This window comes from Dipteris shenzhenensis, chromosome 14, assembly GCF_047967505.1.
Source record: "Dipteris shenzhenensis isolate YYH24624 ecotype China chromosome 14, Dip_SZ_1.0, whole genome shotgun sequence".
Taxonomy (NCBI): domain Eukaryota; kingdom Viridiplantae; phylum Streptophyta; class Polypodiopsida; order Gleicheniales; family Dipteridaceae; genus Dipteris; species Dipteris shenzhenensis.
In genome coordinates this window covers 14,391,472-14,463,560 of record NC_141609.1, presented here as the reverse complement: position 1 = coordinate 14,463,560, position 72,089 = coordinate 14,391,472, and the positions used below count along the sequence as shown (strand labels likewise).

Sequence of the window (72,089 nt, the reverse complement as noted above, 5' to 3'; positions counted from 1 at the left end):
TTGTTGAACCCACATGCTATGCTTACATATTTTTGAGTGACCCCCCTTAGCAAAAATCCAAAGATCAAAAATGAACCTTCAAAGTGGTGAACTCTGTGACGAAAGTCATACAGTATTGGCCACTACTTTGCTAATACCATTAAAGGTGAGGTTTATGGAAATTTTTCCTGCCACCTCTATGAGACGAGTCACTGTATCGGTTGGCAAGCTCCATGCACCAACTCATGGATTAGTAAAAAATGTTGCAAGTCTCCTAAGGTTTGTATGATGGATTAGCAAGACCAAATTTCATTACATGGCTTGCAAAGGGTATTATAAAATACATCAAGAAAGAAGCAAGAGAGGATAACATGGACATGGGATAGGGAATGAGCTTTGTGATGGAAAGAAAAGTCTAAGACAAAGCTAGAATCACAAAATAGAAATTTACAATGCAAAGGATGCGAGGAAAGCACATCTTAAATGTACATGATAAATAGCATGCGTAGCAGTAAAAAGCAACAAGGTGATGGTGCACAACGTAGAGATAGATAGAGGAAGAGAGGAGAAAAGGGATACAGTTGCAACCATAGATCTCCTCTATAGCCTATGGTAGTAACCTTACATCGGTATCTATGTTTCCTCTCTGTAATCCATAGAGGTCAACAAGATCCACTCTCTTTCAGATACACAACCCACGATAGCTTGATAAAACCCATGCATAAAGTTTGATCTTAACTGTGTGCACCCGGAAATGTTCAACTCCCGTAGCTTTTTGAGCTGCCCGAAGGAAGAAGGCAGCTTGGTGATTTTGGCTCCCTTGGAAGTTTGGAATCGTTGAGCGCAAATGGATTGGAGCGCATCACCAAGCTGCCTTCTTCCTTCCGGCAGCTCAAAAAGCTACGGGAGTTGAACATTGACTGGTGCATGCAGTTAATGGAGCTGCCTGAAGATTTTGGCTCCCTTGGAGGTTTGGAATCGTTGAGCGCAAATGGATTAACTCCATCATGTATCTCATAACACCTCCATCCAAATCGGCTCACATTGAGGCTCTCAAGATTTGTGCATGGATATCCGCGAGGTAAACATAACAAAGCTTTAAACCTAGGAGAAATCTTGTAAACAAAGAGAGAAGAGGGAGAGAAAGTAAAGCTATTCAAGCTGATGGAGGAAATCTCAAGAATGTTTCAGAGATAGGCTAGGAGATGAATTGATTTATAGACTACAACCTCTCCCTCCAAAAACTATACGGCGGTCTAGAGCCCTTGGATCCTAGGAAATCCAAGGGTTCCAACATGCACACATCGTTCAAGGAGAGTCTAGCATTCCCTTTGATGGACTAGGCTAGTCATGTAAAGATACATGAAGAGGCCAAAATAGAAAGATCAAATGCGAGGAGGAGATTTATAGCCTTGCATAGGCCAATGCAACCATATCCATAAGACCTTAATCTTGGCTACAACAAGCTCTTCGTCAAGTTGCAAATGATGGTGAGCATGTAGCCGAGTGAGAGCAGGAGTTTACATGAGAATGTGTTCTACAATGTACATGTGAATTTCCTATTTTTTGATTTACTTAATTTAATCATGGTCTCAATCGCTATAAAATAATGCATCATCATTGTCTTAACAATTTTCCTTTGTAGTTCAAAAGTATAGTGCATTATGGTCATATGGACAACATTTTTAGGTGGAACATATTGATTCCAAGAGAGCCCTAGTTGATTGAGTCATGGCTAACTTCACACAAGCTATCCAAACGTCCACAACAGTCCCAATGCTACAATCAAGAAAGACATTAGGGAAATTTGGAGCTCATTTTGGGGCCCTCTAAGGACTTCCCTTGAGAATATTCTCTCAAAAAAGGGAGGCATGGATAATTTTTTGCAAATTAGCTCAAAACTTATCGGACTTGGCATTTCTAGAACCTACTCTTTGAGGGATATATACCATGATGGGGTTTGGACATGGGAATGGAAATTTATAGGGAAGATTCCTTTCTTCTAGGAATCTTCCTATGTTACGTGAATATTCTCCTATAAGAAAGAAATCTTCGATGTATCTTTCCATTCCCATGTCCAAACCCCATCATGGTATATATCATTGGAAAGCCCTCAAAGAGTAGGTTCTAGAAATGCCAAGTCCGATAAGTTTTGAGCTAATCTGCAAAATATTATCCGTGCCCCCCTTTTTTTAGAGAATATTCTAAGAGAAGTCCTTAGAGGGCCCCAAAATGAGCTCCAAATTTCCCCAATGTGGTAGTGGTTTATTTACCATAGACTCCACCAAACTCTAGACCAATGAAGTGATACTTTTGTTATTCCCAAGCAATGTGAACAAGTATGTACTAATGAATTAAGCTAATGCCTTGTTTTAAACAACTGTAACATGTTCATACTTAAGCGTAAATTAATATTTTCATCTTTAACACAAGTGGTCTTTCATCCAAATCATTCTGATCCAAGATGGTGGTATGTGGTCAAAGTTGCTCCTCAAAGTAAACCAACTTTCAAAGATAGGGATATGGATACAAAGATGCCAATGGATTTAGAAAAGAAGATAGAGGATTGTGACATGGAAGAAGAAGTTAGAGGTAACAATACTGCAAGAGAGGAATGTGGATATCACAACATAAGGGATGAAGATAGGAATCATGGATTACCTAATATTATAAAAGTGGGTGAATTAAAGAATCAAGTCTTAGGTAGTATAGACCCTAACGATATAGGTGAGATGGGCATGGAACTAGAGATGCCTTTAATATAAATGCAAGTAATTCGTTCTTTAGCCATTGAGAGGGCTTCTTATCCTTGGCCCTTTCACCTTTATACCTGCATTATGTCAGTTTGTATGTTAAGTGCATCATGAATATATGAGTATTTTCATCCTAAACTTGTTGTACATGTTCTTGTTTTTTTTTTTTTTAAATGACCAAACTTGCAGGTCAAAATGATTTTGGGTCATATTGCAAACTACTTTCTATAATTTTGTTAGTGAATGCCAACATTGATATAGGTGTCGGTAATCAGTTGGTATCTGGAACTCCACCATTGATATGGATGTCAGTATGATGCACATATCAATGCTTATATCGATGCCCATACCAACATCTATCATGGCCTATTTTGCATCCACAAATCCTGCTAATAATTGCTAGTTGAGATGCATAAAATATTCCAAAGCCCATAAAATATTGGGAGATAGGCATTGGAAATGTACGGGCGTATACTAGTGAATTAATTTTAGAAGGAGGAGACACTTTTAATAGGGAGGGGGTGTGGTGGAGCATCTTCTCATACATTTAAGATATAACCCATGTGATACATTTAATAAACACTACCAAATCTTTAAAAATGCTAAATCTAATGTAATCACGTAACTAAATCGACTTAACGTACACTAAGAACATACTAACAGGACACCAACCCAAGCTAGTGCCTCTACTATTTGCAATTGGAATGTACTTGCTTTTATGTTTTCCAAATATATGATAACCTATAATGTCCCCAAACTCTCCATTACATAAAGCATCCATTACTTAGCAAAATAAAAGACAAGAAGGGTGAAAAGAGAACCAATGAGCTAAAGGAGGAGAGCCTTCTAACAAGGAGGGGATAAGGTGGAGCATCTTCTCATTTATTTAATATATACCCCATGTGATTACACTACCAAATTTTTAAAAACACTAAATCTAATGTAATCACTTAAGTTAAGTAAATCAAATCAAAGTACACTAAGAAGACACTATTAGGATAGCAACCTAAGTTAGTACCTCTAATTCACATTTTTTGTAGCTTTAAGATACTTAATCACCAAAAAAACAAGGTGTTGGAGCTACCAAAGCCCTAATTTGCATAAGGAGTTATGAATATGCATAGAGCTAAGGAAAGAGGATGACCAAGTTCTACGCATCAAATCATTACTTTACGCAACAAAACAAGTGTTGAATTTAATAAGGGTCTGATGTGAAGTCACTCTTGAATTTAGTGCAAGTGTTAATAGGTGTGACTTCAGCTGGAGCAAGGGAAGCCTTAACTTAATCCAACATGTCATGGTCCCTTAAGAGGACCAAAATGGTCTTTGTTGAAGGATTAGGGAAAGGGGGGAGGACACCTATCCCATTCATGAAACGGTGAAGAGGATTTGATGAGTGGAAGCCATTTTTTGGGGGGGAGAGGTGGAGGGCTTCCCTTTCCCTTTCGTCAAACTCCACTGGGGGGTGGTTGCCATCTTACTTTCTTGCCTATGATGGTGACAATGCTTAAATTTGTTGCAAAGATTGGGCTTCATTAGCATTTTAAGCGTCATATGACTCCCAATTATTTTGAGAAAGCTTCAACATTAAGCCTAAGGACTTAGAATATTTGAACTCTAGAGATTTTGTAAAGCTCAAGATTGCAGAATAAATCTTAGAACATTCGAGGCCTTAAGGGATTTTGTGAAGCTTAAGACTGCGTAGCAAAGTTAAGGACAGTGTATAGGATTCCCTCCTTGATGTTGAGAGTCAAGAATTGCCGAGTTGCCGTTCCGATTTCTTGGAAGAGAGCGATGTTTGAGTTTGGTTTTGCAAACATTTTAATCCTATAGCCAACATTGTGTTTAAGCTGTGGTAATGGTGAAAGTGGACTTTGACTAGTTTGAAAGTGAATGTTCCTTTTGTGAACATTGGAATAAGGTAGCTAGAGTGTGGTAATGGTGAAAGTGGACTTTGGCTAGTCTGACAGTGAATGTTCTTCCTGAAGTTTGGAATAAATTATGCTCTCCGAGCTACCCTTCAAGCGAGACGAATACCACATGACAAAAGACAAATACCATAGATAACATCGACGGCCTTATGAGAATGGGAAAAAACTGTTATAATGTATGAAGATATAAATTAGGGTGTGAAACCTACGACTTCAAAACCGAGCTCCTGTCCATTCGGAATCTGAATGGGTGGCATGCCATTGCACGAAATTTATGCCTTGGTGCACATGTACCGTGCACACCGACACGGATTCTGTTCGATTGAGTCATCCATGCCAGGCGTTGCCAGCTGCCGACTCAATCGAAGGAACTTCTGAGGACAGAGTTCCAACTTCCAGCCCCAAGGAGTTGCTGGCGCTGCCTCGAATAGAGAGAGTTTGCGATTTACAAATTGGATAGGAGGCGCCGGTGTAACTAAATATCCGGGAGATGAGATGGTTCGATGGCACATTGCAACCGAAAGAACGCGTGGAAATCGTGATCGCTGTGGATCTGTGATGGGGAGTGGGAAGTTGGAACCGAAATTTGAAGGTGAGACAACGGATGGGAGAGCGATTAGGAAACGATATGAATGTATCATATTAGTTCTTCTGAACGGAATCGTAGGTTGGTTAATAACAACTATTTGTAATGTGGTGATCGCCGGCCCTAATTTTGCATTCCTTAATTTTGCATTCCTAACTTGTAGAACTTACAAGATCCTTGCTGTAGAAACGTTTTCTGAAGGTGGTGATCGCCGGCCAATTTTGCAGTAGAGTTCAGTGATACTTATAACATCTTTGCTATAACATTTTCTGAAAGGTCGTGATCGCTGGCCATAGCTATGGCACACTCAATTTTTTATAGCACCACTGCCAACGCGTTACAATCCGGGAAGTCAGCACTGCCTCACGTAACTACCCACCCTCCTCACTAGCTGCGCGTTCACTCGGCTCCCTGCCATGCATCAGCTCATCGCCATTGATTCCACGCGCTTTGGGTGCAGTTGCGAGCCCCGATTGCTTTGCTCACTGTGGCTATCAATTACTACCAATTCCATCCACAACATAGCCAGCTTTCTGTCAATTGCTAGCTCGTCGATTACCTCCCTCATCAGCTCCATCATCAGCTTCTTGTAGCTGCTAGCACCCACTCGACTCCACCCATTTCAGCTTCACCAAGTTCCAACGTCCCTTGTTGGCAAAAAGTTTTTCCTCTCGAGCTTGTTGTCAAGTCCGTGGGTAAAGCTCTATATCATTCGCAGGTCCACTTCCATGAGCTAATGCCCTACAGCAACTTCTCCCATCCCCCACCATGCACTCTTTAATCTTCTCTGCTTTGCAACTTCTCCTCTTCCTCACCTTGCCTTACACCCTTGCTAATTTCATCTACACTACTACTCTCAATTCCACCTGCTACAACTCCGCCCAGCTCCCCAACGCTACCATCTCCGACTACAATCTCACTGGTACAGCTCGTTTCGTTGTCTTCGACAACCGCTCGCTCGATTACCAGGCGCAGGATTACTATCTAGCTTTCGTGTCTCTCACGCCCGGCTCCTTCCTTCTCGCCATAGTTATCAGTGGGGGATCCTCTGCAGCTAGCGGGCTGCTGGATGGATCAGCTTTGAAAGTGGTTTGGATTGCAAACCGCGATCAGCCTGTGGATGATCAAGCCTCGCTGCAGCTAGCGCCGGACGGAAACCTCCTCCTATGGAATGCAGATGGCAGCGTCACCTGGTCGACTCGCACCTCAAACTTAGGGGTTTCTTCTTTGCAGCTTAACTCGGGAATCTTACAATTAGTTGACAGCAGCAACGCCCCCGTCTGGCAGAGCTTCGACTCTCCCTCTGATTCTCTCATTTTGCGTCAGACGCTTCAATATCAACAGAAACTTCGTAGTGTGGACCTTGAGCAACCGGTACCGCAGAAATCATACAGTGTGCTGATGGATGCCAGCGGCCTAGCACTCTATGCGGAGTTGCCCGATCGCCAAGCATACTGGATGTGGGGTTACTTTGGAAACAACACATTTTCAATTTCACACACCTGCGATCGCGTCTTCACCGCTAAGTTCGACGGCAACAGCTCCTATTTGAAGCTCTTACTGTACCAAGCCGATACATCTGCCCCAGCCACTGCAGCTACCAACTATACATCATTTTGCGGTCTGCTCAAGGCTTCGAATAATCAAACTTACGAGTATGTGCACGACCGTCAAAATTCGGCTCATGTCTTTCTTAGGATAGAAAACGATGGAAACCTGAGAGGCTATACATATGCTAACTCCACGGGATGGCTCATTGCTTGGGAGCTGTTTAACAGCTCTATTGATGGCTGCCTTCTTCCCGCTCGTTGTGGAGCGTATGGAGTCTGTGTTGACCCGGGTGTCTGTACTGGATGTCCGACTGGTGATAACGGATTGGCTGTAAAGTCGAGCAACTCTGTGTGCCTAGCAACTTACACCGCCGCTTGCAGCAGCAACAGCACGGGCACTACTAGCTCGTGGGAGATGATTACCACATCTGGTCTGGACTATTTTGCCACCAAGTATTCGGCCTCCGTTGGAAAAGTATTGTCTGACGATGCCTGTGCGGAACTCTGTATACAGAATTGCTCTTGCGCAGCAGCTTTTTACCACCGGAACACCTCGTCCTGCTTCTTAACCGGTCAGGTGGAAGGAAGCTTACACAAAGTATCGGACCCCAGCAAGGTTGCCTTCCTCAAGTTCGACTCCAGAGATCTACTTTCAGGTTCAACTTCAAGCTCACATGGCAGGTCACTGATTATAGGACTTGTCACGGGTATCAGTGGCACGGTGGTGATCTTTATCGGCTTGATGGTATGGCTGAGGACTCGAGCGAGAGCTTCCAAGTTAGGACTTGAGCAAAAGGACAGACTGGATGATCAACAGATTTTTCAATTCGAAGGTATCACACCTAAGAGGTTCTCTTTCAAGGACCTCGAGCAGGCGACGCATGGATTCACACAGAAGGTTGGTCATGGTGGCTTCGGAGTGGTTTACAAGGGAGTGTTACCAGACGGGCGAGCTGTTGCCGTGAAGAAACTGGAAGGTGCAACGCAAGGCCATAAGGAATTCTACGCTGAGGTTGCTGCACTGGGCAGCATACATCACTGGCACCTTGTCCAGCTCTATGGTTTTTGTGCGGAAGGCTCTCACAGGCTCTTGGTTTACGAATACATGGCCAACGGTTCTTTGGAACGGTGGCTGTTCTCCCAGGACAGCAGATTTCCGATCTTAACTTGGGAGCAGAGGCGCAACATAGCTTTAGGTGTGGCCAAAGGTCTTTCTTATCTACATGCGGAGTGCAAGGAGACGATCCTTCATCTGGACATCAAGCCGCAAAACGTGCTGCTGGATGGAAGCTTCGTGCCAAAAGTGGCAGATTTCGGGTTGTCAAGGTTCATGAGTAGAAATGAAAGGTTCGTGGTGACGACAATGAGGGGGACGCCGGGGTATGTTGCCCCGGAGTGGTTACTGGATTCAGCCATCACAGAGAAGAGCGATGTGTACAGCTTTGGGATGGTACTGCTCGAGCTAGTGAGTGGGAGAAAGAATTACTGTGCGAGGAAGCGATTAGTTGACTCAGAAGACGACAGCTATTTCCCGGCGAGAGCTCTGAGGATGCTACAAGAGAAGAGGGAGCCAGAGCTAGTGGATGAAAGGTTGGGGGAAGCTTTTGAAGAGGAAGAGGTGAGAAGGATGGTGAGGATTGCGTTGCTGTGTGTTCAGGAAGATTCAACCAAGAGGCCAAGCATGAGCAGGGTGGTGCATATGCTGGAAGGGGATCAAGGAGAGCTGCCTGTGCCTCCTCTGGTTCAGAATTTGCATGTGTTCTTGGAAGCCCATTTCAGATTAATGGGATCATCGACTCAAACGGTACCCAAGTTTGCATTTCCTGAGAGTGAAGATGACGAAGGCGATGCGTTACTCAATGGAGGAGCTAGTGGTCGTAATCAGGTGAGCTACATTTCAGATTACTCACAGTTGTCTGGGCGATAATGGTGAGGAAACGATTAGAGGCTCGCATCTCTTAAACTCCAGGCTATGATGATGATAATACGACTAGAAGCTCCCATTTGGGCTGTTTTGTACAAAACATCTCAACTAGAAGCTCCCATTTGGGCTGTTTTATATATCTCACTCAGTTCTAGGGCTCACTCACTTGAGTTGGTTGCCCGCATTCGATTGCGCAATGCGTTCACATGATTGCCCGCATTCGATTGCGCAATGCGTTCACGTGATTGCCTGCATTCGATTGCGTGGGGAAGACCCCTCAACATAGGCCATGGGCACTTGTGCCCCTCATAGATGGTCGTGTGTGTGTGTGTGGGGGAAAGACTCCAAGAAACACTCCATGCTATTTGGAATGGATGAATATGCAAGCACCAATCAAGTACCTCAAGGCTCAAATAGATCATATAAATCAAGGACTCATTTGTCTCTCAATATGGTTAATTTTCATGTCCTCTTCTTACTGGGAACGGCCTCCCTACCATTCTTTTTTAAGACGTAAATGTTGATCCAACTTAATGTTAAGCCATAATATGGTTGATTATTCAACATAGTCTATGCCACCATGTTGGCCATTGAGGATATCTTGCAACATGCTTCAACTAATGCATTGATTATAATTTTTTCCTTCCTCCATGTGTAGAAACTGTTTCATTGAGAAGGCTTCTCCCTCTGCTTTAGCTCTAAACATCTTTGCAACATATATTGAATGCTAACCTACAAAAATCCAATAGTCATAATCCCATAACTTATCCTTTTGTATCTCTTCCTTGTGCATGGGAGTATTTATGCCTTTGTGATATGGCATAAGGTAGGCACATGATGTTGCTAGAGGTTATGACCCCATTTGGATATGCAAGTCCAAAGATATGGGGTACTAATTTTAGGGCCTGAATGCTTGAAATAGGTAGCGCGTTAATGCACTGCCTATTTCATGCATTTAGGCCTCAAAAGTAGGACCCCATTGTGTTGCCAATGGGGTCCTACTTTTGAGGCCTAAATGCATGAAATAGGCAGCGTGTCAACACGTTGTCTATTTCAAGCATTCAGGCCCTAAAAGTAGGACCCCATATCTCTGGACTTACAAATCCAAATGGGATCATGTCATATATCAAATCGAATAGCGAGAGCCAATTTAGATGGTTTCCATGTCCATTTTCTCCATATATCAAAATTGTATGCATCAATATATACATATATGCATCAACATATACATATACACACACACACACACACACACATACATATATATATATGTATGTACATACATATATACATACATACATACAAACATCAAACATAAGACCCCATTGGTTGCCTATGTAATGCATTTTGTTGTCTCATGAGCATAAGAACAAGAACTTGTGTTCCTTACCTTTCTTTGTAATGGGGGTCTTGATTTTGGTGGGGTATGCCAACAATAGATCAACAACATTATTTGATGCATATAGTTTTAGTAGTTTTAGTACACATACATACATATATATGTGTGTGTGTGTGTGTGTGTGTGTGTGTGTGTGTGTGTGTGTTTGTGTGTGTGTGTGTACATACATACATGCATGCATGCATACATACATACATACATACATATATACATACATAAATATTTGATGCATACAGTTTTACTAGATGAGGAAAATAGGCCCCACTCCGATTTTTGTGGAGAGACCCAACTAGACAAATAGAGCAAGTCCAAGGGGTCACTAGGGACACCTCCCGGCAAATGGAGATGCCCAGTCTACAATTTTTGCATGAATTTTGTGATGTAAACTGCATTGTTAGGTCCAAAAAAAGTTGTGTCAATTCTTGCATTAAATGTAGGGTGGTAAATACATCCTATCCCATCATGGGGCCTAGAGAAGACGGAGGCAAAAAATTGAACCTCCAAAAAGACTTCTTTTACTAGTCTATGGGGACCGACTCTTATCAGCATTGAGAGTGGACAAGATAGCTACCGCTAGTGTGTGATATGGGAATCTCCCAATCTGTAATTTTAACACCAATTTCGGGATGTAAACTTCATAGCCAGGTCCAAAAAAAGTTGTGTCAATTCTTGCATTAAATGTAGGGTGGTGAATATATCCTATTCCATCATGGGGCCTGCAGAAGACAAAGGGAACATATTGAACCTCCAAGAAGACTTCTTTTACCGATCTATGGGGACCGGCTCTTACTAGCATTGAGAGTGGACAAGAGAGCTACCACTGTTGTGATATGGGAATCTCCAAGTCTCAAGTTTTGGGGTCCATGAAATTAGATCATGCTGACGGTAACTCTAAGAGGGTGCAAAGGCAGGCAACATTCTTCATCATAGCTAACTCAAATGCAAGGCAGTGAAAATGCCAGGAGAGTTGCCATGTAGCAATGATTTTGGGAAGGGATATGATGATACTTTGTTGTGTTATGTAGGATATTAATTTCCATTAAATGTGGGACATGTTAGATATAACTTCATAAAATCCTAAGTCATGAACTTAATACATTAAATATTCAAGCATAAATAATAGTCGTGAAGTTAATACATTAAATATTCAAGCCTAAAGAAGCATTAATCAAGACCTAATGCACCGTACCAGACTTTGGCCTTACCCTTGTTCGATAGACTTGCCAACGTATGGCCAAAATTTTCATTCTCAAGAATATATGGAAAGACCTTATGTTTGGCCCACTTATGGCGAAAATTTTTCATTCTAAAGAATAAGTGGAGTGAAATTGTGTTTGAGAAATACAAATCAATGCTCAAGTTTGGACATAAATAAAGGTATCCTTTTGAAGATATTGGAACACATGAGAGAAATAATATTTAAGATACATGAATTTTTAGACATACTATTAAAGACAAATGAACATATAATGGATGAAATCCTATTGATGATACATGATTAAAAAGATTTGATGGATTACATGTAGCTTTAATACATTATCCCTTTTACAAGGGTGTTTGAGTTTGAGGCTTGAAACATAAGAATGAATCTGTGTTGAAGCCTAGTGGTTTGTTAAGGATATGTGAAACTTATAGTACTTACAATGGAAGGGATTATAGCAAAGGCTGACACAAGGCTCAAAATTACACTGGTGCCACTAAGCTTAATAGTAATGGGCTAGTAGTAGTACTAGTGTATTTACTAAGTAGTGTGCGTGCCTCTCCTCATTAAAATTCATAGTCTTAAAATATATATAATACATAAGTCAAAATATTCTAATGAGTTTTATCATCCTAATGTTGAAACTGACTTAAATTCATAGTCTTCAAAAAGGTATAATATATAAGTCAAAATATTCCAATTAGTTTTATTGTCCTCATGTTGAAACTGACTTTCTCTTCCTTTGTCTCCTATGAGCCTCAAACCTTCAATCCATTAATCTCTCAAATAGTAAGAATGTTCTTGTATTAGGAGGTGATGATATCTAAAGTGATCTACAAATACTAAGAATGGTCTTGTATTAATAGGTAATGATATCTCAAGTGTTCTACAAATCGTAAGAATGGTTTTGTATTAAGAGGTGATGATATCTCAAGTGTTCTACAAATAGTAAGAATGGTTCAAGTGTTACAAAATTTGCTACTTTGAGCAGCGTGTTGAAGGCTTCATCAAGAAGGTCGACCGGAGTGTTGGGGGAGATGGATTAAGAGAGTCCGTGCTATGTGGTGGTGGTGTTAGAGGCATTAGACAAGTACTCGAGCAGTGTTGTCTAAGGGAGGGGAGGTTGGGTAGCTTGTGGGGTGGGTTGGGCAGGATCTAGGGGAGGCGATAATGGAATATGTGCAGGGGGCGGTGATATTAAAAAGAGGGTGACTACATTTTTTCCCTCTCCCTCGGTTACTTCCTCTGGGTAGGCTACGTGAATTGTTTCAAAATTGCTCACCAAGGACACAAGTGAGTCTTGGAGAGCCTGTAGCACCCTATTAAAGAGGATTATTATTCCGAGGGGTTAGTAGGTTGTGGACTGGTAGGCCGCAAGGTGTCCTTGAGATTGGACTACTGAGGCTCAGCAGTAGGTTTGCATCCAATTTATGTCTACATGCAAACTTTCGGGAGTGTAGACCCATGGCGTGAGCTCCTCAGGCTTTGTGAGTTGCATCACTTCATCGTCCGCATGATAATTAAGGGACTCAGTGAGATGACGCAGCACCAATCTTGAAAATTAAGAAGAATGGGATGGGCGGATAGGGTTTGGAGATCGGAGTGGCAGAGAAGAGATAGAGAAGTGGGTTGAAGGTCAAGAGAGAAATATGACTAAGATGGGGCGACAGGGGTCAGGATTACGGCAGAGAATAATCTGGAGGGCGTTAGGAGGAAGTGGAGTAGTGAGGTCTAGGTGGAAGATAAGATTTTGTGCACGGAGTGCATCAAAGTGCATTTCAAAAGGGTTTGGGCGATGGTGCGTGGTGCAAGTGTGTATGTGGCTAAATGTGCAGACACCTCCCTGTACATCCGGAACTCTTGTTGCTCACAACGGTCTTCCAACCCTGACTCCTCAAATTGGCCGGTGGCACACTAGCTTTCAATTTCTTCTTGGAGGGAGACCATTAGGTTCCTCTCTTGTGCCAGGAGATCCTATAAGGAGCAGATCTATTGGTTGTCTGACTCCTATGAGCGAGCATACTGCTGCTCTGCATGTGCCTGCTGCTCTAGTGTTGTGCGTAGGGTTGACTCTACCTTATCCACCTGGTCCATGAGCGTCTGGACTAGGGATTCAATGATGGCGAGGTCATCCTTGACCTTCGTAAGAGCGAGCTCGAGCTCTTCCACCTTGGCCCAGTATTCTTCGGTTTGATGTAGTGTGGCATGGCCTATTTCCTAAGCTGCGACCATTGTCGATCGGCTTTCATGCATAGAGAGCTGGGCTTGGATGAGACTGGAGGACAGTTGTGAGGCTTGCTCCTGCATCCTCTGTAAGATTGTATGGGCGACCTGGGGCAGTTGTGCCATGGCTTCAAAGAGGTTGAGCTCTATCACATCCGCGCGTGACAACTGCTCTACCGTCATGTGGCTATAGCCACCCGTTGCCCTATACTGGGGCATGCTGCAAAATTGTATGGCCTCCGCTAGGCCTGCCCATGGAGTGGAAGAGGTGCCAGTGGCTAAGGATGTTGTCTCCTGAGGGGTGGTGGAGACTGAGACGAAGGGCACAACAGGGGTGGTCAGCGTGATTTCAACTCCTATATGGAGACGATTTCGATTGTGTCATCGCCTTGGAGGTCTTCAATCAGAATAGGCCCTCCTTGAACCTGTTTGCCCTTATCTTCGGGACCTACCTGCTGGAGGCATAGTTGTTGTTGCATAAATTCGTGCAACTAGCGGTCCTCATATTGGTCGAATGGCTGACTTATTTTCGGTTGCACATGAGTTACCGAAGTGACACTTGGCATTGTCCTCGCTCTCTTAGGCCTTATCTCTATGTCTTCTTGCTCGATCTATATGGGACCGGTGGCAGATTTCTCGGCAAGGCCAAAGCCGACTGGCAGATGCTAACTTCTCAAGTAATAAAGGACCGACATGTACAACATGGGATTGTAGATGATGTCCCCATGGGTGTCGAGATCATCTCGCATCTAGTAGTAGAAGTAGTCAGCCCAGTTCGTCTCTTGGAAGTTCACCATTCTCAACAAGATATTGGGCATAATGGACTCATGATGGTCCGTGTGCTTAACTTGAGTGAGCCATTGCAAGGCTCTTGCTGGTCACTCTACTTCGGGCTTGTGGATGGCAGTGAACTAGATGCGGCCCTTGCACTTGTGGCGATCGTAGTGACAGATCGTCTTGATGGTGTCGAGCTTCTTCTTCTGCTTGGAATATTTCTCCCCAACCATTGGCAAGTTGAACACTGCCTACACCGTGTCCTGATTGATCTGGTGGTGGTAGGGATTGCTTGTTGCATCACGCAAGACACCAATGTTGGTGTTGTTGTCGTACACCTTGAGGAATTCCGCCTGCAAAGTTGAGCTCCTCCACGACTATCAAGTCATGGAGAGCGGCACAAGCTGCTACTGTGTGGTAGTGGAGGGTGTAGTCGTGGCCCTTGTAGGCAAAGTGTGAGCGTATCATGCAAGCGTTTAGCTCTTGGAGCCACACTTCTCCAAGTGGCGAGTGTGCATGTGAACACAATCTTGTACTCGCCTGTGGTTGGCACTGGGGTGCGCTTTTGCATCCTTGTGGGAGACGTGCCTGCTATAGCTGGCTCTTCTTGAGTGGCATGCCTGGTGGAAGTTTCTTTGTCCTATGAGTCTTCCACGGGTATCTCGGTCGGCATGCGAATTGTGGCAGAAGGGGTGCTTTGGGAATTCGATGGGCCAGTGGCCTCTGGGTTAGGGCGAGGGTGGAGCCCTAGGTCAGCTTCGAACTCGAAGAAGTTGTGTTTGGAATCCATCACAAATAGGAGTGGAAGTTGAGTGACAAGGGAATCAATGGATGAGGAAGGGCGGAGGACATAAACTTGCTGTTTGGAATGTAGTGGAAGGGGGCAGGAAACTGTTAGATTTATGGGTAAATTTGGACAGAGTTCTGGGGAAATAGCTATGGCGATGACCCAGCAAGGTAGGCCTGCTTTTATAGATTTCCTATCCCCTGACCGGTGGGATACTGGTATGGCGACGGTCGGTGCTGAAACTTCAATGGCAACGGTCGGCACTGAACTTGAATGGTGATGGCCAGTGAGATGTGGCCAAGGCCACAACTGGCGTGGTACTTAAATGATGATGGGGTGGTGTGATTTGGGATGGCGACGAGCAGCGGTGTTTGTCTTTGGCACCGATCGGTGAGATATCTAGATCGCGACGGTCGGCTTTGTACTTGGTCGGTGTGGCAAATTGTTTTGGTGATAATCGGCGCTATACTAAGTTGACGGCGTACTGGTTTGGCAACGGCCGACAGGTAGTGACTGTGTAAAAGAGAGAAAAAGAAGAAAAGAGTGGGGTGTGGGGGTGGGGGAAAAAGGGTAACTAAGCGGGGTGTACTTGTGTGGTGCAAACATGATAGTGAGGTCAGCGTGCAAGAGCATGAACACTTGAAAAAATGCAAGAATGAACCCTAATCATTTGGTACTGGCCATGTGTGCACATGCGGTGTGTTTGGCAAGGACTAGTGGGTTGCAGGTGCATCGGGTGAGATGCCTACCATATTGACTCACCTAGACCTGGACACAATGATTATGATGAATGCGGTGGAGGCGGACGCCGTATTGCATCATAGCAAGTAAGGAGCCATGTAGAGTATGTGAAGATAGTGGGAGAGAAGGAAGGAGTCTCACTTGCGGCTTTCACATATACAGAATGGGGGAATACACACAAAGGTGGAGGCTGAAAACAGTTTTCCTCTTCTTAGTTGTGAAAGCCAAAAGAACTCTAGTACAAAGAAATAGAAGAACCCTATATGTGGGTCTCAAACCAAACTCAGCTAACTAAGGTGGCATACTAACTGAGCCACGAACTAGAGTACATAAGGATAGCTGTCATCCCGCTATTATTCATGGGCGGTGTACCAACCGCATCTGCAGCTAACAAGTCGGTGACATAAATGCACAACGGTCACCCTGGCATATCATGAGTGGAGCTTGATATCTCAACAGTACTCCTCAAGCTCAATCCCAATTCCTGCACACCAAGAAGGAATTCTCTTTTTGATGTGTGTCACCTGATTCTAGTCCTCCATAGGGTGTGTCATTCTCTATAATTTCACCTTCTATTTGGGTTTGTGAGCTTGGAGCTGTGAGTGACTATGAATCAAAAGCTCGAGGTGTGGGCTATGAAGGAGCATGGTGCTGAAGATGTAATAGGAAAATAGGCCCAGGAGATGCATTCTACCTACAACTTAGAAGAAGCACAATGAAAGGCTGATGCACCTGATGTGAAGATAGAGATCGTTATCTTCATCCCTGATTACAACAGTTAGATGTGAAGCACTTGAAGGAGGTTGCGACACTAATTTTCCAAGCAACGACTTTGCTAGCATCATTCCTTGTGGTATCTGATTTGGGCATGCGAAATACTTCAGACTTCCATGGGATCTTGTTGAGGCTCTCTCCCTCCACAAACCTTCACAAAGAAGTCGTTGCAACAGACAAAGAAACTGCCATGTCATACAAAGGTTTTTTTACCTTTGAAGAAAGCCACATCATTTTTCTAAAGGTCCCCCTTTTTCCAAGGTCCTAAGATCATTTTTTACCCCTCTAAGAATCTATATCTCCAAAATCCCAAGGGTCCTCTAAAGCCTTTGCTTCTTTTTTAAAGTCCTAAGGCATATCATCCTCTCTTTCTCAAAATCTCATCAAATTCAAAGAAGAAGATCAAAGCGAGGAGTTCGAGATAGAAGAAAGCAAAAAGAGCAGAATCAAAAGAGCAGTTCATGAAACAAAGAAAGCATGCCAACCTCAAAGATGAATTAAAGCCCATTGAACAAATATCAGGGAAGTGGGCATCATATTTTTCTCTTTGACATAAAGCGCTTTGCTTTATAATTTCTAGAAAATACACATCTTTAAAATGACAACTCCAAAAAGGGACGATATGGTTAGACAAGCCGAAGAAAAGGCTAGGAAAGGAAAAGCTCTAGCTAGAGAGGAAATACATGAGGAGGTACAAAATTAAACTCAAGAGGATAACGTGGAAATGGAGGACATAGATTGTGGTGATATGGAATTCCGTATACGGAATTCACTAAACTTGAAACTCAAACACAAAATATAGAAACATAGCTTGGAACTATCAGTGATACATTGAAAACCCTAGCTAAAGCAATAACCAAGTTAGCTAATTCTCAATTGGTAGCTACTACAAAAAAATCACTGACTCCTCCTAATCAAGTTGAGAGGTCCACCTCTCGACTTAGAGAAACCTCTAACATCCTTAAGGACTTGAAACTGCCAATTTTCAATGGGGAAGAAAAGGAGCGCAATAAAGATGCAATTAATACGTTCTTGAAAAAGTGGCAAGACTTCCATCAACTCAGGAATAACCCTCCTGAAAATCACGTCATGGAAGCAAGTCTTTCCCTTGGAAATAAAGCCTATAAATGGTGGATGAGCCTCAAAGAAAATGATAGAATTCCTAAGTATTGGGCTGAGTTTGAACAAGCCTTCTTAAAAGAGTTTTTACCTAAAAATGAATTAGAAAGAGCATGGGAGGCTTGGGACAGTTGCACAATAGGTAAAAAAAACCTAATCCAGTACATAGTGAACTATAGGGAGGCAGTTCTTAAGCTGAAGGGAATTGATGAATTCCAAAAGATAAGGGGTTTCGTGAGAGGTCTCAAAGACACTTATAAGGTTGAGGGGAAAAGAAATTCTCTTAAAACCTTTGAGGAAGCAATTAAGTATGCCCAAATATACGACGATACGACAGGGAAATCCAAAGTTGGAACTTCAAAACAAATAGGTTTTGTTCTAAGTTCAACAAATTTTCCAATTTAAAAAGGAAGGGGCACTTTAAGAAGGAGGTTCCTCATGCACCATCTAAGAAACCTCAAACACAAAATTATCCTCTCTTAAAGAAAGAAGATTATGAAAGCACCAAGCATGAAAATCTTTGCTTCAAATGTTTGGGCAAAGACCATGCTGCTTGGAACTGCCCTAAAAATAAACAAGCGGGAGCTTAAGCCCCAAATAGACCTCCACAAAAACAAGTACATGCGGTGCAAGTGTTGTCGCTTAATGGTACTAAAAAGTACACTGAGGTAGAGTTCTATCATGAGAATAGCACCTACATGTGTTGTCTATTATCAACAATGTGGCAGCCCACCTTTGGTCCTCATGATTTAATGAGGATGCATGGAAAAATTAAGGGGTAAAGAGTAAGATTGATGGTCAATGATAGTGCAACACATAATTTCTTAAACTACTCATTAGTTAAGAAATTAAAATTGCCTGAGACTCCAAGTGCCCATAAATATGTGGTCTCTTTGGCAAAGGGCAATGATAAAAAAGTTTGGGACACCATGATACATGGTGTAGAAGTGGATATTTAAGGTTATCAAGATGCCTTGGATTTCCAAATCATGCATCTCAATCAAACAAACGTAGTGCTTGGCCGAGAATGGTTTATAGACTTGGGCATAGCTTACAATGGAGTTATCTTAATAACTCCATTATGTTTGAAAAAGAGGGTAGAGTCTTCCAGATTCAAGGAGAACATGATGAGCCCAGCTCCCCTCTTATTTGTTCAATGGAATTGGAACGACTACTACACCAAGAAGAATGCGAGGTATATCTCTGTGAACTTACTTTTATTGGTGATTTTATGTCTTCTGCATTGGAAAGAAGTAATATTGTTTTTGATAATGCTAAAAAGGATAGATCTTATTTCAATGATTTAATATTTGAATAGGGTTTGAATTTAAAGATGTTTTTCCATCTGATTTGCCTGATGGTTTACCCCTTGAGAGAGAAGTAGATCATAAAATAGATTTGATTCTTGGATCTACCCCTATTTGTAAACCCCTATATAGGCTTAGTCCAATGGAGGAACGTGAGGTTGAAAGACAATTAACGGAATAACTTAGGAAGGGCCAAATTCAACCAAGTAACGCACCTTGGTCTGCACCAGTTTTACTGGTAAAGAAAAAGGACGGTACGATGCGTTTATGCATTGATTACCGATCACTAAATAAAATCACCATAAAAAATAAGTATCCTATGCCTCGCATTGATGAGCTCTTTGATCAATTGCAAGGGGCAAAATATTTTACTAAAATTGATTTAAGGTTAGGATATCACCAAGTACAAATTAGGCAAGAGGATGTCCCTAAGACATCGTTTTGTACTAGGTATGGGCATTATCAATTTAAAGTAATGCCATTTGGATTAACAAATGCTCCAGCAACTTTCATGACACTTCTGAATAGTGTCTTGAGGCCATATTTAGGGAGATTTTCTGTAGTATTTTTAGATGATATCCTTACTTATAGTAAAACCAAAAACAAGCATTTGGAACATTTGTGAAAAGTGTTTCAACTGCTTAGAGATCATTCACTCTTTGCTAAAGAATCCAAATGTGAATTCTTTGCAAAAGAAGTGAAATACTTGGGACATATAATATCCCAAGAAGGGGTTCATATAGACCCTGACAAAGTAAGGGCCATGTTGGAATGGCCCAATCCTACAAACCTAGAAGAATTACATATATTCTTAGGTTTTTTCAGATTCTATAGGAGATTCATCCAAGATTATGCTAAGATTGCTGTTCCAATTGATGGACGATTGCTAAGGGGAAGGGAAGCACCTTCATATGCGATGAACCTCAAAAGAGAAGTTTTGAAAAATGAAAAGTAGGTATAACAGCAACTCCTGTCTTAAAAGTAGTGGATCCCAATGAACCATTCATGGTTGAGACAAATGCCAGTGATTTTGCTGTTTGGGGCGGTACTTTTACAAAAAGATCGACCAGTGGCTTTTGAAAGCAAAAAGTTAGATCGTGCCCAATGGAATTACTCGGCATATGAGAAGGAACTATATGCTATAGTCTATGCTTTAAAGAAGTGGAGGCACTATTTGTATGGTGCGAAATTCGAGATCATCTTTGATCAAAAGAGCATTAAGTGCATTTGCAATCAGCTAGAGCTTAAAGGCAGAAAAGCTAGATGGGCTGAATTAATGCAAGAGTTTGATATACAATTGACGCATTGAAAGGGGAAGTTCAATGTGGTAGCAGACTCCCTTAGTCGAATTCCAATTGTTAATGAATTGAGTTTTACTCAATTTTAGAATAATTTCCTAGAGTCCTTAAAGGGGAAATGTGAGTTTGATCCTCACTTCTCTGAAATATGGAAAGCAATTAGAAGTAGGGATCCAACTAATCGAGGGGCTTTCATTGAAGAGTCACATGGAAATGGCGACACACCACAGGTTGGTGATAAAGGACTCAAGTGGAAAAAATATACTATTAAAGATGGCTACCTGGTCTATAAGGGTAGATATGTGTCCCGAATAATAATGACATTGAAGGACAAATTGATGTTATGGGATCATACCTATGGTCCTAAGGTCTATGGTTGTGAGTGTGTGAACACATGGTGTGTGTAGGTGTGCCTGAGTTAGGTGTAACTGATGATGTGTCAATTATAGGTGTGAATGAGTGAATCTAGGAGTGTGGTGTGTGATTGAGAGATAATTGTGGATCTAGAGATGCTCTCTTGAGCTCACATATGATGTCACTCTTGGATGTAACTTATGCCTATATATTGGGCATATCTCTCATGAATAAACACTCTCCCTTTTCATCATCTTGCTCTCTCCAGCTAGTCTCCATGCTACTCCAACATGTGGTATTAGAGCCTTTCCACCCTCCTTGAGCCTCCACCCAAGTCCTAGTGCCACCTCATCATCTTCTTCAACCTTCTTCCACCTCTTCCATGTCTATCCCATTTCCCCCAATTCTGCCAGAATCTTGCAACTTCAATTTCTCCACATCCGACCGTTAACTTTCACAATGCTTTCAGCTGCAACTTTCTCACACTAGGGCACACCTTTCCACCGTTGGGATTGACAAAATTGTACTTTGAACTACCGTGCCACCCAATTCTTTGGTCGCTAAATTTCCTTAAATTTTTGCCTCTATAGTCACAATTTCGACCTGCCCTATTAGCCTCACTTGGACACCACTTAGGGATAGCTGCTACCAAAATTTAAGCTCAATCCGACCATAGATGAGGGAGATATCACTATTTCTTTGGCCGACTTTCCTAATGTAATGCTGAATTACTGTGCGCACTATTTCGCCCATCCTTTGTGCTGCCAGTAGGCCTCAGTAAGGGCTTTCATTTCCACTAAAAAGCCTCTTGGTTGCTACTCAAGATAGGTTGAATTTGATCCTCCAGTATCTGTTTGCTCGATTTGAGGGTTTCTCTCAAATCTCCTTCATGGTTGAAGCATTGCAAGTGGTTAGATGCTCAAAAGTTTTAGTATTTTACTATTTTTGCTTGGCATTGATGGGTGTTGGTCATATAAGTAGATGGCTGAAGTATTTAATGCTCCAAAGTTGGTCTATCACTATGCAAATCATGTTTTTCAAGACATATGCTTGGATGAAAGGTTATATTGGTCACAAGAAAGCATCATTCATGATGCTTGAGACTAGTTCGATGATGTATGCAACCCCTTTGCTTTTCTATGTGGATGATATGCTCTATGCATACTACAAAAGTTTGAGGTTAATTATGTATGGCTATATGTTTCATACACTATGCTATGCAACATTGAAGCATATGATGGATACTCTTCATAGGTTCTCTGCCTTGGCTTTGCCTAAAATGCATGTAATGGTGAAAGGTTATGTGCTTAACTTGAGTAATGATTTGATGAGCATAGATGTGAAGATCAAGGAAGACATTATGTGCCTCAATGGTGATATACTAGCTATACTAGCTAGTGATTCTTTTATGAAGAAGAAGGATGCAAGAAAGATCAAAGGGCAAAGGAGTTACAAGAAGGGCTACACCAAGAACCTCTCCAATGACAATGTACCTCACACTATGGTAGCTTGGAAGAGGAGGAGGAAAAGGACAAGATATGCCATCAAAGGGGGGTATTTCCCCACATCTTCAAAGTAGATTTTTTATATGTGTGGTCAATAAGGTTCTCTGCCATGGGTAGTCCCCCTTAAATGATTATTAGTCTTATGTTTTACCTTGCTGGATCTAAGGGTATTCCCATGCATAGTCATTGTCTATCTCACAATTGTAAACCAAGAGTCCTAGGAGTGAGTCATAGGTTGGGGCCATGTGTGTTGCCACATGATGGTGGGCAAGCCATGGAGCATCCCATGTACTACTGCTGAGGGATGAGGTCATCAATTTGTGGGGGGGAAATGAAGAACAAATTGATGTAATGGGATCATACCTAAGGTCCTGAGGTCTATGGTTGTGAGTGTGTGAACACATGGTGTGTGTAGGTGTGCCTGAGTTAGGTGTAACTGATGATGTGCCAGTTAGTAGGTGTGAATGAGTGAATCTAAGAGTGTGGTGTGTGATTGAGAGATAATTGTGGATCTAGAGATGCTCTCTTGAGCTCACATATGATGTCACTCTTGGATGTAACTTATGCCTATATATTGGGCATATCTCTTATGAATAAACACTCTCCCTTTTCATCATCTTGCTCTCTCCATCTAGTCTCCATGCTACTCCAACAAACATTAGGTGCCAAATTCTTTTTGAATGTCATGATACTCCAAGCATTGGACACCCGGGAATGCAAAAGACGTATGCACTTCTGAAAAGGCAATTTTTTTGGCGTGGAATAGGTAAGGACATCCAAGATTATGTATTGAAGTGCGAAAAATGCCAAGTTAATAAGGTTGAATGCCTTGATTCCAAGAGGAACCAATTGGACCTACTCTTACCACCAATCCTTGCAAGGCTTAACTCCAAGTGGGCTCAAAATATACATTGTTTGTGTGACATGCAAGGAAAAAATGCATCTTGAATGGCTTAAAACCCTGCAATGACATATGATCTCGTGGTAATCACTGAAATACACACTTGTGACCCAACTTGAATCCCATTAGTTGCTCTTTCCCCATCTTTCTCTTTAGTACATCTTAAGAGCACCTCTATAAATATGGTATTAAAATTTTTGAGATATATGTGAATTCCATGAACCCTTCACATGGCCATAGATGATACCCTTGGGGAAAAAAGGGTAGTTTGACTCTTTTGCCTTTCTTTTTAATAGTGGTCCCCTTCATTTTTTAAGAGTGCATGCACAACCATGGAATGAAAGGTAAAGCTCCCATGTGAATTTAGTGCATGGATATATTATAAAAGTGGCAAATACAAGAGTGATTTATTGATATAAACATATGGACACACTTCTAAGAGTTAATGCAATATCATAGCACAAAGGATAAAGCTCCCATTTTGATCATCATTGTGAATTTAATACATTAATATATTATGAGAGAGTTATTGATACAAACTTATGGACACACTTCTAAGAGTGAATGCACTACCATGGAACGAAGGGTAAAGCTCCCATTTTGCTCCTCATTGTGAATTTAATGCATAAATATACTATAAGAGGGATAAATAGAAGAGTGAAAAAGCATATGGATATGTAAAGGTTTTTACCTAGATGCACATAAAGAATAGAAAGTTTTAGTAGTCAATATGAAAATTTGCATATTTATAGAGTAAATATGGTGTGAAATCATGATTTCAAAAGTTGCATAGCTAGATCCATAAGTTCTCTATATTCATTTGTGAGCTTGACTTTCGGAATATCAAGAAAATAATGTGGTTTGTCATGCAATGGATTTTCTAGCTCCCTCTACAAATTATTATGCATTTCTAGCTTCTTTCCAGCATGCATGGGTGTATGCACATTATGCATTGTCAACATGCATGGATGTATTTTTGCATGTGCATGCATATGTACACTTGCATGCACGCACACATGGACACACACAAACATTTCTACTGTAACACGCACGCACGCATGGACACACACACACACATTTCTACTGTAACACACACACAGTTTTTCACACACACAAACACACATTTCTACTGTAACACACACACAATTTTTCACACACTCATCTCCATTGGAACACACACTAGTATTCATTCTCACATACTCGTACACATATATGCCATCATCATTCACACTAACACGCACACACACACACATACAAACACACATACTCCTTCTCATGACACACACACACACACACTAACACGCACACACACACACATACAAACACACATACTCCTTCTCACAACACACACACACACACACATGAGTACAGTGGGTTTGTTCTTTATCAAGTCACACTTACAGGTCGCAGTGTTTTAAATGATGTTTCACTAATGCTCACATTGTGATGTGCCTTGTATGTTCTATGCAGGCTGCCATCACTATGAATGATGAGGTATCTAGTGGATGATCCTAAGGCTGAGGAAGGTGGCTATCACTAGGACTATTACATGGATATTTTACAAACACCTACCTTGAATTTGTATGGATTTGTTTGGATTGGTCTATTATTAGTCAACTCTTGGGCAAGCTATGGATGTATTAGTGGTTTGATTTTATAATAAATCTTTCTGTTACTGCAAGGAACCCTTGGTGCATCCTTGAAGATCCACACACACACACATTCTTGTCAATTGGGATTCACACAGACACATGCACACACACACACATACACTGCAATGTTACTCCCTTTATCACCTTATTGTTGGATGTAATGCTAACAACACTTCAATTACTCATATTTGGTGTGTTGTGTCTACTTATGAAGGATGAGTGCAATGTTAATCTAGCGGCAGAAGCATAATCTATTGGGATCTCATACTTGAGGAAGAGATATTTTCTACATGATTTTTTCATGTAGTATGGAGGACATCTGCTTTGATATTGTTTTGATGGCTTTTCTTTGAAGTTACTCATGTACATGCTATGGTTGGTATTGGCTTGCTCACTTCACATAGTTCTAGTTTATGGTTTTTATTATGCTTCTAGAACAATAGTCAAGAACAGCTTCTCAAAAAATTGGTAAGGTGCTTTGACTTGCATATCGGGCATCATGGATAATATAATATGTCTAAGTCAATGCAACTTATACAGCTTGGATTTCATTAACTTTATGCGTGAGGCTATGTAAATTTTCTAAATTGTCATAATAATGTCCATGTGGTGCTTTGAGGGCAAGCGGTGGAATATGGCCTTATTTGGTATCTTCTTCTTTGGGGCATTGGAGACCTTACCTATCACTCACCTATCTAGCTAATCGTGTGCTCCATCTTTGCACATCTACTGTGGTGAATATGCTGAACATCCCTTACCATGTAGCTTCCCTACTGTATCACACCCTCCATGTGTTGTGAGCAATTGCTGGCTCTGCCTTATTCTACAGCTACGCCTTCTAATTTCTACATAACTTTCCTACTGGCCAGCGAGGTGGCCATGTTCCTTGGCTTATTTTCCTCATTGTTGGGATTTTGTTACGTGCTACACGGGCTTCTTTTTAAGAACCCTTGTAAAAGCTTGTATAGTCCACACTTATCCATGGCAACCTCTCAGGTAGGTCCTCAATATCAATTATATGATTATTGTTTGATGCTCCTTGATTTTCCGGGTGGTGGCGCATCTATAGTTCCTTGGCTACCTGTCGCTTGCGTGATTCTTGGGCTCTTAAAGTTTCACTTCTCTAGCTTATACGTATGCAATAATTATTGTTCTACATGTGAGGTTTGTCCTTTAGCTAGGTGTATGGATGCGAGGCTTACTCTCTTTCGGTTTATTGCTCTCGAGCTCATATACACTACATTGCAAAGTTGTAGTTGCTGATCATTATCGTCAAAATAGTGATTTACTTGATTTTAGCTTATGGTTAAAATTTTCTTTTAGTTGGGCATATGGATACGAGGCTACTAATGGCACTTCTCAGTAGCCAACCTTGCCTGTTGCATAGCATATGAGGTGCACACAGGGATGATGACCACAACTAGTAGTAGCAAGGAGCGCTGCTCAACATTGTACTGCCTTTCTATGCTCGCTATGCTTTCCTTCTTCACCTTAGGACTAGTTTGTTGCTTGTGTGTATGGGTGGCACTCCTTGCTTACGACCATATCTCAGAAATTGATGATAGCTCTCGTCACCTCTTACGTGCATGGTCTACTCTTTGCTTGTCAACCATATATTGCTTCAATGTCTTATAGTAGCGTTGGTGCATTACGACAATGTGTCTAAGTATGATATATGATAACTACGTCTTCAAGTACTAATCATCGAGCGCGCACTTGATCATTCTACTTATACCACACAGTCCCCACTGGCATTATTTTATGAGCTACCAACACTCTCAAAAAGACATTGGTATTTGCATGGATTCTACTTGTATTACTCACCTCATGAAGTGTTCATTGATCTGAGCTATTGTAACCATGTTAAGAACCATTGCTTCCTCTCTACAATAACGAACCTCCTTTGGCATTTCTGGTTTTATTGCCCAGCCGTAGCTTGGCTGTGTGCAAGCTATATAAGTGTGTTCTTTTGGATGTCTTTAACCATCTTGCTCTGGTTCTTGCTGGATATTTAGGACAATTTTCAGCCTGTAGACTCACTGGCTCCCACTTGTGGTTGTCTCGTTAGCATGAATAATCCTTAACCTTTTCAATCTCACACCACGTAGATGCTTGGCAGTGTTTTGTGCTCTCAAGTGTGTGACATAGCTTTTGTATAGTATGAGAAACTGTATGGATCTTCTGGTTCAATGGTCGACTATTGCTGCTGATAGTTTTCGGGATTACCTTTCAACTGTTAGTTGACCACCTTTCAACCTAAAAGAAATGTAATACTTAGTTGATTACCTTTCAAACGTCTCCATGACGAGGTAGTTTTCTCTCAAAGAATATGTTTAGAATTTGGCTCTGTTAACATTACATTTGTAATATATATATATGTGTGTGTGTGTGTGTGTGTGTGTGTGTTTATATAGCTAGGTATGGTTTCCCCATTCTCAGTTTAAGCTTTCCGTAACTTTCTTCTCTTTTAATTTACTACTTAGGTAAATATTACCCTAGTAATTTTTATACTAATCGGTAGTAGCTGGTAAGCTTTTTACATTTCGTTAGTTTGCCTTTTTAAGCCTAATTATTATGCACATTCTATCTTTATTGATTTTATTTTATTCATTGCTTGCATAATGTTAATGTAATCCATGCCACAGTTTATCTCTATTGATTTCAAGCTTAATGTTGTAATATCTTTAAAATTTTATTTTTTCTTTTTTGTAGGGTTAGATTGTAATTATATATTCTCTCTTTTATTCCAGACAATTGCGTTTATGTTGGATTTTATTCCTCTTATAACCTTTGCAACAGATCTTGCATTAAATGGTTACATACGGTCAAACTTAAAGACTAGCTCCCCATATGGTCAAACTTAAAGACTAGCTCCCCATACGGTCAAACTTAAAGACTAGCTCCCATACGGTCAAACTTAAAGACTAGCACTTTTGATATGCTCCCCATGAATTCTAAGCTTTAATTGGATAACATGTTAATGAGTTAGATCTCTTTGGCAGCAGATAGTATTAATTTTACTCCTTTAGTGCTAGTCCTTAACTTGAGCTTATTTTACGTTTTCCTTCTCTAGTAGGCAAATTTTTAACCATGGTTAATATTAGAATGCCCCCTTTAATATTTCTAATTTTGTCTTTTTCCTCTAAGCTATAGAGGTAGTTTTGTTAAGTAAATTATTAAGTAACTTACTGGTCCACTTTTAGACACAACTTTTTTTGATTAAATGCTTGGGAGTACCCTTTCCAAGTTATAAAATATGATAGCTACTCAGACACACATATTACTTCGTACACATTTCACCATCAACTTCTGGATCTAGATGGTTGTTTGGTTCTGTGGTAAAAGCAATAACAAGCCGGGGTAAGCAGGCATTACCTATCTTCCCATTTGAAGCAACGATATTCTAACACACAGTTTCTCTTGGATGGTGGCAGGTAAGTTGACCCTGACCTCGGATCTCAGAATGCCAGAAGGATTCAACATTTTCACTTTGTATTCCAAATTTGGTTAAGATGACTAGTTTGTTATCCCACATCTAAGGTTTTGCATGAAATAATCCCTTGGTTGAATAGTATTTCATTCAAATCTTTGTATGTAAAGGTCTGACTTCTATTTTAGCTATTTTATGTTTTGTTTAAAATTTTAGAAATACTTTTAAAATCTTAATTCACTTAATCCTAATGATGGTATTAACTATATGGTTCTATTTTGATGGGATTATTAAATTTGAACACACACACACACACACATGCATGTGCGCACACACACACATGCACACACATGCACACATGTCCAAGTGCACACACATATGCCCATGCACATGCACAAATTTGTGAGCTTACATGTGGAGGCATTTGTGCGCATACTCACAAGCACACACATGTGTATAGGCCACACATACGCATGCACCATATGCATATAGGCATGTAATCTAGACAGGCACATATGCCCATGGACACATGCTCACACTTGTCCACTCACAGGTAAAGGTAGTTGTGCATACACTCACATGCACACACATGAACATATTGGGAGTTATAGCACATACGTGTGCATATGTTCTCATGAACCTGCATCACATGCATGTCCCATAATATTGCTGTGTAGGGATTTGTGCATACACATGTACATGTTAGGAGTTATAACACGTGTGCATCATTGTCTCATGGACTTGCATGATACGCATGTACCCCTCTATTGATGTACAATAATGTGAGTGATCATTGCACATTTCTTAAACATGCACTTATTTTTATAGTGGCAATATTTGTTACACAGGCAAGAGTATTTAAACTTAAGTTTGAGTTTTATGTTTCAGCTTGTAGAACAATAAGAAAGTGATTGCACTTAATTTGCACTTTTTTGACTATATGTATGTATGCGATCATTCAACTATACAAGTACTCAGACCCATCTACAACGAATTTGTTCACAATTTCATAATGCTGCAAGCGTGCAATCCAAACCTTTGATATGGCAATGCTTGTATTTTATCTTTTATTATGGCCAAGTAAGTTGGCTTTTAAACTTTGCCATGTGGCATAGTTATGTATGAAGAATTGATGATATTTAAAGTACTAAACCCGCGCATTGCTACGGCATGTAAAAGCAATTACTATTCTCTCTTGGGAGATGGGTAATCTGTAGGCACGGTTGTGGACCGATTGAAAAGAGAGATTTCCACTAGCCATAGATAAATAACAATAGATATGCGTGCACACACATACAATATTTGTAAGCATGTAGGAACACATAACAAATTAGTGGCAACCTTAGAAATCATCAAAGCTGTTGGATGTTAGTGAGAGCGAAGCAGTAGACAGCATGCCTTGCAAATTGAGGTGAGAAATGTGTGAACGGTCTTTCAACATCCCTTGAATTGAGGTGAGGAATGTGCCTTGACGACCGTTAAAAACTCTCAAAATCAACCAAGTGCTGAGATTGCCTCCCATTGTGGCAAAGAAGCTTTTCATTCTTTTGATAGCTAGTTAGACTGATGAGGATTTGGGCTTGTTTGCTTTCACATCTACCAGAGCAGCGATCTTGGACAATTCAACATCCACAACTCCTGAGACCATGTGATAACCACGCTTTTGTAATTCTCAAGGAGGGTCGTGAGGCATCCCAAAACCAACCAAATAAATGCCCCTCTACGCACCCAAAACTGCTTCCTCTACCTTGCATAGTAAACCCATCAATTCCTCATTGCCAGGATCATGCAGAAATTCATTGCTGGAACTCATATCCGTCGGCCCTAACATGGGACAATGCACCCCCGAGAGCTGCCGGCTTAATTGGCACCAACATCTCTCGCTAGAATGGCGATGAATTATTGGAAGCTATGATGAAGAAGAAGCAAGCGTAGAAATGGTCCAAGAGGTTCCCTGCTGCAAGAGCAAGCCATTCCATCGCCTGAGAGTGGTGGATTATGCGGGGAGGAAGAAGTTTGCCACAACAATTCTGTCAGGAGCAGCAAGCGCTTCGATCGCCATCTTCGTGATGGTTAAGGAAAAAAACGTAGGAATTCTTCATCGTTGTGGGATGACTGCAGGAAGGTTTTTGGCAAAGGAAGCAATTCTATCTTCATCTTGAAGCACATGCTCACTTGCTGATCTTGAGGGAATCTGAATGTCTTAAAGTGATCTTTCGACGAGAAATTTGAAGCCCTTAACAATAGCAGCAAGATTGCCGTCAAAGGAGAAGGCAGGTTTGAGAGGAGGCAAGGTGAGGAGGTTGTGGAAGAGGGAAGGAGGAGGGGAAAGATAGTTCCGAGCCCTTGATAGGAGCATTTTGGGAGCTTTTAATGCAGTCCAAAGGTGAGTCGGAGTCTGCCACAACAATTCTGTCAGGAGCAGCAAGCGCTTCGATCGCCATCTTCGTGATGGTTAAGGAAAAAAGCGTAGGAATTCTTCATCGTTGAGGGATGACTGTAGGAAGGTTTTGGGCAAAGGAAGCAATTCTATCTTCATCTTGAAGCACATGCTCGCTTGCTGATCTTGAGGGAATCCGAATGTCTTAAAGTGATCTTTCGACGAGAAATTTGAAGCCCTTAACAATAGCAGCAAGATTGCCATCAAAGGAGAAGGAAGGTTTGAGAGGAGGCAAGGTGAGGAGGTTGTGGAAGAGGGAAGGAGGAGGGGAAAGATAGTTCCGGGCCCTTGATAGGAGCATTTTGGGAGCTTAAAATGCAGTCCAAAGGTGAGTCGGAGTCTTGAGGATGCGAAGTTTTGCTGGAGGGGAAGCTGGAAGAACTGAAGGGGATGGGAGGACATTTTGTCGAGGCGAATGGAAAGGTTGTAAGCACAATGAAGAGAGGGGGCACGACGAAAGGGGAGAAGAAGAGAGATAGCGTCACGACTTTTAGTTTCTTGGAAAAGGAGATGGAAGGAAAGGGGGAGGACTCGAGTAGAGGAGTTGCAAGCGATTTTCATGGAAATCTGCTCATGGCATGAAACAATGGATCATTACAGTTGTGCGTGAATGCAAGGCGGTTATTGTGAAAGTATCAACACATAGAGGAGCCCCTCGATGAACACATGGAAGAGCCTTTGCTCGCCACCTTAAACTCTAAAATAAGTGATATAATATGTGTATGTGGTGGAGTGAAGGGGCGGGGGGTGCACATACATATGATCATCGACTACATGTGTCTATGAGGGGGAGGGGGGGTGTGCATGGATATGTGTGCGAGATTGTGTATGGGGGATGCACACTCCTTAGACATACATTTTCTTTATAGTGGCAATATTATTTACACAAGCAAGAGTATTTGAACTTAAGATTGAGTTTTATGTTTCAACTTGTAGAACAATAAGAAGGCGATTGCGCTTAATCTGCATGTGTGTGGGGGGGGGTGCACATATCATCATCGAATACATGTGTGTATGTGTGGGAGTCGAGAGAGAGGGGGGGCGCATACATATGATCATTGGCTATATGTGTGTATGTTAGGTGGGGGGGGGAAGGGTATGCATGGACGCGACATGTGTGTGAATGGGGTGATGTGCATTCATGCATATGTATGCATATATATATGTATGTATGCATGCATGCATGTATGCATGTATGTATGACTATATGGAAATGTAGCTGCACATGATCATTGACTATACATGTGTGTGTTGGGGAGTGTGTGTGCATACATGTGTGTGTGAGAGGTTGTGCATGCATGTGTGCATATGTATGTATGATCATTGACTTGTGTGTTTAGAGGGTGGTACATGCATGTATACATGTATCATTGACTACATGTGAGTGTGCGAAAGGAGTGTGCATACATGCATTAGTATTTATGTAAATGCGAATGCATGTCTGTGCATGCGTGTATCTTTTAGTTTCTTGGAATAGGAGATGGAAGGAAGAGGGGAGGACTCGAGGAGAGGAGTTACAAGCGAGTTTCATGGAAATCTACTCACGGCATGAAACGATGGATCATTGTAGTTGTGTGTGAATGCAAGGCAGTTATTGTGAAAGTATCAACACGTAGAGGAGCCCCTTGATGGACACGTTAAAGAGCCTTTGCTCGCCACCTCAAACTCTAAAATAAGAGATACAATATGTGTGTATGTGGTGGAGTGAAGGGGTGGGGGGTGCGCATACATATGATCATTGACTACATGTGTCTATGAGGGGGGGGGGGTCTACATGGGTATGTGTGCGAGATTGTGTATGGGGGATGCACACTCCTTAGACATACATATTCTTTATAGTGGCAATAATATTTACACAAGCAAGAGTATTTGAACTTAAGATTGAGTTTTATGTTTCAGCTTGTAGAACAATAAGAAAGTGATTGCGCTTAATTTGTATGTGTGTGTGTGGGGGGGGGGGATACATATGATCATTGAATACATGTGTATGTGTGGGAGTTGAGAGAGAGGGGGGGGGGCGCATTGGCTATATGTGTGTATGTTAGGTGGGGGGGTATGCATGGATGCGACATGTGTGTGATGTGCATTCATGCATATATATGTATGTATGCATGCATGCATGTATGTATGACTATATGGAAATGTAGCTGCATATGATCATTGACTATACATGTGTGTGTTGGGGAGTGTGTGTGCATACATGGTGTGTGTGTGAGAGGTTGTGCATGCATGTGTGCATATGAATGTATGATCATTGACTTGTGTGTTTAGAGGGTGGTACATGCATGTATACATGTATCATTGACTACATGTGAGTGTGCGAAAGGGGTGTGCATACATGCATGTGTATTTATGTAAATGCAAATGCATGTGTGTGCATGCGTGTATGAATGTATATATACATGTATGTATCATATGAGTATATATAAATGTAAATGCACGTATGCACATGTGCATACGTGGGTGTGCATCCATGTATGTGTGAGTACATGAATGTGTAAGTGCATGTGTGTGCGTTTACTTGACCTTGGGTGCATGTATGGATGCATATGTGTGTGCATGCATGCGTGCGTACACGTGTGTGTACGAATGCACGTGCGTGTGTGTATGTGAGAGAGAGAGAGAGAGAGAGAGAGAGAGAGAGAGAGAGAGAGAGAGAGAGAGAGAGAGAGAGAGGGGGGGAGGGGGGGGGGGGGGAAGGGAGGGAGGGAGATAATTTTAGGCCTGCCCTTATAGGGTAGCCTTAGCAATGGTTCTACTTTGGCAAAGCTAAAATAGGGGAGTTTTTAAATTTCATAAATTCCAGATTTTTCTCATTGGCCTTTGTTAAAGCTGTCAGCCCAATAAATGGGGCAATTACGCACAACCAACGATTTTGGGTTTCTCTCTCTCTCTCTCTCTCTAAGCTTCCCTCACTCCACCACTCACATCCCTAGCCCACCCACCCTTCGCCTCCCCATTCTCTCTCTTAGCTTCCCTCACTCCACCACTCATCCCTAGCTCCCCCCCTTCGCCTCCCCATTTATTTTGGGCAGGCCTATTGAATGATGTCATTCATCTTTTTTCACTTGTTAAAAACACTATCAAACAAAGACTACTTGTTTTACAAGTTTCCAATTATAATACAAAAAAGATGGATGCAAAGTGAGCTGCAAATTAGCCTTGCATTATTTAATTATTATTTTTTTGAGTTTTTAAATTATTGTCCTTGCATTATTTTAATTATTATTTTTTTGAGTTTTTAAATTATTGTTGGTTGAAATCCACAAAGTGAAATGAAAAGCCCATCATTTCCTTTAACTTGTTGTCCTTTTGTTAAGGTTTTAAAATAGAAATTTCGTGATCTTTGATGCTTGGCAATATAAATAGTACAATTAAAAAATCATGCATAGATAATTATTGTATTTCTTTACATGCATGTCATAATCTATGAAAACAATACTATTGGAGTCATGATCTACAATTGTATGAATGGCTTTGAGCATATTAAGAAATGGCTTAGTATGTAGAGATACAATACGATAACAAACCCTCGTACATGGGCATAGATGATAGTCTTACCAAACAAATATTTTTTAATAGGCAAGATGACGTGTTTCTCTAGTCTTTTCAAAATGCACTTGGGTCACTTTGAACGTACCCATTCTCTTGTGGGATTAGATTTATATTAGTCTTTCCATCCAAACGAAGAGTCTTATTAAGGAGTGGAAAGGTTTAGAGCAGGTCCCATACTACACGTTGAAGGTCTTATAAATATTCTTGTAGGCCTTGATTCAATGATCTTACTTGTTGTCATTTGTTAGAAGGCATAAGGGAGGTGAGAAATATGGTCCATGACTTATTTTGGGAATTTCATCCCAAGTGGATTATCCTTACATGCACATGCATGAGATTTCCCCATCCTCATCAATAGTGATAAGGAAGTGACAATTAGAACACACATCTTTTTTCTTTTGTGATGGTGCATGTTAGGGTGGGTATGCTAAGATGCACATGGAGAGAAATTCCCAACCTTTGAATGATGGAGGGGCGATTAGAGTAGGTCATTGGGGATCCACAATTGTATGGATATTTCAAGCTTGCAATTTGGTCCCCATGGAAGGACTCGCAAAATTGCCATTTGAATTGTGGAGTGGGAACTACCGAAAATCCCAGCTCATTCCAAGTGTGTGTGTGTGTGGGGGGGGGTGCATTGTCACTTTTGGCAAAAAAGAGGGAGCACACAATTCATTGCAAGTAGCCTTCCAAGGGGACTCTCACTTGCAAAAAAAAACAACCATGCACTGGTGCGAACGGGATTCACAATAAGTGGGTTGCTTGCCCCTCAGGTTTGAGATGTCAGCGGGGGGACATACTTAGAGATAACCTAGGCACGCGTGTGTTGTGGAGATTGCAATCTATTAAGATCGGATGCTATCGGAATTAGGGGCACATGGTTGCTAGGAGCTGGCCAAGTCCGTCAAGTCGGGCGGATGTTGAGATTGAAGTCCGAGAAGCGACGTTGTGCGATACGCACCTCTTGTGGGGCCGTGGGAGTCCAGGCAGTGTGAGATGTCATATTTTGTGGAGAGCGAGAGTCCTGGGAATTTCGTGTACGAAGGGGGAAGACGGAGGAGGGACGTCAAAGATGACGGAGTACTGACGGGAGCCGTCTAAGTACAGGATGAGAGAAGAGAGTATACATTTGCAAAATACATGCTCCATTTTTCCTTTCTCTTTCGACCTTGCCATTCGCTCTCCAAGGCGGCAGGAATCAGGTATGTCTTCCTCCTCCTCCTCTTTCTCCTCATCTCTTTGCCATGTTTTTGCTCGATCCTTCCTCGCACATCAGTTTTTTCGCTCCCATCCTTGCCTAGATTTCCCGCATTGTTTTCCCTTGCCCTTTTGCGCTCCTCAAATCAGGTTTTTCCCCTTCCCCCCTGCCTCGATTTCCCGCATTGCTCTCCCCTTCCGCCTCTTGGCTCCGTTTCCTGTCATTCCTCCAATTAAAACCTGCCAAACTATCCAACACAGCCTGGTTTTCGCCCCCTTTTGCCAGCCTTTACCTTGGCCCTGTCCCCCGATCGCTGCTCCATGTTGTGGGGATGCCTATCTGATGCAGATGACGGTTATCGAATAATTGTGGAAGTCTTTCGCCTGCAGGTCCTTGGAAGAGTACTTCCTGTCGGTTTAATTACAGAGGAACCGTGCAGAAAGTCTATACATAATTGCTTTTTGCCCTACAAGCGATCGTGCTCGTTGACAAGTGAAGGTCCTTCTTGCTTGTACACTTGGCTTAGTTCGCGTAGTTTGCCTGCTGCGAAGCAAGCTAGCCTTTTGTATCATCATCCATCTCTGAGAGAGAGAGAGAGAGAGAGAGAGAGAGAGAGAGAGCAATCGTTGACAAGAGAAGACCAAATATTGGCTAAGTAACGTGTTACTCTGCTTATGAGTATAGGCGCGGCATAAACCTGGCGCAATGGGAAGGAAGAGTAAGATGTTAGTGACATTCGATCGCTCCGCACTACCGGCGTGGTTGACGCAGTTGCGCCTATACATCTGTGATCACTGGGCGGATGCTCCAGCAGTCATACCATGCTCGCCCGTATCATTTATTTAAGATGTCCTAGCTTGGATACGTTCCCCTCATTGTGGTGGTTCTGACTGCGGTAGCAGCAGTTCGTTGCCAGCAGGAGAGGGGTCGTTTCGTGATTTGAGGATTGAGTCCTTTAATGTTTTGCAAGATTTGAGATTCCTTTTTTAAATTTATCCCTTTTTAGATTCATTTTCCTGGTCTAACGTATCGCGATCCACAATAACTTGAAAATTACATGTAACATTAAAAGCTGTCAATGATTGAGATCAAATGTGATTCTTTAGAAACGAGGCCACATCAAACAGTGAAGGAGGATGACCTCTGGATAGGATTGTGTTAAAGACGGAGCAGATGTGTTGGCTGTTGGCTGACTAGGCTAGTTGACGATTGGTGGGATCATCTAAGGTTTATTTGACTAGTATCAATTGGAAATTGATCATGGCGTTCAAAGCATATGCCGCTTATCTTGATTGCTAGAGGTGAAAAGCCTATGAGACCAAGAGCAGAAATACATCATGATTGAGAGCCCCCAAAGTACAACTAGTCAAAAAGCTGTAGGTACATCCAAGATGGGTAGAATATGCCAAGAGAAACGTCACAAATGAGTCTCCTGTGTTTTGTGACCTCGGACACAAAAAGTGCGGCATATTGTTGGCCTGGATAGTCGATGACTTGGCTCATGTCTTGAGCCCTTGCTCCACGAGGTAGTGGTCTCAGATACAGGATGGGTTTGGGCATGTTCCTGGATTCATCTAGATATATAATGGTATCTACCAGGGAACTCAAAGTGTCTGGGGCATCTCATCAGTACATGCTCTTTCGTCTTCACCCCAGCATTTTGTGACCTCAATCTTATGTCTTGCCTCGATCTGGGATCGCGGGATGATGTATCCAGGGCTGTCCCATAACAATTCGTAGAGTGTGATTTGTAATTATCTCTGCGTCCGGACAAAGTACTCTTCAGTTAGATGAATGCCATTTGGTCCTTGGTAGAGGAGGTGGCTGCAGTGGAGAAACCCGAGTCTGCTGCATGTTTAGCTGCCAAAAGTCATCTCTAATGGCCTGCTAGATCTTCTATCGTGTGAGGCATAGTGAGTGCGTCTTGGGAATACTAGTATGTTGGGAGATGATCAATGGATATGCCACGAGAATGAAACCATCTCAATGCTCGTCATCTCTCATCCACCTCTGCTGTGATTTGCATGGATGAAAAGAGAGCTTGCCATGGCAATCTCTGCCTACTTGCATCAGTCTGACCGTATTCCCTAACTGGTCAAAGGTATACGATGATCTTGAATGAAATGTTTGTGTGTAGGGATCTCCTCACAAACACAGCAAGTATGATATCCTGCAGATCATGTGTGATACCGTGATGCCTTGCAGGCTCTTGAATCCGACCCACTTGTCATCCTCTTCAACCAAGAAGAAGGCTCCCGCATGCAAAGGTAACTTTTAGCATTTTTTCTAATCTTGCCAATGATGCATGTACTTTGGTCAGACGGGCATGAGCTGCTAAGTGCACATAAGATGTGACACTCTCAACCGACTCACCTTTGAGAGTGAGACTCACTGGTGGGCTTCATTATATTGAAGATTATCACTTTGGTTTTGCCAAGATTGCCGTTCATGTTTTGAGTCTCTGCATCCCTTGCTGTATCAGAGATCAACACCACATCATTGCCGTAATAAAATGGGAATGAAGGTATCTGCTAGCACTGAGCCTGGCCTATAGTGTAGATGTGTATTAGACATCTCTAGATTCACCATAGGGGTATGAGCATGATGGATTTAGATCTTGGTCTCATAGGTGTCTCTGCAGCCCTTGCTGTATCAGAGATCAACACCACATCATTGCCATAGAGTAAAATGGAATGAGGGTATCTGCTAGCACCGAGCCTGGGCCATAGCATAGACATGTAAATTGTAATAGACACCTCTGGTTTCCCTATAGTGGGTGTGAGCATGATGTAGTTAGATCTTGGTCTTCTAGGTCTTTTTGGCCTTTGTAGTTGTTAATCTCTCTCTCTCTCTCTCTCTCTCTCTCTCTCTCTCTCGCCTTGTCTTTGTGTATTGATTTATCTATTGGTCTCTTATGTCATATGTCGGGCTTTGCAGAATATCATCTTGGTGATGAGCATTATTGTTTCTTTTATTTTCAGTTCTTTGTGGCTACTTTATTGCTACATGACTTTGCAAACATATTTCTTCTTATGTAACAAAGTTTGGTGGGGATGTCATTGTAGCTTTTCCCTGCTATGCGTGATGGAATTCATAACGTGTGAGACTGTCATGAGATTGACACTGCACTATGCCATGTGTTTTTAGAGGAGGAGTTCGGGCATGTTCCTAGATTTATCTAGATGTATATTTGAGTGTATGGAGACTGAAGTTGCTTCTTCTTGCTCTCAGTTTTATTGGGGACCCATTCTACTGAAGCTGCAAACATGGAGGCAAGGACTTCTGGGGGAAATTCTCACGAAGCAAAAATCGTTGATGGCACAGCCTATTCAACTGTGGAGATTAAGATAAAGACTTTGGACTCTCAAGTTTATACTTGTCAAGTTGCAAGAAATGTATGTGTGTTCTTACTTTTTTGTATATTGTAGTCACTAGAGTTTGCCATATGTATTTTGAAAACGGGATGGTTAGGCTCTAGGCTCTTTTTATTATTGCTATGCTGCTACTTGCTTAGAGAATGATGAACTTTCAGGAAGGGATGAGTTGTCAAAGAAAGTCTAATGGATATCATCACATTATTCTTCTACACATGGACATAAAGTATGGCGATGGACACGTGGACATCTACATGCACATGTGCAGTTTTCTTGAAGTAGAAGTTCTGAATTCATTGCGGAAGCATCCTTCACATTCTAGTCATATCTTTTAAACTTAGTCATTGTCATATTTGAGCTTCGAAATATATGTGGTGGTGCTATTCTTTTCAATTAAAGAGTTTAGTTGAGATTTTTGGAGCCTTGGTCCTTGCTAGAAGGGGAGAGTTCCCACTTTCTATCGTCTCAGCTTAAACTGTGTATGATAAATAGGATTGGCAGCTAAGGAAGATGTATTTTGATAGTGAAACTTTACATGGGCGTACCCTTGAGCCCATGTAAAGTTTGAACGCCATGAATTTGAAGGTCTGCTTGGTCCGTCTAGCTTTGTGCCGTGGAGGCCTAGCCACTAGATCCCAATTCTGCTGTGGAGTATGGAGCCCCATTTCACTCCTCATGGTTTCGTCTCAGCCCGAGTTGCCCTCCTCTTCTTTGAAAGCCTTGGGTTTGTGAAAATCAATAAAGGCCTAATTCGCCATGTTGGCTTGGTCTTCTTCAGCTAGAAGTTTATTCGATCTTTTGGGAACGTCTGCACTTGCTTGATTCGAATCTGCTGTACTAGACTGGTCTAAAGGCACACGCATGTATATAGATATATATGTATGTGTAGAGATATACATATATATATATATATATATATATACATGTGTGTGTGTGTGTGCGTGTGTGTGTGTGTGTGTGTGGAGAGAGAGAGAGACTTTTTTTTGGGTGAAATCTTTGATTGATTATATTATATGAGTAGCAACCTCAAAATAAGGTGCTACAATTACATCAACTGAAAATTTCAGTTGATGTAAGTATAGACACACACACACACACACACACACACACACATATCAACTACATCGAATTATCTTACGAGCCCCAACAGGTAAAAATGTAGATTTTTGGACTTTAGAACAACACAAAATCTAAATTTGTACGATTGGATACATTCTAGTATATATATACATGGTTGGATGTATTCTAGTCTTACAAAGGTGTGTGTGTGTGTCTATATCTATATAGATACAGATATAGATACAGATACAGATACAGATACAATATACATATACATATACATATATAGATGTGTGTGTGTATATATAGGTGTAGGTGTGTGTGTGTATAGATATAGATATAGATATATCTATATCTATGTCTATCTATCTATATATATATATATGTATATGGTCTAAAGGCTTCACGTTCTAGCAAATTTGGTCTTTTTCTGTTGAAGGTGCCCGTTGATATTCTGAATTTGCAGGGGCTTTCACCTCGTCGGCTAAATTCTTTTTCTCTTCATCTTTGTGGCTAATATCCATCAGTGCTGGCTGGTTTCCTTGGCTTTCAGCCTCTTCTCATCTGACGTATTTGGAAATGAGGTTGCTGAGTATTTTATCTCAGTGGATGGCTGTATTGTTGGTAACCGTTTGACTCTACGCTGTAGATCCACTCTTGCATCGTCCTTTGCTCTGGGCTTAGTCTGAAACATGTACGAATCATCCAGAACCCAAACCTTCAACCGCTTTGGATGAACCCAAACTTTAAATGCTTTGATGGGAGAGTTTGTATTTAAACGTGCTTCATGTGGAGTCTCCCCTTTGCCATGCTACGATGGAGTAGGTACACTGCAGTATGTACAGCCTCTCCAACATCAATATCACTATCAATCTAATAGGCAGTTTTCCCGCTCTGCAACACCATTGTTTTCTGGTGTATGATTGCTTGAGTTCTGTTTTCTGGTGTATGATCCCTTGGGTTCTGCAGCAATTGAGGTGAACATCATGCCTGTGTTGGTCTCAAAAGCCTTTAATTTGTTCCTAGTTCTATTTTGCCACCATTTCCAGCCTTGTCCAACTTTTTCTTCAAGAAATAGACTCAAAATTTTCAACTTAAATCATTAATGAGAGAAAACAAGTTCTCCAAGTGACAGTGTGTACACGTTACCACAAAAATCTGAGTGGGCTACTGGAATACAACATCTGACTTGAGTTGGAACTCTTTTCGAAGTTGGAATGCTTACTTGCATTGTGGAAGACTCAACTATAGATGTAAACCGTCTACCAGTCCATTCTTCTGTGTGTTGGATGTATGTCCATCCTAAGATGCCCATGCCACTCATGCCTCTTACTAGCTGGAGGCGGTGTTAGCCTAAGCTGTTGGAGATGTCATTCTTAAGGCTGTTATAAGTCACTTCCTTAGCAATTACATGCTTGTTTTTGTCAAGGATGTGCGCACAGTCGTTCTCAGATTCAACTTTCGTACCGTTCCTGGTAATAGCATGCGTATATGAGATTCTTACAAAGCTCAGGAACAAAGAATACCTTACATATCGCTTTCATAGGCACTTGGAGTTGTCCCCTGTGCAGGTGATTGGAGATGTACTGGATCATGAAACCTGTACCTCTCACTCCTGTACCTAGTGACAGTGCTATTTACCACCACATCTGCTGTAGATCCTATGATTTCATCATCTTTGTAGTCTACTTATACGCGGAGGCTCCCAACATTTCTATGTTAAAGACATGTCTAGTTCTGGATCCAGCTACCCCACATGGGCCTAGCTTGAGGTCAGCTCCTTTAGTTTAACACGATTATACTGGCTTTTAACAGAGTCGCTGGTTATTTATCGTAGAGACAGGGACTCAGAATTTGACTTCATAGTCCAATGACCTGTGCACTTTCAGATATCGAGGGTCATGTATACAACTTCCTCTTTTGAGAAACTTCAACGGTCATTGTGAACTCTATGTCATCAGTGATCAGTGTCCTGGCATGACACTATCAAGTGACATCTAACCACCTTCATCCCTCCAATCGATGCAAACATGATTTCCTATTCTGATGGAACAACTTGTCACATCCACCTTTCGGTATTCACTAGGAGCTCAACCTTGCCTCTGTCATTGGGCTTTGCTAGCAGTCACATCCCTAGTCTTTCTCTTATGACGTACATTAGTTTCCAAGGAGGTGTCTAGTCCGTCCTTTTTATAGATTTTCTTAAAACCATGACTTCTGTTTTGGCTGCATAGACATCTAGAAGGTGTTTGGCTGATATTATGCTGTCATTGTGTGTCTGTGGGTGTGGGCGTGGGTGTCGTTGGGGTTGTGGTTGTGGGTCAGGGCATGTGGATGTGTGCATATGTGTCCATTTTAAAAATATACCTGGAGTGCTTTTGGCAGTTTCAGCTATGGGCATGAACATTAGTTTATGAAAAATGGTAAAAGTGCAAACTTGAGTTTTGACATAGGGCTTTCCAATAGATGGGCCGAATTTTTTAATTAATGGTAGAAACATGCGTGTAGGTACCTGTCCCTGACTTGAAGGAGCAAATAGCATCATTAACGGGCGTACCTGCCGGTAATCAACGACTCATTTGCAGAGGGAAGGTGCTCAAGGATGAACACATCTTATCAGCTTATGGTATCCTGAATTGCAAGTCCTTTGTGAGCAGTTGACAAATATATTGGCCAAATTTTAGGTTCAAAGTGTTTAAGGTGATATGCTGCAGTGGTTTCCAAAATTTTCCCCCATGTGAAACTGATATGGTTAATTGCATACGTCTACATCTGCATGATGTTATTGTCTTTGCATCTGCACTCTAGTCTTGTATTTTCCTTGTGTGCGCTTTATGATGCAATCTTTCCTTAAGTATAAAAACAGAGGTGGAAGATGGACACACACTCCATTTAGTCACAAGATCAGCTCCACAACCTACTCCTCCACCTGTGTCCAATGGAGTTGGGAGTGAGGATCAAGGTAATAATTTTGTAGGATTGCATCAATCTAGAGTCTGGATGCTTGCTTTGCAAATCTCTTTTGGGGCGAAGCTTCAACCATATGGATGATGGATCAATAAATCTTTTCAAGGTTATATTATTTGGAGGGGAGATGGGATTACGAACTTCAAGCCTTCATTGATCAATGATTTTGTTTTTCTTTTTGTAGATTCACATCCTTTCACAACGCGCAACAGACCCGGACAGGTATCTCATAGTGTTTTGCTTGGAACATTCAATGTTCCTGATCATGGAGATGGTGCCCTCCCAGAAATCAACAGGGTGAGTCCTCCGTTCTAGTTCTAATGTTGGTGGACAAAGTGGGCAAGTTATCGGATTCTAGTTTCTAGCATCAAAGCCCTTGCAACGGATCTTGTCTTTGGCTGCTGAAGTTTGATTATATGAAGGCAGGAATTCAGAATGACAATTATTCTTTGCTATCATTTGCTCTATGTGCACATTTTCAAAATGCTGTCTAAAGAGAATAGGAGTGGCATCTTTTGCCAAACTCATTATGCAGATGATAGATAGTGTGACCATGTAGACGTATCTGTATCCTTAAATAAAGTAGACTATGCTGCTGTCATGTTGTTGGGCCTACTTGCTTGCTTATCTTCTTGTTGAACAACCCCTTTGAACCTTCTTGAAACAAGGCCCGCTCCCCCACTTTCCCAAAAGCTCGTTGGGTCTGCAGAGTCCTGTGGTCCCTTAATCCTTTTGTTCTCTGTTTGGACATTTGGCCTTTCTTGTACTAGCAGTTGCAACAGAGTGACTTTCCCCTTTACTAGCCTGTCATAGGCTCTATGTAGGAGCAGCCAGCAGTCTCCCCTCTAGTCCAAGCGCCAGTTCAGTGTCTGCTCGCCAGTACATCTCCAGTTCGAGTTAAGCGCCAGCTCATCGTCACCACTGCCTCATCTCGTCACTCACTAGCGGCGGTCGCAGGTTCCCAGCCTTTCGGTTCCGGTCTTTCCGTTCTTCTTTTCTCACCTCGAGTTAGGGCTGACCTCCCTGCCCAGCTCAGGGGTTAAAGGGGGGGGGGGGTGCACTACAGCTCAGTCCACGAAGATAAAAAAGTACCAGCCGCTGCTCCCACCACTTCGACTCCAGCAAATCAACTCTGCTATTTTGCCATAACCTTAGCCGTGACACCCACACCCTATGCTTTAACTTACCATAGACAATGGAGCAAGCTCCTAGCTGTAAGAACTCAAAGCTTACTTGCCTCTTTGGAGAGGAAAGTCTTTGACATGGAAAACTATGAAAAATAGGAAGTAATCCAGGAGATAGTGCAGAAATGCAATGCAGCAGATCTGCACCACAGCTTATAACCAAGGTTCCTCTACGCCGTCAACTCAGATTCGAGGCTAAGGATCCTTCTGAGTTAGGCAGAGAGATCTGCAAGTACTGTCGTTGGTCCGCCACACAAAGCAGGCTTTGGTTTGCCAAATCGAGGAGTTAATAAACATCTTGAATCTAAGGACTTTTGGCGGAAGTTCCTCGAGTGGTGAGTCCCATCTCCTCCCACGGACACCATACTATGGCACGTTGTATGACATTCCTCACCAGCCATCAGCTGACCTCTCAAGCCTACCCTATCCTACTTCTTGAGCCTTTTCACAGCAGCAGCAGTATCAAACACGCAGCTTTGAAGATTCATAACGACCAGGCTAAAGATCATGAGGGGCTAGGACTGAAGTTGTTGCATATGGAATATAATTATGGGCCCGGTCTTAGCAAAGATTTTTAAGGAAGTGGGTGGAACTGGTTTCCTCACACGTGGACCTTAACACCATCAATCCCATTCACAAGACAGGGGACCCCATGAGCCCAGAAAACTATATAACCATTATGATTGGACATGTCATGTCTAAGATTCACAAGATAGGGGATCCCATGAGCCTGGAAAACTATAGGACCATTATGATTGGACATGTCATGTCTAAGCTCTATGCATCAGTGCTCGACATAGAGGTTAGCCAGTTTGTGGACTATGTTCTAAAGCCAATTTGCATATGGAATAGTACTATTTAGCGATTTGCACCATGTTTCCTCACACATGGACTACTCCCATTCATATGACGACACTTAGATGCACCGCGTATGTTCTACGAGACTCATGCGAGACTCAGCCCTGTCATTTTTTGTATTAGTGTTGTAGGGTGTGGATGCCCGCTTGGAGGCTCCATCCATTCAACTCATTGTATCAGGTTCTTTTAGTCTCATAGACCCTTGAGGCTTTCAAAGGCTTTAAATAAACCCCCTCTCTCTCTCTCTCTCTCTTAGGACACATAGGTGAGAGAGATCAAGGTGTACATACATCTAGACTCCACTGAGAGCATGATCACTGAGTTTTTCTAGACACATAGCACTGACTAGCAAGGCTCAAGGAGATGGTGGATCCAGGGACTAGAGCTAGAGACGCGGCAGACTCACCAGTGGGTTGAGGCACGAATCAGATTAGGGGACCTTTCCTCCATGCTTACCAGATCAGGGGCACGGCCAATGGGGGTGACAGTGACACTTTTTCGTCGCAAGGCCATAGCTAAGAGACCACAATGGACCACACATATTGACAGACGTCAGTCTTTTATCATATATGGGTTTAATGCCATCGTAGCCTCATACATCGTTGACTCCCTGTTAGGCTTGATGTCTCCGCTAGTTTCCATACGACCATCATAGTGTCACCATGCCCCATCTTGTCCATGAGTTCAGGGTCTCTTTTATGTACCAATATTGTTATGATTATGGCTTTTGTCATAGGTGTTGATGCCTGCTTAGTCCACCCCTTCAACTCGTTGTATCAGGTTCTTGCAGTCTCGTAGATCCTTTGGTCTTTGTAAGTCTTTTAATTAGTTGTATCAGGTTCTTTGAGTCCCATAGTCCTTCGGTCTTTCGAAGACTTTTTAATAAACTCTCTCTCTCTCTCTCTATATATATATATATATATATATACATATATATATACATACATATATATGTATATATGTATGTATGTATGTATGTACATACATACATACATACATACATACATACATACTATATATATATGTATGTATGTATACATATATATCTATATGTATGTACATATAGATATATATGTATACACACACACACACACACACACACACACACACACACACACACACACACACACATATGTGCGTGCGTGTGTGCGCGTGTGTGTGTGTGTGTGCGCGCACACACACACACACACACACACACATATATATATATGTGTGCCGATAGAAACTCAATACGAAGACTTTGTATAAATGGATGCTCAAGTATGTGTGGGTGTGTGGATTTGTATGTGTGAAAGCATATTTTTATACTATGGTCTATGTAGGATCGATAGGCAAAAGAGAGAGAGAGCAAGGTACAAAGAGTCGATAGAATTTGCCGTCACGTCAAAACTAGGATAATAAAAAATAGAGAGTACAAGGTGTTGGGGTAAAGGCACATTGCCAACCCTTCATTTAAAGATAGGACACCTATGACTGTCTTAAGACAGTCATAGGGTAAACCTAATCCTAATAAAACACAAGTGAGTTTGTGGTGTGGCTCATCATTTCACACCCGCATTTGGAGTGTCTCTCTCTCTCTCTCTCTCTCTCTTCCTCTTGCTCTCATTCCCCCTTTCAATTGGTATCAGAGCCATTCCCCTCCACTCCCTAGTCTACCCATTCCCTGAACTCCCTAGTCTACCCCTTCCGTACGGACGTACGGACAGCGCCGTACGACCGTACGTCGTCCGTACAGTCGTACGGACGGACTGCGGCGGCGCATTTCGCCTGCAGGGCAGCAGACCAGTGCGCAGGCGGCGCAGCAGATCAGGGTGAAGGCGGGCTGCAGGGCGACAGCGCGGGCGCGGGCTGGGGCGTGGTCACGGGCGTGGGCTGTGGCGTGGGCACGGGCGGCGACGTGGGTCGCGGGCCTCCTTGCACAGCAGCTGCTACTAGCTGCTAAGCCTCTCGAGGCATCGCGCAGCTGGATCTCCTTTGACGTGCGTGTGTGCGCGTAGAGAGCTAGGCAAGTACAGCATTCGATTTTCGCTGAAAAGACTCGACAGTTTTTTTTGGGGAAGCGTGCCTACTGCAGGTACAGAAAGTACACCAGGTACTCTGCAGGTACAGAAAAGTACAGCAGGCACACAAATTTTTTTTTGGAAGAGGAATTGTGCTGAAGCACTATGTTTTGTGCGTGGTACATGCATGTACACGCAGTACATGAAGCATTCCTGATGCATTCCTGAAGCATTTCAGCAGTATACTGTGCATTTGTTGAGGTACAGCAGGTACTCTCGTGTCCCTCACGCTTGAGGTGACTTGTGCCACAGTGGTGGTGTTTGCGCAGTTACTTGTCTTTCAGGAAGGTCAGATGCTTGTTTTGCAGAAGCTTCTATGCATTTACTGAGTGCAATTCTCAGTTTTGGGTGACCATTTCAAAGGGCTTTTGCCTGGACGTGTTTGCAGTATATGCCTTGAGGCAGTGTGTAGCCAGGGAGCACACATTTGCTTTGTTTCCGCAGTGCATTTGGTGACATTTGTTGCAGGTCACATTCTTTGTACGCACTTTGAAAATCTCAGTTGAGCCACGCTTGGTCAGGGCGCATCGAGTTTACTCGGTCCCTAACTGCCCATCGTTGACAGTGCTCAAAAGATTTTCTTCTTGGTGTTTGTACGTTGTGATTTGTGTTGTTACTGAGTACACAGGGGCAGTCTATGCATTGCACATTGTCAGGTAAAAGTGTCAGAGAGATTTTCATATTGCATGCTACCTCAGTGTTGAGGTGTTCTCCACTTGATTCAGGTGTCAGATCAAGGGGCTTTTGCCCAGACTTTGTTTGACAGCACTTGGGTTACCGACAGAGATCTTCAGATGCATTTTCTCCCCTTGGTATAAGGGTGATTGCTTGGGATTTATCCCATTTTCTGTTGCAGGTTTTGTGACAGGCTGAAGTGTCATTTTTTTTTGGGTGTTTGCCAAGTGGTTTATGCAATTTAACTCAGTGCAATACCTCATCTGAGGTGGGAGAAGTGATCAGTACAGTCAGTACATCAGGGTTTACAGCAGTGTTTGTGCTTTGTCAGATGATTATGCACTGTTAAGCACTTGTTGAGCAACTGCAGCAGTCTGAAATTACTGTCTTTATGCCTCTTTGAGCACGGTACAGTGTGTCAGAAGGTACAGTATTTGCAGGGTCATTTACTGTTTTGCTGCAGATTTTCCTGACAGTAAAAAAACAGCACCATTGAGAGTGCTTCTGGCTCTTGAATAGAGCAGGTTTTTCTGAGAAATCAGAATTTTTATTCAGTCTTTTTTTTACTTCCAGGGAGTCAGGTACTTTCCTCATCTGATATGGCATCAGGGGGAAGTGATTCTTCGATTCTGAACATAAAGAAACTGGAAGGAGCACACAACTATGCATTATGGGCAGAAGAGTGCTTGAATGTACTTCTGTTAAAGAAGATTGCTAAGCCCATAAGGGTGAAGGGTGTAAAGCCATCTGACATGGCAGCTGATGACTGGGAAGAGCTTGATTTGTCCGCAAGGGTAGCTATCATGCTCACTATTTCAGACACTCTTGTGTTCAATGTACAGGCTGAAAAGACCTCTTATGGTCTATGGCACAGACTGGAAGAATTGTATGCTCAAAAGAGTTCAGCCAGTAAGGTTTATTGGCTGAAGAAGCTGGTCGATCTTCGCATGAAGGAAGGTACAGCTATGACCTCACACTTGAGTGAGTTCAATGCCATCTTTACACAGCTGATTGCACAGGGGTTGAACCTTGATGAGGAGTTCAAGGCTACTTTCTTGCTATGTACCCTCCCCGAGAGTTGGGACACTTTCAAGACCACCCTGTCAAACTCGAATGTCACTCTTATTTATGCTGATGTAGAGAGCTCTCTCCTTATGGAGGAGATGAGCAGGAAGAATAATGCGGGCAGCAAGTCTTCAAATGCTTTGCAGGTACAGGATAGAGGCAGGACTCAGCAGAAGGGGAGATCTGCTAGTAAGTCCAAATCCCGCAGTCAGTCCCGTGGCAAAAAGGACGTTGAATGCTTTTATTGTGGCAAGAAGGGACATGTGAAGTCTAAGTGCTTCAAGTTCATACGGGATCAAAAAGCCAAGAAGGCTGAATCAAAGGATGCAGGAAATGCAAGCAAAGGCAAAGGCAAGGCCAAGGCAGATGACTTGGATGCAGTGAATGTTGCAGCAGAGGACAGTGACAGTGACATACATGATGTTTTATGCTCTTCTGCTGTAATAGCACATGCTTTGGTTATTGATGGCCATGACATGCACACCTGGCTCTTGGATTCAGGTGCCTCTTTTCATGTTACTCCTCATAGGGAGTGGTTTACTTCCTACACAGGTACTCATGGAGTTGTTCATCTTGGGAACAACTATGCATGTTAGATTGCAGGGATTGGCAGTATACAGATAGTACTTCCTGATGGACGCATATTCATGCTTGATGGTGTCCGCCATGTGCCGCAAATCAAGAAAAATCTGATTAGCACTGGCTTGTTGGATGACAGTGGTTACCACACCACATTTGGGGATTCCAAATGGGTGATTACTGATGGCCAGACTGTAGTGGCTGAGGGTTTTAAGAGTGATACCTTGTACCCTCTTTATGTTTCCAGTGTGGGTAATCATGTTGTTGCCATAACTGAGCTGCCAAAGGTTTCATTGTGGCATAGCCGGTTGGGACACATGTCTGTTAAAGGAATGCAAGAACTGTCACGTTTGGGTTATCTGCCGCCTCTCTTTTTTTCAGATTTGCCTACTTGTGATCATTGTATATTTGGCAAGCACTCTGTCACTCCTCATAAGAGGAGAACTCCCCAGAATAGAGCACCACTTGATCTAGTGCACACTGATTTGTGTGAGATGCCACAGTTATCACTAGGGGGTGCAAAATATTTTATTACTTTCATTGATGATGCCACACGTAAGGTGTGGGTCTATTTCTTGAAGCATAAGGGAGATGCCTTAGATGCTTTCAAGAAGTTTGTTGCTCAGGTTGAGAATCGGACAGGACGCAGGCTGAAATGCCTCAGGTCCGATAATGGGGGTGAGTATTTGTCACATGCTTTTGTGCAGTTTTGCCAAGCTAAGGGCATCAAACAGGAACTCACAGCCCCTCATAATGCATCTCAAAATGGTGCAAGTGAGCGTATGAATCGAACTATTCAGGAGAAGGTTCGATGTATGTTGTCTTATGCTGCATTACCCCATGGCTTTTGGGCAGAAGCCGTGCAAACAGCAGTTCACATTATTAACAGGTCACCAAACAAGGCTTTGGAGTTGAAAGTGCCAGAAGAGGTGTGGTCTGGCAAGCCACCTTCATATAAGCACTTACGTGTATTTGGCTGCGAGTGCTTTGCTCATGTACACAAAGAACTACGCACCAAACTGGATCCAAAGTCTATCAGATGCATCTTTATGGGTTATGGTGACGAAGGTGAAATGGGGTATAGGTTATGGGATCCCGTTAAACGGAAGATTATACGCAGCAATGATGTCATCTTTAAAGAAGATAGTGTACACAAGGAACCCGTGCAACCTGTGGAATACAGGAGGGTTATTTATGATGATGTTGGACAGCAAAGAATGCCCATTTATATGCAGCAGCAGGCTGCTGCAGATCACCCTGTTCAAGAGGGTATACAGGCTGAAAATCAGCCAGATAATTTTGCCAATGATGCACCACTGGATGTGCCAACAGATGGGGCTGTAGAACAGCCAGATATGGTGGTACAGCCACCCGTCATGCATGAAGAACAGGCTGGACAGCAGCCTAATCCGGAACATTTTGTTAGGAGGAGCTCCCGTGTACAACGGCCTCTTGCCAGGTTTGTTCCAGGAGCCAATAATGTGGCTGATTTTATCATGCTGACAGATTGTGGTGAGCCTTCCAGCTTCAAGGAAGCTATGGGAAGAACGGAGAAAAAGAAGTGGGAGAAAGCCATGCAGTCAGAAATGGACTCCCTACTTCAGAATGATACATGGGACTTGGTGCAGTTACCTGCAGGCAGAAAAGTTTTGCCATGCAAGTGGGTTTACAAAGTCAAAGTGGATTCAAATGCTTTATCGAGGTATAAGGCCAGATTGGTTGCCAAGGGATTTAAGCAGGAGAAGGGCATTGACTTTGATGAGATTTTTTCTCCTGTAGTCAAGATGACTACTTTGAGAGCAGTGTTAGCTCTTGTTGCTCATGACGACATGGATTTATGTCAGATGGATGTGAAGACAGCTTTTCTTCACGGAGATCTCCATGATGAGATCTATATGAGTCAGCCAGAGGGATATGCTGTTAAAGGGAAAGAGCAGCTTGTGTGTAAGCTCAAGAGGAGCTTGTATGGACTCAAGCAGGCGCCAAGGGAATGGTACAAGAAATTTGATGCCTTCATGCAGTCCCAAGGGTATCATAGGTGTGAGACCGATCATTGCTTGTACACCAAACGGGCAAAGGATGGCAGTTTGATGCTACTCATTCTATATGTGGATGACATGCTTATTGCCAGTAAATCTCAGCATGAGATTAGTGCTTTGAAGAAACAACTGCATAAGTCTTTTAATATGAAAGACTTGGGTGATGCAAATCATATTCTTGGCATGCGGATTACTCGTGACAGGTCCAAGGGACTTTTGTTTCTGTCACAAAAGGAGTATATTGACAAAGTACTGCAGAGGTTTAAAATGGAGGGGGGGAAGTCTATTAGTACCCCGTTGCCTCCACATTTAAAACTCAGCAGTAAGGACAGCCCCAGATCAGATGATGATAAGGCTGAAATGGCCAAGGTTCCGTATGCATCTGCAGTTGGATCTTTGATGTATGCCATGGTTGCCACTCGTTCGGATATTGCTTTTGCGGTGGGAGTCATCAGCAGGTACATGGCAAATCCAGGCAAGCGGCACTGGGAAGCAGTGAAAGGTGTCTTGAGGTATTTCAAAGGTACCAAAGACTTGTGCATATGCTATGGTAGGCAGGATGCATTGGTGCATGGTTTTACAGATTCAGACTATGCAGGGAATGCAGATAACCGGAAGTCTACTACCGGTTATATTTTCACATTTGCAGGAGGTGCTATATCATGGGTGTCTCGGTTGCAGAAATGCGTTGCACTGTCAACCACAGAAGCTGAATATGTTGCAGCCACTGAGGCCTGCAAGGAAGCAATATGGCTTACTCGGCTGGTGGGAGATTTGGGCATTACAGGAGATATGCCAGTTTTGCATTGTGATAGTCAGAGTGCTATCATGTTGGCAAAGAATCCGGTCTTTCATCAGAAGACCAAGCACATTGAAGTGAAATATCATTTCATCAGGGAGGTACTGGAAGACAAGCGACTTGAGCTTGTGAAAGTGCATACTGATGATAATCCTGCAGATTTGCTCACTAAGAGCTTGCCTACAGAGCGGTTTGCACATTGCCGCCACATCATGGGATTAGGATGAGACCATTCTTATTTTATGGTCTTGTATACAGTGACTGTATATTGCTGTAATTTTTTATTCTTTTCTCCCCTTTAGGCACATTGGCCTTTAGGTGGGAGGTTGTTGGGGTAAAGGCACATTGCCAACCCTTCATTTAAAGATAGGACACCTATGACTGTCTTAAGACAGTCATAGGGTAAACCTAATCCTAATAAAACACAAGTGAGTTTGTGGTGTGGCTCATCATTTCACACCCGCATTTGGAGTGTCTCTCTCTCTCTCACTCTCTTCCTCTTGCTCTCATTCCCCCTTTCACAAGGTACTTGTACCTAGACCTAGGACTAAGTGTCCTAGGTGGCCTAAAAGACACTAACACTACAAGTGCCTGTATTTATGCCTACAAGGCACATACCATGGCCTATAGGGCATCACTAGAACCACCAAGAGATGGCCTACAAACCCCCCTCCATGGGATGGGCTGAAGTACTCTGGAAACGTCTCAGAATACCTGGTATTTTCTAGTCATGGTGGCACATGTTCATCCAAAAGGATATAGCCACCTATGAATGTACAAGGGATGTCAGATCATGTAACAAAGGGAACCAAGTGTAAAGCCTGTCGGAAGACTTCGAACTTGGGACGAGGAAGTGCCTTTGTAAAGATATCTGCTATGTTGTCCTTTGTGGGAAGATAGGACAACTCTCTGTTTCTTGCTGACAACCGCTCCCGAACATAATGATAGTGAACTTCAATATGCTTGGTACGCGCATGAAACACTGGGTTACACGCAATGGCCAAAGCACTCTGGCTGTGAGTGTAGACAATAGTGGAGGATGTCTGGCGAATACCAAGATTTGTAAGTAACTGTTGAAGCCAAACACACTCTACTGTAGCGGTGAAAGCTGCCCTGTATTCAGCCTCACAGCTATATGTGGCAACTGTTGGTTGCTTCTTGCTGAGCCAAGAGATACATGAATTGCCAAGCAAAAAACAATTGCCAGTATGTGACACTCTGGTGTCGGAACATCCTGCCCAGTCACTATCCGTGTAAGCATGCATGGTAAGTGAACCCTGATCATCATAGAAGAGGGCTAAATCCTGAGTGCCTCTGAGATATCCGAAGACTCTCTTCACTGCCTGCCAATGCTGTGAACTGGGCATGTGCATGAATCTGCTGAGCTGAGATACTGCATATTGTAAGTCAGGTGTGGTGTGACATAAATAAATAAGGCATCCAACAGCCTGTTGATAAAGAGTGATATCACATGGTGGGCTACCATCATGAGCTGAGAATTTGAAGCCAGGGTCCATTGGAGTAGAGATTGGCTTGCAATCCTCAAACTGAAAACGATCAAGGAGCTGTCCAATATACTTGGACTGAGACATGATGATACCCCCCTCAACATGAGCAAACTGAATGCCCAAATAATAATGGAGCTGTCCCATGTCTGACATGTCAAAAATCTGCTGCAAATCAGCCTTGAAAGCTGCAATTTGCTGAGTATCTGGGCCCGTGATGAGCATATCATCCACATATAAAATCAGCACTAAAAAATCAGATCCACTCCCACGGACATAAAGAGTGGGTTCTGTGGGACTATTCGGAAAGCCAAGGGATAGTAAGTGTGCATGAATTTTGGCATACCAGACCCTAGGTGCTTGCTTCAAACCATAAAGGGCTTTTCTAAGCCGGCATACCTTATTTTCAGAATTAACAACCTCAAAGCCAGAAGGTTGTGTGACATAGACTTCTTCCTGCAGATCCCCATGAAGGCATACCAGGCACTGGGTGCCTGCTTCAAACCATAAAGGGCTTTTCTAAGCCGGCATACCTTATTTTCAGAATTAACAACCTCAAAGCCAGGAGGTTGTGTGACATAGACTTCTTCCTGCAGATCCCCATGAAGAAAAGCAGTCTTGATGTCAAGTTGGTGCACTTGCCAATGATGATGGGCTGCAATGACACATCTAATGGTAGTAATCCTGGATGTGGGAGCAAATGTCTCTTCAAAGTCGATGTCTTGTTGTTGGGCATACCCTTTTGCAACAAGATAGGCTTTGTGTCGATCTATACTGCCATCAGATTTCCTTTTTAATTTGTAGACCCACCGGGTTGTTAGCATTATATGCATCTCCTGTCTACAGTGTACTTGTGTGCACACTGCTTTGAGTGAGGGCTTCTTTGTGGGTGTGCCCGCCCCTCGTGAGGTTCTTTCATTCCCGGTTCTACACTTGTATCTGACACTATTTTCCATCGGTCGGAGGCTATTCCTACACTCAGAGGGGGCACCCACGAGACAGGGCCGAGGCTGGCCGACCAGCTCCCACGCAGCAGGGGGGCCAGAGGGGGTAGGCTGGCCGACCAGCCCCTGGCCGACCAGGCTCTGGCCGACCAACTGGTCGGCCCAGTTGGCTGACCGACCAGGCTGGTCGGTCTAGGCCATCTGGCCGACCCTCCTGGCCTTCCCTATAAAAGGGTCTTCCCCCTTCCTCATCTCTTGCACTTCTTCCAGCAGCTCCTCAAGGCTCTTGTCTTCAGCCTGCTCCTGGCCATCCCCACCGGAGCCTCCTCGCTCCAGGCTCCTCCAGCCTCCTCGTTGCAGGCTCCTCCAATCTTCTGGTGCAGCTCCTCCCTCCTCGCCTCAGGCTCCTGCCTCCTCGCTGCAAGCTCCTCCAATCTTCTGGTGCAGCTCCTCAGCCTCCTCGCCTCAGGCTCTTGCGTCCTCGCTCCAGGCTCCTCCAGCCTCCTCGTTCCTAGGCTCCAGCCTCCTCGCCTCAGGCTTCTGCCTCCTCGCTCCAGGCTCCTCGCTCCAGGCTCCTCCAGCCTCTGTGCTCTCAGGCTCCAGCCTCCTTGTGCCCCTATCCTCTGCTCCAGTTCAGCCCCTTCTGCAGCTCCTGTTTCTCATCCTGTTCAGGACTCCTTGTATTACAGTTGCTGCCCTGGTTTATGGGCTGAGTTACAGCAGATCTGTTTGTGGCACATCTTGTTGTCTCTAGTATTCTCTGTGTGATTCTGTAGCTTCAGTTTGCTTACATCTTCCGCTGCCACTCTTAACACGGGTACCAATGGCATGCTTGTCGGGAGAGAGATCTACCAATTCCCATGTGTCATTTTTGGCAATGGATTGTAACTCAGCTCTCATTGCATCCATCCACTCTTTGCTATCAAAAGCATCTTTATGGCACAAGGGCTCTTCATTGCAAGCTGTAGCAAGGAGTGCAAATTCAAGAAAGTGACCATGCATCTGTCTATTCCCTGATCTTGTTCGGGCAGCAAAAGGCTGATCTTGTTTGCTGTCCCTCAATGTATCAAGAAGCCATCTGGGAACTTGCCTTTGCTGTCTATTGACAGCTCTTTCTTCAATGACTGCATCATGAATAGTGGGATCATTTTGTGCTGGAAGAGAAACCTGCAAATCAGCATGGGGTAGTGGCTGATTATTGCTTGGTGGAGGGCCTGCAGGAGGCTCATGTTGCTGGTCAAAGTCCTCTTCTGAGGATGGCAGAGGTAACCAAGATTCAAAGGCATCAAACATGTCAACATCTGGCTTAGCTTTGCAGTCCACAAGAGGAGAAGCTGAATGTTCAGCAAAGATTACATCTCTACTGACAATAATCTTCCCAGTATTTGGTTAATATAACCGATACCCTCTGCTCTCCTGGTTGTAACCAATAAATATGCATTTGATTGCCTTGTCATGAAGCTTATGTCTCAGCTGAGATGGTACATGAACATATGCAAGAGACCCAAAAACTCTCATGTGTGAAAGTGAAGGTCTCCTGCCTTTCCATGCTTCATAAGGTGTAATAGTCTTCAATGCCTGTGTAGGTGATCTATTCAACACATAGTTGGCACACATCACTGCATCAAGCCAAAATTTATTGGGCAAAGACTTGGCCTTAAGCATGCATCTGGCCATCTCCATTGTGGACCTGTTTTTCCTTTCAAAAACAGGATTCTGTTGAGGAGTCTAAGGAGTAGTTCATGAGTGAATAATGCCCCGTGAAGACAGAAATGCATCAAACTCCTTTGACATATACTCTTCCCCCCTATTTGTGTTGAGGGTGACAAGCTTGCATCCTGATTCATTCTCAACCATATTCAGCCACCTCTGAAAGCATAAGAAAACTTCAGATTTGGCTTTTAAAGCATATATCCAGCAATATCTTGTGAAATCATCAATGAGAGTCATGAAATATTTGTACCCCCCAATGGCATTTGTCCTCATTGGGCCATAAACATCACTATGCACTAGCTGCAATTTCCTTTGTGAGAGTTTTGGACAATTCTTTTAAAAAGGGAACCGATGCATCTTACCCAAAAGACAACCCTCACACACATGTTTGGAAACTGTGTGAGTTTGAGGTACATCATTTGCCATCTGCTGTGAATGTAGCTTTGCAAGAGCTCTATAATTGAGATGACCCATTCTCTCATGCCAAAGATGAGTTTCAGCAAGCTGTGAATCTGAAATAGCAAATGCTTCAATAGAAAGTGTAGCTGAGTGATGATCAAGGTGATAAAGCCCCTTTTGCAAAGTGCCAGTGAAAACTATGGCATTGTCATCACGAAGATCATAAACTAGGCATCTGTAGCTATCAAAAATCACTCTGAAACTTGAAGTGGCAATTGCTGAAATTGAGATCAAGTTGACTTCAATTCCAGGCACAAAGAGAATAGATCCTGATTGTTCCCAGCCATAGCAAATGTGATACCCTGAAAGAGACGTGAAAACCCAAAAGCCTCAAGGCTATCACTGCAAAAAGCTGGCTGTCCAAAAATGACAGCAAATATCTGCAAAATTTCGACCCAAATCAAAGGGCAAATGCAGATCTGACCCAAACGTGACTGTGGCAGGCAATGGTCACTGCAAAAACAGCAAATCTGGCAAAAGCCCCAAATTTATTGAGGGCAAATAGGTCAAAAAGAGGGAAAATACAGAAAAGCCCCAAATTTTACTGAGATCTTTGCAAATGTGACCCAATGTATGAGAATCTGACTCAATGTCCTGCAAAAGTGACTCAATGTAGTGCAATAAAAATAGAAATTGTAGACCAAATCCCGAAAAGTAGCCTCAAGTTTTGCAACTGCTAAAAATTAGGACTTGCTGTCCACAAATTGACTGCAAAAATGCACTTGTACGGAACTCCCGAAACAAGTACAACTGTACGGAAGCATGTACATTGTACGGGTGTACGGAACAGATCCAAAGTACAATGTATGGATTGTACGGTGTACGGTTGTACGACGGTATGGTATCCAATGTACGATGTACGGCGATGCAGGTACGGTTTGTACGGTGAAGGAAGTACGGAACAAGTACAATGCAAGTACGGATCAGGTACGAGGTATGTCACGGGTACAATGTACGTAACAGATACTTTGCAGATACTTGTACGGAACATGTACTTTGTAAGTACAATGTACGGCGATGCAAGTACGAGTGAGTACGATGGTTGTATGGTGCAGGTACGTAGTACGGAGCGGAGCAGTACGGTTGTACGGCGCAGGTACAAGGGACGTCCGTACAGTCGTACGGGATTGTACGGAAAAGGAGGTTGGTGCAAATCCGGGCTCTGATACCATTGTAGGATCGATAGGCAAAAGAGAGCGAGAGCAAGGTACAAAGAGTCGAGAATCTGTCGTCACGTCAAAACTAGGATAATAAAAAATAGAGAGTACAAGGTACTTGTACCTAGACCTAGGACTAAGTGTCCTAGGTGTCACAGAGGACTAAGTGTCCTATGTGGCCTAAAAGGCACTAACAGTACAAGTGCCTCTATTTATGCGTATAAGGCACATACCATGGCCTATAGGGCATCACTAGAACCACCAGGAGATGGCCTACAGTATACACCCACTGTTGGGCGTTGATGACGTAAGTGGGGATCTCATAGTAGCTAGTCCTTGCTATGCATGATGGAGTTTATGGTTTTCAACCTTGTGAGTGACTATGATGAGATTGAAACTGCACTATGTTGTGTTTTTAGAGGATGAGTTTGGGAATGTTCTTGGATTCATCTCTCTCTCTCTCTCTCTCTCTCTACACACACACACACTTTTTTTTTTTGGGTAAAATCCAGTGCATTGTATTTATATTGTCATAACTTTACAAGAGGGAAAGTCTCCAAGAATGGAGAGTATCCCACAGATCAGAAGCATAAAAAGAAAAGCTCAATGCAAGATGCATGCATATCACCCTCATGGCAGGCATCATATAAAGATTGCCGCAATGAGGCTCTAAAAGATTCATATGACTTTTGAAACTGGCGGCCCAAGTATGCCAAATTGTGCTCTTGCCAGATTGTCCAAAGAGCCCAATATCTCACCCACTCTACACACACACACACACACACACACACACACACACATATATACTATGTTGTGTTTTTAGAGGATGAGTTTGGGAATGTTCCTGGATTCATCTAGGTATACACACACACACACACACACACACACACATATATATGTGCGTGTGTGTATGTATATATATATGTGTGTGTGTGTGTGTGTGTAATATATACATATGTGTGTGTGTGTGTGTGTCTCTATATATATATATATATATATATATATAGATGAATCCAGGAACATTCCCAAACTCATCCTCTAAAAACACAACATAGTGCAGTTTCAATCTCATCATAGTCACTCACAAGGTTGAAAACCATAAACTCCATCATGCATAGCAAGGACTAGCTACTAGGACATCCCCACTGACGTCATCAGCGCCCAACAGTGGGTGTAGGCTGTAGGCCATCTCCTGGTGGTTCTAGTGATGCCCTATAGGCCATGGTATGTGCCTTATACGCATAAATAGAGGCACTTGTACTGTTAGTGCCTTTTAGGCCACATAGGACACTTAGTCCTCTGTGACACACACATACACACACACACACACACATATACACACACACACACACACACATACACACACACACACACACACACACACGTGTGTGTGTGTATGTGTACATGTACGTATACACGTGTATGTACACACACACACACACACACATATATGTATGTATACATATATGTATATCTATATATATATGTGTGTGTGTGTGCGTGCGCGTGTGTGGAATTACCCAAAAAAAAAAAAGTGTGCGTGTGTGTATATACACACACACACAATTATACATACATATATATGTGTGTGTGTGTGTGTGTGTGTGTGGGGTACACACACACACACACACGCATGTACGGACAGATTAGCTCCGTATCCATCACTGTTGGTTGCACCAGGGTATCAAACAGCCACCCCTTTCTCAGGGGGTCCTGAAAATGTGCCTACAAGCAGTCTCCATCCGTGCTAGAGCTCCTTGACCCTGTGAGTCGTGCCTTGGCTGCATGAATTGAATACTGGCCTGGTAGACACTGGCAGTAAGTGTTGCATGTATTATCAGAGTCTTGCTTCGGAGTGTGTGCAAGTCTTGTTGCTGAGGGTGTGCCCCTATTTGCTAGCATTTTGAGATTTGAAGGTGTTTTTTGCAAGGCTTGTTGAGTCTACTATTGAGAAAGGTTGCTCAATGTTTGTTGAGGGTTTCATGCAAGTTGTTGATAGATTTGCAAAGGTTTGTTGAGTGGGTGTGTGTTCATTTTCGAGTTACTGGTGTCTCTCTACTCGTTCTATTAAGGAGTGCTTTCCAAAAAGAGTTGCTAATTGGACTTCAAGTTTCTTTTTTAAATGATAGATGTTTGAAATTTTGCAAAGGACTCAAATAAAGCAAGCAAGTGCAAAAGCTGGAAAGACACTCGAAGTTGAGACTCCCGCATGTACACTCTCCTCCTGCTCCCCTCAGTATGTGAATTTTTGTCTGTGTATGGCTGTAAAGATCATAGCCTTGGTCTTTCCAAGGTTAATTAGTCAGGTCTCTCTCTCTGTAAAACACCTCCAAGGCCAGCTTTGCACTTTGCAGTCTAAAAAATGCACTGAGATTAGCCAGCCCCACTATGCAAAAAATGCACTGAGATCTTGGGGACAATGAAATGGGGATGACTCTTCAATGCCATAGTCACTGGATGGTTTTGCAGAACAGCAAACTCAGCCGGCTCAGAAAGCATAGCAGCAGCAGAAAGTGCCTTAGAGGGCTGACGAGTTTTGCCAAAGTTATATTTGAAACCAGGCAGCATGCCGAAATCCAAGATGTTCTTGGTGGCAGTAATGGAGTGGGGATCAGCTTTGTTGTAGCAATAGAAAGAAGTGCAAAAGCAGCAAATCTGTTGTATATTCTCGATGATGAGTCTCACTCATTCAAACAGGCTGTCTTGGATGCCATCAGGACACTTGAGATCTAATGGATCTAAATCTGTTGTATGTTCTCGATGATGATGAGTCTCACTCATTCACAGTAGTTGGCTCCATTGATGCACAATTGTTGGGAAAGGAGGTTTCAAGAAAGGTAGAGACTTTGTGCAAATTGCAAATTGTCAAAAGACTGAACTTAATGGAAGCACACACACTCCTTGCAAATGGATTTTAAATTTGCATTTTCTGACTGGAGATTTGGATGAGGAGATATCTGTGGAGCAACAAGCTGGGTATTCTTAGAAGCAAAATTGGAATGTCATTGTGTGGTCAATGAATAGTATAGGGACTCAATGAATAGTATAGGGACTAGATTGGAAAGCCAGGATAGCTGCTTATGCTTGGGCACTGATGACAACATAAGTGTTGCTTTGCTTGCTAAGTATGTCTTCCTTTTAATCTTCTGTTGCCTCTTTTTTCTTCTCTTTTGTTTTCTCTCTTTTTTTCTTTGTAGAATTTTGGACTTTAGAACATAAAAAATTCTAAGTTTGTACGATTGGATATATTCTAGTCTTACAAAGGTATATATAGTATGTATGTATGTACGCGCGCACACACACATATGTAGATCTTATTTTTTGCTTTGTTTCTTCCTTTCAGCTAATCAAAGTTTTTGTTGTTAGGGTTGGGATTTCAAAGCTTCTTAAGCACTGCGTTTACCCAAGAGATTCCAAATCTTTCGAAACATAGATGGCAGCTTTTGCTTGCGTACTGATGGGAGCATAAGTGTAGCTTTGCTTACTAGCTTATGTTTATTCTTTATTTTTCTCATCTACTCATAGTTTTGCTTAAATCGCTTACAAACTCCCTTCTTTCCTTTGTTCTTTCGCTTGTTTAGAAATCTTAATTTGTAAGATTGGATGTATTGCAATCTTATAAAGGTAAATGCCCTTGTAATAGTAGTGGGTTTTCTTGATTTCATGTGAATCTGAATGCCAAGACCTCTGAACAATTTTACTGTACTTCAAAATCTCATCCATGATTATACTTCCTCTTGGGTTGAAAAATCACTTAATAATTGTCTACATTATACACCTCCGGAGTGCTGACAGAAACTCCGGAGTGCCCGGGGAATGTTCCTGGATTCATCTAGGTATATTGTCTACATTATACACGATGGCATTGGTTAGATGAAATTCTAGAGCATCCTCAACTTTTAAGTATGGACATTATAGTATTTCTTGATTTGTAGACAGTGTAAATCACTAGTCGTGGAATAAAATAGATAGGTAATAAATGCTCAAAAAGTAAATCTTCATATATATAATGGTCATAGATGATGAGACTGGATTGGTGGAATAAAATAATTGGAGGGAGAATTCTTTCAATTCAGATATCTTATGACGGTCCCCTCTGTAGATGCATGGCTTTATTTTGATATTTAGGGTGATTGACAGGGCAAAGATTCCCTCATTCGCTTATCTTCTAAAGGATAATAGGATAGATGTATATGGGCAAGTAATTTGATGTGATTCATTTTTAATATTTTCTTTTTTTGTAGCTTCCCAAGTGCATCCTAATAGTTTCCATCTTATAGAGTAGAGCAGCTCTTGACCACCAAGTTACTTCATTAGATTTTAGGATCTATCTAGGGAGCATTTGTAGAAGAGTTTTTATAAGACTCACATTAATTTGTCTAAAAGAGTCACATTTCGTTCCATGTCAGACATAATGTCACCTTTAAAAAGTGGGCTTAAATGGGGTTCTATTGCTCCTGATTGATTGGTTATGGTTCTTTTTGTGTTTTCTGAGTTCTCACTAAGTGATGCACAGTATTTACTGAACTCTTCTCTGAAAACAAGCACGTAAGCATGCATGATGCATAAAACTGTAAAATGTCTCTTATCTTGGAAACAATCACTCGCTGTTTGATGCAATGAGTTCTTTTCTGTGTCTGCAAATGAACAGATTCTCTCCTCTGTTCTCAGTTCGCTTCGAATGGGGAATCTTATTCCAACAACTGTGGCAAGTAGCAATGGCAGTGATGGCACGGCTGTGAGTTTCTGATGTTGATACTCTACACTAGTGATTCTTCATTTGAGTTTAATATGAATCGTCAAGCTGAAAAAATCAAGTCTCTTTTGAGCTGGTTCGTGTGTATGTCCATCACCCTCTTTTTCAGGGAAATGTGAGTGTAGGTTTTTCAAATCTGAAAGCCACCTACTCAGATTTGGCAGTCTGATTAGTTTTCTATTCAGGCGTGAATGAACTTGGATTCAATTTTCAATGAATACCCTGGTTAATAAAATGATGTAAATTTAGAATTTACATTTCTGGAGTGCCTTTCTGTTGGGGCCATCTGATCTGTTTGATCTGTTTTCTGAACAGACAACTCAGCCCATTGGATTACAACAAAACCCAGGCATGGAGGCTCAAGGAAGAGTAGAAATTGCCAGTGGCAGAGCGCAGGCAGGAACTGATAATCAGTTACCAGCTACAGAGCAAAGCGGTTCTGAGGACATGCCATCAAGTGATACGGTTCCTAGCTTGCGTTCTGGATTTAGTTTTGTTGGTGCCATCCCTGCTGCTTTTCCTCAAATTCGACTTGTCCAACAGGCTATGGTGCAGTCCCTTCACCGTTTCAGGGTTATAACGTCTGTTTGTAATGCTTTGCATATGTCTTGCACTAATACTAGGGTTTGCCAGCAACAGACAGCCTTAATGCTGATGAGTGGGTAAATAAAACTCATCTGGTTTTGGCTTCCAGGTTGTCCCAGATGCTCTGGCGACATTGTCTCAGTATTTGAATCGCATGGAGCAGGTCTTTGCAGCCAATGGTGAGAGTCAAATAGAGTTCCTTGGTTTCGTGCATGTATTAGCAATAGTAGAGACAATTGAAAGTTTTGGGAAGCATCTATAGGAGTTTCGAGTACTCCTCCCTGTAAGAACAAGTAGCACTTTCTAAAAAATAATAAATATGTGAATAATCATAACTACCACCCGAAGTGAGCGGGTTGACCAAATTTTAATGCAAGGCTCTTTTACTTGTAACAAGGATCTGAAGAAGGTAGAGATGTCCAGACCTGACCTATGTTTCTGTGCTTCAGGGCAGGCTACAAATCATGCTTCAAGTATAGATTTGCACTCAATCCCTCAGACAAGATCATTTAGTTTTTCTCCACAAACAGGCCACCCACAGGTGCCAGTCAGAGGTGATGGTGATCCTGCAGCATGGGCTGCCATAATTCGACGCACACATGAGCTTTTAACCAATCAGGCTGGTTCTGAACTTGAGGTATGCCATCTGTTGATCAATTTTTTGAAGCTTGTGAGTGTATCCTTGCTGGTTGTGTGGTGTCGGGGAGAGAGAGAGAGAGAGAGAGAGAGAGAGAGAGAGAGAGAGTGGGAGGCCTTGCGGGCCTATGGGTCAAAGTGCGGAAAACACCAAAAAGGGAAAAAAACTCATACAAGCCAGAAAGGGCTGGAGCAAAGGGTGCGCTAAGGCCCTTGCTGAGTACTATACTATGCTGAAATAAAAAGAGCTCAATAGCTCAAGCAAAAATCGAAAACAAACATGTCGTGTCATACCATCTCATGTCATGTCATATCATGTGCTATCTGAAGTGGGAAGGAGAGAGTTGGAACTGGAACTCAGAACCTGAAACCCGGCATTGTGGTGGCTCGTCTATGAGTGGCGAAGATATCTTGGATCTGCATCTGTTTGGCCGTCTCACGTTGTGGTGGCAGAGGAGGGCTTGGTCTCCTCAATCTCTGAACCCGTTGAGCTATGCTCAGAGTGATCCCTCGTCTCGGGCAATCACCTCTGAGGAAATCTGTGATAGGTCGGGGACCTCAATCAAGTCTGCTTTGGTCGCTCTCCGTGTTGTGTCACAGGTAGCCTCTTAATCCTCTCTCAGCAATCCATATCGCCCGCATATCAGCTAGCTCCTCCTCCACCCCATGTGTCTTGGAGCTGACTCAAAAGCATATATATATATATATATATAGAGAGAGAGAGAGAGAGAAAGAGAGAGAGAGAGAGAGAGGGTTTATCAAAGTCTTTGGAGGACCAATGGGTCTATGAGACTGAGGGAAACCTGATACAATAAGCTGAAAGGGTGGAGCTACTAAACAAGCATTATCACTCATGCTAAGTACTACATAATCATAACATCATCATCATTATCATATCTAATCCAATATCAAGTCTAGTCAGATACATTAGATACATGAATGGAGGTACCAAAAGATGTGGGATATCATGGTGGGCCCAATGGTGGGCAAGGTTGTATTGGGATAAAGGCAGTGACAGAGCACCGGTGGCTATCTGTGGATGTGGTCCATCATGGCTCTCCCGGCGATGGCTTTGCGTTTGACAAGGGCCACGTAACCTGTGTCGGTCGTGCTCATGTCCTTAACATGGATGGGATTCACCAAGCACGATTTGTGCGTTCGTCCTTTGTCGAGTGTGTGTTGTCATTGGCTCTGGGTCTCTACCTCGCCAACCACTTGTGGTCTGACAGTCTGTGAGACCCGGTTCTAAGAACTCCATAATCATTACCTTGAGATGAGTTTGATTGTGTACCTTGCCCTTGTCTCTATGAATGTGGTCCGTCATGGCCTCCTGATGATGGCTCGGCGTCAAACAAGGGCTTCGGTAACCCTATCCCTCGTGCCCCGATCGTGAACATGGATGGGATGTCACCAAGCATGATCTATGCGTTCGTTCTCTGGCGAGTGTGTTGTGCTGTTGGCTTTGGATCTCTACCTCGCCGACCACTCATGGTCTGACGGAGTGTGAGATATGGCTGGAAGGACTCCTCAATTTTAGAGTCACACGTGGTATGACAGTTAGATCTGGTTGGAAGAGCTCCGTAAACAATCTTTGAGATGGGAGTCTGGCTGTGTGCATGTGAGTAATGGTAGTAAAAAACTACTCAATGAGAGAAAACATACAAGCTTATTAATAAGGAAATTCAAGTCATACCCGCTGACAACAAGTGGATGATCTAGGTAATCCAAGATATAACTTGGCTCTAAGTGTTGTTACTGTTGGAAATCAACAAAGCTCTTGCATTGTTGCAGACTCAAATGATTGAAATGCAATCCAACAAACAATCTCAACGTCAAGAGCTCAAGGACCACTTGATGGCTCTTTGGCTAAGGAAGGATGAGCTTAACGTGGCTAATAAGAAGTTGCTTGAAAAAGCTCTTGCATCACAGACTCAAATGATTGAAATGCAGCCCAAGGAACAATCTCAACTTCAAGAGCTTAAGGATTGTTCCTTGAGCCTATGCCTAACTGCCTCATGGATGAAGGCAGCAAGGCATCCGTGATCTGGGTAGGAGAGGAATATGTAAAAGGTGTCCGAAGCCATCCCTAAAGAGAGAGTGATAACGGCCTCAAACCTCATAGTATGTAGGGCACTTAAAGGCGAAGTGCTCCTTTGACTCGATCTCCTAATGATCACACAAGGTGCAAATGTGACTCTCCCTCGGTACTCCCTCAGCTCATCCACTCTCAATGCGGAGTGGGTGTGATGAAACACGAAAGTGTCAGAGAGAGAGAGAGAGAGAGAGAGAGAGAGAGAGAGAGAGAGAGATCCTAGTGCTTGTTTTTGAGCTTGTTCTAGTTTGGCAATTCAATGGTGCGAAGACGTTTAAACTCATGTTCTATCGCTCCTTCATTCTTTTGGCAGAGACTAGCAGATCAGTTGGGAAATGAACCAAATCTCCATACGGCTACAGCTCGTGGTAACATTTTGTCTGCTGGGATCCTGATGCAACACTTGGGTGCTTTGCTGTTAGAGCTTGGTCGCACAACTTTGACACTGCGAATGGGGTCATCTCCAGTACGTTGCACAAATTGTGTATTCTTGAGGTTTGTTATACTAGCCTGCGTTGCTTTTGCTAAGAGCTGTGTGTGGACTTTAGGCAGATTCTGCAGTGAATGCTGGGCCTCCTGTTTTCGTCTCTGATTCAGGTCCCGATCCTATAGTGGTCCAGGTAAGAGCCTTTGCTACTGTCTATTATTGAGCATGCTCAAAATTGTTAGGATAAATTTCTTTCACTGGCTCGACTTTCAAGCATAACATGTTCCTGCCTGTTCTATTACGTGCCTTTCCTCCATTCCAGCCAGGTGCGGGACTCGATTCCATGACTGCTGTGCCACCTCAGGAAGCTGTGGGGTCTGGTGATGCTGTGAACAGTGGCGATGTGCCTCGAAACATAAATATTCATATACATGCTGGAGATGTGGGGCTTCCTTCTGCATTTTCAATCGTAAACCCCCAAACGCCTCTTTCTTCTGAGCCAATGCAGAGTGGTGCTTCATTGGCTCTTGGGGCAAACAATACAGATGCTTTGCCAGCCTTTCAAAGCCAGAGTGGTGGAATTCCTAACGGAGCTGGGAATGGAAATGTGGTTCCATCACTGCAGCAGGTTCCAGGGTCAATGCCAGCACCTTTGAGTTTTGGTGAACAGGGGACTGTAAGGGTATTGCCGATGAGGACTTTAGTTGCAGCTGTGCCATCTTCACTTCATACTCGTCCTGCACTAGATGCTGCAGGTGCAGGCATGGGAGTATTTTATCCACTTCTGGCCAGGATCCAGCAGCTTAGTCCAGCCCATTTTTCCCACCAGTTAGGTTTTTCGCATGCAGCTTCGGGAAATGATGGCCATTCTCTACCACCTAGGGCCGTTCTCTCAGGGCAACAGCAGTCAAATTTCCCTGTGCTTCATCCAACTGTTCGAGCCCAGGTACAAGTCCAAGCCTGGCTACCATCAGGTGGACAAGTAGGTGATGGTCAGGGTGCTCTCAGATCTGGTGGTAGTGAAGGGGAACTAGAGCTTCCTTTCATGTCATTAGGCCACGAGACACCTCAGCAACAGCAGGGGACTGTTGTGATTGGTGAGTTTCTTCTGTACTAGGCCCATTGTGAATCTAGAAGAACATATAAATTTAGTAGTTCATTATGTTTGTTTTCTTGTTTACAAAATAGTAACTCATGTTATTGTGATTTTAAACTCAATGCAACGGACAAGTAATCTGCAAAACTTACTGGGAGTTTTGTACGATCAGGTGCCAATGCGGGGACTGCAAGGCATAGGGTCAGATCCAATGTCTCTGAAAATGATCATGGTAATGTTTCAGCAGTTTGTCAAAATCTTGATGTCGTACTACCACCTTTGCATGCTGTCGAAGACTTGCAAGTAGGAGCAGGTGGAAAAGATCAATCTGAATCACAGCAGGTTTGTACTCTATTAGGTTGATGTTGCCTCACTGTTTCATAGTGCTCCACACGGGTAGGGAAAATGGTTTAATATTTTTTCAAATTTTTTGACAGCTGCGAGCGTCAAATGAGTTGACAGGGAAGCTAGATGCAGAAACTCTACTACAGCTCAAGTGCAGTGAACAAACAAGAGTAGAGGTTGAGCAACCAGATTGTACAATTTCTACCGGGAGTGAATTGACTCAAGATGATACTGTGGTTTCAGTACCCCCTACAACAGCTGCATCAAGCTGTGGAGAGTCAAAGGAAGTTGAAATGAAAGAAGTCCTAACAGGTCTCGGTCTTGACGGATTTCAGCCCTTGCCTTGCCGGGTTAGAAGCTCAACTTCACGAGTTTGATCGCATCCTTGGAGAAGTAGGTTGATACTAAAGCTAAGGGTTCCTGTATTGTCCATGCTAACCTATTATACTTAACTGATGCAGAAAAGGACACATGAACAATGTGTGTCAGCAAGAATGTCTTCCTGTGTCTCTGAGGAGCCACTCGGCAGTTTTTCAACCAGATTAAATGAACCAGCTACAACATCAAGTGGCGAGACTGTTCTGCAAGACTTTCTCTCCACTCTTGCTTCTCAAACCGATGAAAGGACAGATGGTGAATTGATCACAGAGCATCATCCTCAAGAACTGTCACTTGTTCTTGAACATGTTGAAAATAATGTCCTCTTTTTAGATGGGCATAGCTCAAATATGGGGGAGGTCATGGCTCATCCAGTTTCCCAGTGGTTACCTGGCAGCTTTTCACAAGAAAATAGAGGTGCTAGCTTAGGAACATTACTGCCTTCCGCGGGCTTGGGTGGTATAATGGGAGAACATATGCAGAGTTCTGTAGTGAGGAATGTGCTTCAGCACATAAGAGGTGATGCTCATGGTAGTGAAAATATTCAATCTCAAAGAGGAAATGGTCAGTGTGTTGCCGATTGTGAGGTAATGCTGCCAGAAATAATGCCAGAAATGCCCATGGCATCTCAAGTACCCAGCAAAGCCCCTTCCAGTAATTCAGAATGTACTTGGAGCCCCATGCAGGAACTCCATTCGAGAGACAAAGTCAATGGTGGATCCTTGGATAGTGCGATTCCGTTAATCCGTGCAGACAGTAGAAAGCTTGCACAAATTCAGGTATGTTCCATGCCTGGTATGGTGATCGACAGTTCCAAAGATAGTGTAGCCCTTCATAGAGCATGGTGAATATTATTGTGGCTCCTTTGTGTTCAAGACAAATGTATGCAACAGATTTCTCAAACTATTAGGTTGTAATTAGAATCATAGTCATGTTTTTAGTACAGCTCAAGGTCTACTTGCACTGGACTTGTTTTGATTGAAATTTGTTTCTCTTCTGTTTATTTATGTCAAAAGCGCATCTGTCAGTGATGAACTGGACTGTGATAAAAGCTTGAATGATGAGGATAGGATTCTGGCAGGACATCAACTTTTGTGAAGGACTTTTCTGGACTCTCCTTTTGAATAAATTCTCTGGACTTCTTGAACAACGCAGGAATCTTCAGGCCCTGCGACAAATGCTGAGCTGTTTCAGAGGATCGCTGAGAGACCAAATGCCGGTGATTCAAGTTCTGGCATTTTTCCAGTCATCAAGCGCCAGAAGGTAGAGATTTAAGCCTTTAGGATTCTCTTGATGTGGGCCTTGTGACACACCCGAAATTTTAGCTCAATGTATTTATTTTGGATGTACTGAGTTAACGAGTTCTCCATGTGTGTTGTTACTTCAGATGCAATGATTTACATTTTTGGACCCAGCCGAAATTCTTGGATTGTCAGACACCAAATATCTTCCCTTGTCCTTTGGCTCACTGGCTGAGCATAATCATTCACAAATAGGGTGCAGCACATTTTGTGACTACAAAGAAAGGTAAGTCTGATGTATGGATGGCAGGTGCTGAATGTAGAATCCTTTCCTTACTTTAGTTTTTCCCTTTTTTGTGGAGATTTTTCTTATGATGTTGTAGCCTGTATTTCCTGTATTTGTAGCAGGGTGCGGCTTTCTGCTTCGATGCTGCAGCTACTGAACCTATAGTGAACTCTCACTCAGAGGTCCCAAAGCTTGTGAAAGACCTCAATAAGTGGTATGTAAATATTGAATTAAGGAAGATCCATACTTTGATATAACTTGAGCACCTTATAATCCCCTAAAATGGATAGGTCAGCTATCATCACTCTCAACTCTGTTTGGGTGAGAGATTGTTGACATCATTCCAGTCACCTTAAGGTGCCGGCAATCCTCTTGTTGATTTTTGCTGAGTGTTCAGTTTTGAATGGCAAGTTGAGGTGGTGAGGGTCATTTTGCATGTGGCAAATTTGTTCTGTGGAGCCAATGGGCCGTAGCCCTACTGTGCATTGTGTGGAGTTTGTTTCTCTTGTTCAGGCTATTTATCATATTAATATATGTCAACTTGGACGAACATATTGTTTGAGAGTCACACGTTCATATATTAGTAGGCAAGTTGTGCATCTCTTTGTGCTGTGAAAGATGAGTTCAAATCTTTTGATGTAGTTGGTAGACGATTCAGCTTTGCAAAATTGAAAACATGTGGTATTAAAAAAAAAAGGTTGAAACGAAGTGCAGATCCTTTTTTAACTTTTTTGTTGTGCTTGGTTTTGTGGGTCAAGCTATGAGTTCAGTGATAGGAAAAGCATGCAAATCACACCTTTGCAGAGGAAATAAAACTCGAAAACACGGATTAAAGCTATAAATTCAATAATGCAAAGCCAAGTCCAAACAGACGAAAGCAACCTATGCATATTTTTCTCCAATTCCTTAATTTTAATTAATTATCCAAAATCAGAGAAAGATTGAGCTTGCTTTCTTATGCTCATTTGGGTTTCTCAAAGAACAGTAATTTTTGGGGCTTATGAATTTTTGCTTCTCCTGATTGCTGAAGTTTTTGCAACTGGGAAATCATCAGGACATGGAAGATTCAGTGCTCCACGAATAGTTTGTCCAAGGTAAAAAAGCTTGGAGGTGTCTTAACCTAGTAACAAATTGAGTTAAACATATCATCGTTCATGTTTTACAGTCCTTGAAAAACAAGTAAAAAAGAAACTCTTCACTTCTCTTCACACAACCTATTCACTTCTCTTCCAAAATCTATTTTCTTTTCCCTAGTTGCTTAGCCCTCCAATCTCCCTCTCCGCTCAGCCCTCTGTGCGGCCGCTCCCTCCGCTCACGCCTCCCCTCTACTCAGCCCTCCCCTCCATCCCCCACCTCTCCATCCACTACCCCCCCTGACTTTGCCTCTCCCTCGTCTCCGTCCACCTCTGTCTCCCTCCCTCTCTGTGTCTTCGTCTCCATCTCCCTCCCCCCGTCTTCCCTCTCTCTTCTCGAACCAGCCATTCTTGACTCCATGAATTTGAAGCTTCTCTAATTCTCTTTAGCTTGTTAATTTTGTTAAAAACGCCCTCGGTCCCTTGATTGCCTACGACTAATTTATCAATAGTGCTTTTTGGCCTGTCCTCTAGGCAAGGCCTTACTAAAGGCATCCCCCTTGTGAAAGGGAAATTTGTTTTCCTTGAAGTTTTCATTGCTTTTTTGTGATTGGTTGGGACCATGTGATCACCATTTCCTCCTTGTTTTTCTCTTATTTCTATTTCGAGCAAGCCTAGTGAATGCTATTCACCTTGTTTCAATTTGGAGGTACCTATAGACACAAGTAAAAAAGAAATTTTCCATGTGGTAGATGTTCATGTATGAACCTTAAAGTGATACTTGTGACAATAACTTGGGAGATATTTATTCCATGTAGACATTGTGTATATATGTGAACTTATGAAGTAAAAGAGTCTAGAGAGAAGGCTTTGTTTCAATCATCCTTTTAGTGGCATTGTCAATTGTATCAAGCCTCCGTGTGTTCTCATTTGAGTTGATTAGTCTCTTTGCCTCCTAGTGTGAAGCATTTTCAAGTTGTAATAACTTTGGGATCATATGTATGAGAAAGAGGAACGTAGGTAGTGTTTCGCTTACTAGCTAGCTAGTGCTTTCAACATCAATTGCGTCAGCCAAGATTTAGTTGGTTGGCAAGATAGAACTTAGGTCCACGTACGTGGATGAGTAAAGGCAATCATGAGTTGTGGATCTTGAGTTTTTAATCTTTGAAACTCCAGCATTGAAAAAAGAAATACAATTTATTTAAGAAGACAAACAGCGAGATCTCACAAGATTAAGTAGCTGCTTATAAAATACAAAATCCTCTTGTTTCACTTTAAAATCAGGGGCTTGTAGTATCCAACCTTTATTTTTTTACTTTGTTAGATAGGAATGCCGGAATACTTTGGAAATTTGCA

General features: G+C 42.6%; 2 protein-coding genes across 5 annotated transcripts; both read left to right on the top strand.

Annotated features, from left to right (window-relative positions):
* The first annotated feature begins 2,850 nt into the window (after window positions 1-2,850).
* LOC147894235 (G-type lectin S-receptor-like serine/threonine-protein kinase SD2-5) lies at window positions 2,851-8,726 on the top strand. The gene is made up of 3 exons (XM_087384699.1): window positions 2,851-2,921; window positions 5,237-5,297; window positions 5,997-8,726. Exons 1-3 carry the CDS (start codon window positions 2,851-2,853, stop codon window positions 8,724-8,726), a joined length of 2,862 nt encoding a protein of 953 aa, XP_087240825.1.
* Window positions 8,727-35,336: 26,610 nt separating this feature from the next.
* LOC147894234 (uncharacterized) lies at window positions 35,337-70,210 on the top strand. 4 transcript variants are annotated; one of them, XM_087384531.1, is made up of 18 exons: window positions 35,337-35,385; window positions 38,613-38,776; window positions 42,323-42,440; window positions 42,681-42,776; window positions 42,966-43,078; window positions 62,470-62,556; window positions 62,899-63,123; window positions 63,269-63,338; window positions 63,609-63,796; window positions 66,201-66,353; window positions 66,436-66,507; window positions 66,637-67,411; window positions 67,583-67,752; window positions 67,848-68,105; window positions 68,217-68,912; window positions 69,289-69,396; window positions 69,521-69,660; window positions 69,783-70,210. In XM_087384531.1, the coding sequence occupies exons 2-17, from the start codon at window positions 38,648-38,650 to the stop codon at window positions 69,527-69,529; spliced, it is 3,267 nt and encodes a 1,088-aa protein (XP_087240657.1). In that variant the 5' UTR covers window positions 35,337-35,385; window positions 38,613-38,647; the 3' UTR covers window positions 69,530-69,660; window positions 69,783-70,210. The 4 variants fall into 4 exon arrangements, with proteins under 4 accessions (XP_087240657.1, XP_087240654.1, XP_087240656.1 ...); XM_087384528.1 differs by having other exon boundaries at window positions 62,890-63,123; XM_087384530.1 differs by having other exon boundaries at window positions 62,890-63,123; window positions 69,780-70,210.
* The last annotated feature ends 1,879 nt before the right edge of the window (window positions 70,211-72,089 follow it).

Bases quoted from the DNA above. Each gene is read 5' to 3' on its own strand.
- LOC147894234 (XM_087384528.1), top strand. From the start codon at position 38,648: ATGGAGGCAAGGACTTCTGGGGGAAATTCTCACGAAGCAAAAATCGTT. The intron at 42,777-42,965 runs GTAATAATTTTG...TTCTTTTTGTAG, and splicing joins AGTTGGGAGTGAGGATCAAG to ATTCACATCCTTTCACAACG. The intron at 66,508-66,636 runs GTAAGAGCCTTT...CCTCCATTCCAG, and splicing joins CCGATCCTATAGTGGTCCAG to CCAGGTGCGGGACTCGATTC.
- LOC147894235 (XM_087384699.1), top strand. From the start codon at position 2,851: ATGAGTATTTTCATCCTAAACTTGTTGTACATGTTCTTGTTTTTTTTT. The intron at 2,922-5,236 runs GTCAAAATGATT...GGGAGTGGGAAG, and splicing joins TTAAATGACCAAACTTGCAG to TTGGAACCGAAATTTGAAGG. The intron at 5,298-5,996 runs GTATCATATTAG...AATGCCCTACAG, and splicing joins GATTAGGAAACGATATGAAT to CAACTTCTCCCATCCCCCAC.